Source organism: Haliotis rufescens, unplaced genomic scaffold (assembly GCF_023055435.1).
Source record: "Haliotis rufescens isolate VD_foot unplaced genomic scaffold, xgHalRufe1.0.p SCAF_13, whole genome shotgun sequence".
Lineage (NCBI taxonomy): Eukaryota > Metazoa > Mollusca > Gastropoda > Lepetellida > Haliotidae > Haliotis > Haliotis rufescens.
In genome coordinates, this window is record NW_025963813.1 from 35129171 (window position 1) to 35201259 (window position 72089).

The following is a 72089-nucleotide window of genomic DNA, read 5'->3' on the forward strand; positions in this document are numbered from 1 at the left end:
AGCAGACATTTTTAAGAACTCAGTGAGTGTGAATTTATTACACAAAATGTTTAACATTATGTTTAAAACTGGACTTGTGCCTGAACTTTGGAAAACAGGAATTATTAATCCAATTCCAAAATCTGGAAAGGATGACCCGAGAGTACCAACAAATTACAGAGGCATTACATTACTATGTGTACCATATAAAATGTATGCAAAAGTTATTAATAACAGAATCAGTAACTGGTTAGAAAACGACAGTTATTTAACAGAACTGCAGAATGGATTCCGTAAGAGACGATCCTGTCAAGACCATTTACAGTCCTTAACAACAGAAAGATGTCGAGGCTCTCAACATTTGTGTGTTTCATTGATATGAAAAAAAGCTTTTGACTCTGTACAAAGAAATTTACTATGGTTCAAAATGAAACAACAATTTGGAATTCAAGGAATTATACTGAATGCCATTCAGTCTCTGTACCAAAGAGTGAAATGTTGTGTAAAGGTCAATACAGTAAGAACTGATTGGTTTTATGTCCCCATTGGTGTGAAACAAGGCTGCTGTTTGTCGCCGACTTTATTTTTAATGTTCATAAATGACTTGGCAGATAAAATCAGTGACCTGAAATATGGTATTAATATTGATAATTTGAACATTTCTCTATTTCTGTATGCTGATGATATTGTGCTCATAGCTCCGGATGAATATAACATGCAGAAGCTCCTTAATGGTCTCGCTGACTGGTCTAAACATTGGAAACTTGGAGTAAACAAAGATAAGACAAAGATTATGCATTGCAGACCTGTATCTATTCCTATGGGAACTTACCAGTTTACTTGTGGTGAAATCAATATTGATTACTGTATGGAATACAGGTATCTTGGCATGTGGCTGAATGATCATTGTAATTACAAAAAAAACTGTGACTGCAATTTGTAAATCAGCAAATAGAGCCCTTGGGGCTGTGCTAGCCAAGTTCAACAACATGGGTCGTTTATAATTAAGTCATGAGGTGTTAACTAAATTGTTTGACAGCTATGTTGAACCTGTCCTCAACTACAGCGCCAGTGTGTGGGGCATAAAGAAATTAACCATAATTATACAAAACAAAGCCTGTCGATTTTTCCTGGGTGTTCGGAAAAATAGTTCAAATATTGCTGTACGGGGTGATATGGGATGGAGAAATCAACAGACTAAGATTCAAGTTGAAGTGTTTAGATGTTTTCATAGAGCTGTCACAGCCGAACCAGATTCAATAATAGGCATCAATCACAGGTGGTCAGTGAGGCGGAAATCATCATTGGACTACAGGGTTATGGTCATGGTTAAAAAGCTTGCTATCACCAACAGAGGCCAGACTGTATATGATTACTGTAATAACACAAGCCGGTCAGTGTTCCTTGATCAAGCATTGCAGGAGCTGGATAAGAAAGACAGAGAGAAGTGGTATTCAGATCTATTTAATGACAAAAATAATTTAAAGGGAAACAAGTTAAGAACTTATAGATTATTTCAACAAGAAATTGAAACATGCCATTATGTTAAAATGTCTCTACCAAGGGCAATATAGAAGTGTATTAGCGTCATTGCGTTGTGGTAACCTGCCAATTAATATAGAATGTGGAAGATATACCAAGCCCATCACTCCTCTTTCAGAAGGACTATGTACTCTCTGTGACAAGCAAGTCATAGAGGATGCATTTCATTTTGTTGTAGAATGCAACTTCTATAAAGATATCAGATTGTCTATATTTAACATTACTAAAATACAAGAAACAAATTTCACTCAATTTTCAAATTTTGAAAAGTTTCTGTGGCTTCTTAAAAATGACAACATTCAGTGCCAGTTATCTCTATGTTTGCACACTATGTACAGCAAAAGGCGTTTGTGCTTATCCAAACTACCATAATATAAAAATATCTGTTTTTAGTGAACAATAACCTTAGGTATAATTCTGTGTTCATATGTTGTACATTATTGGTGAGAGAATGTGATTAAGTAGATTAGTAGTTTGTGCTTATCCAAACTACCATAATGTAAAAATATCTGTTTTTAGTGAACAATAACCTTAGGTATAATTCTGTGTTCATATGTTGTACATTATTGGTGAGAGAATGTGATTAAGTAGATTAGTAGTTTGTGCCTATCCAAACTACCATAATATAAAAAATATCTGTTTTTAGTGAACAATATCCTTATGTATAATTCTGTGTTTCATATGTTGTATATTATTTGTGAGAGAAGGTGATTAAGTAGAAAATTTGGTTGCTGTATACATATGATGATATTATTAGTTATAATGTTTTATTTATGTATTCTATTGATTGTATAATTTTAGGTGTCCTTTAGGCCAGTAATGGCCAGTTGATTATGTACACATGACACATTAATAAACTATATTATTATTATTATTAGTACATTACACATTGGAAAATACTCTCCCTTCGCGGTGGTTTAGCCTTGTGGTTAAAGCGTTCGCCCATCACGCCGCAGGCCCTGGTTCGATTCCCCACATTGGTAAAACGTGCCATGATATAGCTGAAATATTGCTAAAGGCGGAGTAAAGTCATACCCAACATTGAATGGGTGCACGGGTGGCCCAGTCGTTTAAGGCGCCGCGATTCGTTGTGCAGAGTTGCGTCCCTTGGGTACGCCAGAAACCTATGATTGTGGGTTCGAATCCCGGTTCGCCCTGATTATGTTTCTAGGTTTGTCAGCACCATACCCGTGCTCGTGGGTTTCACCGAAGTGGTAAACGTCTAAGACCTGCATCACTTCGGGCTTTCCTCCCACATTAAGCTGACACGCAGTGATATAACTGTAATACTGTTAAAAGCGGAACTAAACCCAACTCACTCACTCACCCAACACTAAGGCTCAAACCGTTAATCAACCGTGACTAAGGCTATTTCATACCCCTGGCGTACCATCAACTCATCAAAGAACCAAATCAGTCATAATCCTTATGATTATATTACTTGCTTCACCCTTTTGATTATATTATTGACTACACTGGTCAATATGTTTACCCATTTGTGTACATAACAGGCTTCGGCACTCCAGTGTATCTACATCTTAAACCTACTCTACTGTATAAACAATACCTCTTGCCTGTATATACACTTGTCAACCATACTCTGTATATCACTTGCTTGATAACGTCGTTAGAACCTACACCGAAACGTCGCTCCTGATTGTAATAAAGAAGTCGTTCATCCACATATCTTATCCTTACTTAGTACTCTAAAATGTCTCTCTAAGAAACCATTAATTCACTGTGCAGTGAAAGACGGAGGATCATTGGAGCATTTCAGCATATGTCAGGAAAGCGCAGTTTGTCGTATATCGGTCTACAATTCTTGTAGAAGCATCTGCATGTTATTCCTTATAAATCGATAGACACCCATGCAAGTGTGTTGGAAAACACTATGCTTAAGAATTCATTTCGTGACGTTGTTAACTGATTTTCAAGAACAGATGCTGTAAATATTATCAAACACGAGGGAACGAATGCAGTCTCAAACAGAAGCTTTGGTTTTATCACACACATGCTACTTCTGACACCAAACCATCCTTTCAGCAATATTGAACAAAGAAATATCGAATACCCCAACTGAGCCACGGAATGTGATTGAATTTGCCACGACAACGTAATTATATTTTCTGATTGAAAAGGATAATAACTATTCATTTGGTAATGACGAACAATAATCGACTTTCGAACAGTAGTATATTCTTTGGCCCTTAATTACATTTTTCTGATCGATAGGAACAAACACTTGAAATCAGACCACTTAAAACATTGTTACACTCATAGATTTGGCGGGGGCACGGGTGGCCCAGTTGTCTAAGGCGCCGCGATTCGCTGTGCAGAGTTGCGTCCCTTGGGCACGCCAGAAACCTATGATTGTGGGTTCGAATCCAGGTTCGCCCCGATTATGTTTCTAGGTTTGTCAGCACCATACCCGTGCTCGTGGGTTTCACCGAAGTGGTAAACGTCTGAGACCTGCATCACTTCGGGCTTTCCTCCCTCATTAAGCTGACACGCCGTGATATAACTGAAATACTGTTAAAAGCGGAGGTAACCCAACTCACTCACTCACTCATAGAGTTGGCGTCTTTCCTATATGATATTTTGCTATACATTCTTTATGTTTGTTCGGTGTGACATATTTCATGATATACTCGGTATATGACTTAGTACGAGTATTTTAAATACCTGTTCAGTATTGCAGAGCCAGACATATCTCCTTTTTATGAGGCAGATACACACACCTTGAACACTGAAAGTAACGGATGAATATACTGGTACTTACTAGGTTGTGTCTGTCACTGATGACATATTTAATGCCCCTATCAGCAGTGAGGAAATAGGAGAGAATATTCGTAATTTGAAATGTAGTAAAGCAGCTGGAACAGATTATGTAATCAGTGAAATGTTTTAATACAAAATATTGCATTGTACATACATTGTACATACATCATGCGTTGTTAGTTCGAAGAAACACGCATAATTTGTAAATACGTTTGACTATTGGCCTATGGCCTTTCAGTTTGCCATGAATAGTGAGTGAGTTGGGTTTAACGCCGCTTTTAACACTATTCCAGTTATATCGCGGCGTGTCAGCTTAATGTGGGAGGAAAGCCCGAAGTGATGCAGGTCTTAGACTTGCCATGAATTAACAACTTGATATAATGAAGGAAATATGTGGGTATATATTGTACCAATCATCTATACCCTGGTAATAGCCTCTCAAGACAGATAAACTAGCATGTGGTATGAAATAATTACTGTGTACCCTATATCACATTTTTATCATTGATAACTTCACAAATAAACTATCGCAAATCTTGCTTCAACAGTTCTGTTGTGTGTTGAAAGACCCCGGGTCTAGGATCCAGACAGTCCAACCAATCTCGTCGGTTGTGCTCGAGCAGTCGGAGAGAAAACAGTTGTCTTCTGTCAAAGAAGGATTGAAAGCGAAAGCGAGGCAGGACTCAGTCACGTGACACTTGACTGCACACTCACTGGCTATAGTCGTCGTAATGGAGGTCAAAGCAGTCTGTACCTTCTTCCCCGGGGTGGCTGAAAACTTGGATGCTGAAAGTGAATCAGTAAACGATATAAGCAATGCACATAGCAACATGGAGGTGTTGTGTAAAGACAAACTATATTCATCGATACATGCTTTATTGAACCCTTGTAAAATGATATGACACACATCTTTTAACTACTAGGTTTGTCTCCCCCATACCCGTGCTCGTGGGCTTCACCGAAGTGGTAAATGTTTGACACCTGCATCATTTCGGGCTTCCCTCCCACATTAAACGGACACGCCGTGAAATAACTGTAATACTGTTAAAAGCGCCGTTAAACCTTACTCACTCACTCAAAATACAAATGAGGAGCGAGGGGGTGGTGGCGACTCAGAACCCTGTGGTCGATGTTGCTCTCGGCACCATACTCGACACTTCAACGGTTCAATAGCCAAATTTCCCTTATGCCGAGCAATATTCCAGCAGCTGCATTCGGCGTCTACATTTCACAACTTTCGAGCATGCTCTTTCTACGAAGATTTCAAAGAGTGTCATGCAAATCTTGCATATAAATTTTGTTATAAGGGTTATTGAACTCAAAAACCTTTCAAACGGTTTTATCATTGAAATGTGGGGGGCAATTTCAAATGTGAAGCATCAGAGACCAAAATGAACCCGACGCAACTCCCTATTCTGTACAATATGTTCCCGTGTGTTTGTTCAGGTTGATACTTGACTTGACTTTGTATAAGCTTGTGAGCTGTTGGGACAGGACACGCAAGATGCAAATGATCATACAAATAAAACCATTACAATCAGGGGAGGCGTTCAAAGCGTCATGAAAGAAAACTAATTCTAAGATATGTCCCTACTTTTTCAGGATAATTCAGCTAATTTCTTAGAATAACAGGCAATTACTCTGCGTACTACTGACTGACACACTGCCTGGATATATCTAGTGTTGAAAGCGAAGGCCTGGTTGGCTGACAAACTGCCTGGATATATCTAGTGATGAAAGCGAAGGCCTGGTTGGCTGACACACTACCTGGATATATTTGGTGTTGAAAGCGAAGGCCTGGTTGGTTGACAAACTGCCTGGATATATCTAGTGCTGAAAGCGAAGGCCTGGATGGCTGACACACTTCCTGGATATATTTGGTGTTTAAAGCGAGGGCCTGGTTGGAGGACACACTGCCTGGATATATCTAGTGCTGAAAGCGAAGGCCTTCTTGGCTGACACACTGCCTGGATAAATTTGGTGTTAAAAAGCGAAGGCCTTGTTGGCTGACACACTGCCTGGATATATTTGGCGTCGAAAGCGAAGGCCTGGTTGGAGGACACACTCCCTGGATATATCTAGTGCTGAAAGGGAAGGCCTGGTTGGCTGACACACTGCCTCGATATATCTAGTGTTGAAAGCGAAGGCCTGGATGGCTGACACACTTCCTGGATATATTTGGTGTTTAAAGCGAAGGCCTGGTTGGAGGACACACTGCCTGAATATATCTAGTGCTGAAAGCCTAGGCCTGGTTGGCTGACACACTGCCTGGATATATTTGGTGTTGAAAGCGAAGGCCTTGTTGGCTGACACACTGCCTGGATATATTTGGTGTTGAAAGCGAAGGCCTGGTTGGCTGACACACTGCCTGGATATATTTGGTGTTGAAAGCGAAGACCTTGTTGGCTGACACACTGCCTGGATATTTTTGGTGTTGAAAGCGAAGGCCTGGTTGGCTGACACACTGCCTGGATATATCTAGTGCTGAAAGCGAAGGCCTGGTTGGCTGACACACTGCCTGGATATATTTGGTGTTGAAAGCGTAGGCCTGGTTGGCTGACACACTGCCTGGATATATTTGGTGTTGAAAGCGAAGGCCTGGTTGGCTGACAAACTGCTTGGATATATTTGGTGTTGAAAGCGAAGGTCTGGTTGGAGGACATATTGCCTGGATATATCTAGTGCTGAAAGCGAAGGCCTGGTTGGCTGACACACTGCCTGGATCTATCTAGTGCTGAAAGCGAAGGCCTGGTTGGAGGACACAATGCCTGGATATATCTAGTGATTAAAGCGAAGGCCTGGTTGGAGGACACACTGCCTGGATATATCTAGTGTTGTAAGCGAAGGCCTGGTTGGAGGACACACTGCCTGGATATATCTAGAGCTGAAAGCGAAGGCCTGGTTGGCTGACACAATGCCTGGATATATTTCGTGTTGAAAGCGAAGGCCTGGTTGGGGGACACACTGCCTGGATATATCTAGTGCTGAAAGCCTAGGCCTGGTTGGCGGACACACTGCCTGGATATATCTAGTGCTGAAAGCGAAGGCCTGGTTGGTTGACACACTGCCTGGATATATTTGGTGTTGAAAGCGAAGGCCTGGTTGGAGGACACACTTCCTGGATATATCTAGTGCTGAAAGCCTAGGCCTGGTTGGCTGACACACTGCCTGGATATATCTAGTGTTGAAAGCGAAGGCCTGGTTGGTTGACACACTGCCTGGATATATCTAGTGTTGAAAGTGAAGGCCTGGTTGGCTGACACACTGCCTGGATATATCTAGTGCTTAAAGCTAAGGCCTGGTTGGCTGACACACTGCCTGGATCTATCTAGTGCTGAAAGCGAAGGCCTGGTTGGCTGACACACTACTTGGATATATCTAGTGATGAAAGCGAAGGCCTGGTTGGAGGACACACTGCCTGGATATATCTAGCACTGAAAGCGAAGGTCTGGTTGGAGGACACACTGCCTGGATATATCTAGTGTTGTAAGCGAAGGCCTGGTTGGCGGACACACTGCCTGGATATATCTAGTGCTGAAAGCGAAGGCCTGGTTGGTTGACACACTGCCTGGATATATTTGGTGTTGAAAGTGAAGGCCTGGTTGGCTGACACACTGCCAGGATATATCTAGTGCTGAAAGCCTAGGCCTGGTTGGCTGACCCACTGCCTGGAAATATCTACTGTTGAAAGCGAAGGCCTGGTTGGCTGACACACTGCCTGGATATATCTAGTGATGAAAGCGAAGGCCTGGTTGGCTGACACACTTCCTGGATATATCTGATGCTGAAAGCGAAGGCCTGGTTGGTTGACACACTGCCTGGATATATCTAGTGTTGTAAGCGAAGGCCTGGTTGGCTGACACACTGCCTGGATATATCTAGTGCTGAAAGCGAAGGCCTGGTTGGCTGACACACTGCCTGGATATATTTGGTGTTGAAAGCGAAGGCCTGGTTGGCTGACATACTGAGTGAGTGAGTGAGTTAGTGAACAATAACGTCGCATTAGTTCATCCATACAGTGACGAGAACAAGTTTTTATATCTACAAGCATGTCATAAATACAGAGATATATTTAAAGGCAAATTGGTCAACAATACTTAAGCAAAGTAATATTATTTACAACTGTTTAAAACACCACTGTAAGCTACCAGCAACCAAAGCTTGGCCACCTCGCTGGGGACCATAGGGGCTTATTGGATGAATAGACTGGATGATTCCGTTGCCAACACAAGTCGACTCACATGGAGGTTAGTCAGGTTGGTAAATTTGTCTGTTTGTTGTTCAACGTCGCACTTCTCCAAGGAAGCGCTGCCTTGTCAAACCCACCCAGAACTTTTCGGAGAATGTGAAGCCTGCCCAATACTACAGCCTTCTGCATGACCCAGATTGTAAGAATTGTTGTATTCATGGCAGCAAACCCGGGTACTCTCTCAATGTCAGTCAACAGTCGGACAACTTGGTACATGGGATGCAAGCGATGCATGTTTTTCCTGAATCTTGTCAATCACATCAATGTCACAAGGAACAAACAATTTATAAATATATTGGATTTATCAAAAAGGACAAGATCAGGTTTGTTGGTCTGGTTGATGCTTGACATCGTATCCAATTGCGTACATATATGCTCATGATGTCAATCATTTAACTGCCTTAGCCTGACTTAATTTCCTGATTATTTACAGATTGTCGTCATGTAGCTGGATTGCTGCTGAGTGCAGCGTAAAACAAAAACAAAAAAGAAGACAAAACTGTCCCTGGTCACTTGGTGGCTAACAAAAAGGGTGTTTTAGTAGCTGTTAGTGGATACTTCACAAACCCCATGATCCCCAGCATGTTTCCAATGGATAGGTCTGAGGCTGTATTCGGACCTATTCCAAAGAAGTTTGTATTTATCATTTTCCATGACGCCCTCTACATATTCTGGGTCTTTAAAAAGATTTGATGATGTCGTACCTGCACCACGTTTTGTGGGAGTGCCCATAGCCAATGCTTCCTTCAGACCCAGATCTGGTTGCGTTGTGGCAACGAGTCGAATGTACCGAACACGGTATGTAGGAGTGGCGTGGAATACGTGAGTCTGTGACTCGCCTGTACCTGCTGGTGTTGTTCCATAGAGAAAGCCGACAGCACCAGGACACTGGTTAGGGTTGCTGAAGTAAGTCTGGATCTTAACTGACCGTGTTTTCCATCCTGTGTGTAGAAACGTATGGTTCTACTGAGTTCAGTTTAAGGTTAAGACAATGTGTTTAGAAATCATCAAAGTAATAATACATGTATGTCATTTTAAGCATGTTCCATACGTACGTGTATGACAACTATCAACATCATGTTATTCGTAAGGATAATAATCAAAGTTTAATTGGTACTATCACTCCTGAAGATGTATTGGTCAGGGGAATGCGCACCCTTGGGTCAAAAGTGCTTCAATTGTCTGAGCAAATATATCCAGTTATTATAGCTAAAATGGATAGAATTATCATAAAAACGCCCGCATGTTATCAGAAATGAGCGGGCCACTGTAACTTGATAATGCCCTCATATTACTTGACGACGGGCCATTATCACGCCCGTTGTTAGGTGACGTCATGGGATAGGGATAGGTGACGTAACGTTCAATAGTGACGTCATCTGGTTTGTTCTATGACGTTTCCATATTTGTAAAAGTGGGTCAGCGAAATTTGTGTTGATTGCAGTAAATGTTTCAAAATCGACAGTGTTGTTTCTTTTTATTTGATAACAAATTCCATCCATTTTAGCTATAATAACGGTAACGCTATTTTTCAGGGCATTATCATTTGCAGGAGCCCTCGGTCTTTTCAACTGCCCTCCTTCGTCGGGCAGTTAATGGAAGACCTCGGGCTTCTGCAAATGATAATGCCCTGAAAAATAGCGTTACCCTTATATTAATTCTATGTGATCAGCACCACAACAGATCACATGGCTTTCGTCAAAAGATTGTGCCTGCCATATTCAACTGACAAACCTTGTTGTAAGTCCAAAGAACGGGTTAGGATCGGTGGACAATATTCTATGCTTGTTGAAGGAGCCGAAATGTATGCGAAAAGTGACTTGTTTGATTTGTACTCAACGTGTACGACGGCTTTGGACGTTGCCAGCGATTTAAACCACCAGACAAACAATTGTTTAGCTGTACTGTTTTACCATACTGAATCCTTACTTTTGGGGTAAAGTTGAATATTTTCTGAATGCAAAATGTTCCAAAAAATTTACATTTTACAAAATGCTCTGTTTCTTCTTGGGTACAACTCTAACATTCTGTTGAATCACATCATACTGGCATGCAAAAAATATATACATGTATCAAGTATTAAGAAAAACAAATTGTCACTTGAAAAGTTTCTGAAGACTTTAATTGATATGTTTCGGATAGAGAAATCAACTGCACACAAAAACAATACAATAAGACAGTTTGATAGAAAATGGAAAAATTTGGCAAATGAATTGTCTAGTTAATATGTCTCTGTATGCTGTATAGGTAAGTAACCTCCACATAAATAAGTAAACAGCATGACGTGCTACTCAATGTATTACTCTGTAATATCATATACTGAATTGAATAATAAAAAACAACAACAAAAAAACATTTGTTAAGCTGGAATACTAACACGCTCGGAGAGGTTGCGTTAAAGCGTGCGTGATGTTGCAACGTTTTGCTGGACCTGTCTTAACAAAACCATTCTGTTGATTTCATGACACGAATTATGAATCCTGTATTTCCGCCTTAACTACAAGATCCCCACTTATAAGCACAAAATATGTAATTGTACATTTTTATTTGTTTTCAAACCCAAATATTTTTATATCTATTGTTTATTTGATTCAAAGAAAATGTTTATGAAAAAGCTCAAAGATAAGCAACCAACAATATGATGCTGGTATCGGACGTTGTTTTCCAAGAAATAACGAATATTCATGATAAATTGCATCAACTGTCAGTTAAGAAAATGCCATGCATCCAATCCCATAGCAATGCAACTCGAACGTGCAGCTGAAAAAACACCACTATTGATCAATGTGATGCCACATTCATCATGCCACACCAACATGGAAATGACAGATGGCGAATCATCGGAATGCTTGATCCAGGCACCACGTAGCTTGACGTCCACATATGGCACATATGCTGACGTTATCAACGTCATCCACGAAATGGCGGCACACCCGTACCAACCACACGCTAACACATTGATTTGAACCACGCATCTTCGTTTTTACTCCCACGCCCCAACCCATCCCTGACAACAGTCCGGAAACTTCTATAGTGTCCACTCCCGAAACGCTCTTCAAATCAACTGTTGCTCGTTCCCTACATATATATTTATTTCATCTGACAAAATACCATAAAGTGCAGTAAGAGTGTTGTGACCGATTCGTTTTTGTATTTTTTTGTATGCCATAATAACTGTTGCATTTGAGTACATATGCGACCAAAATATATTGTCAATATGTTTCTGTATTGTATTTCATCACAACCCTTGCGCTCACAGAAATAACAGGTTCCGTGCTCAAGTTCACTGACTTGGTTGATGCATGAAATCGTATCCAATTGCGTACATAGATGCTCATGATGTCAATCATTTAACTGTCTTCTCCTGACATAATTTCCTGATTATTTACAGATTGTCGTCATGTAGCTCGATTGCTGCTGAGTGCAGCGTAAAACAAAAACAAAACAGAAGACAAAACTGTCCCAGTGTACGCAATCCTGGTCACTTAGTGGCTAACAAAAAGAGTGTTTTAGTAGCTGTTAGTAGATACTTCACAAACCCCATGATCCCCAGCATGTTTCCAAGGTGATGTTGTGGACGTCATAGTAGCCCTGTAGATCCACCTGCCAGTAAGGTGTTGGTTGTGCATCAGTAAACATACACGTATCCGACAGTTCATCATTTCCTTTTGGATCAGTTGATGGTTTGCCGCCAAGAATATTTCCTGAAAAGAAACCATTACAGTCAACGAATCAACTGCAACATAAGTGATATGTTTGTGCGAGAGGAACCTAGCCAAACGGTGAAAGATAACAAGACACCTTTGATTTAGAGGATCAACACGGCGCAAAGATGTTTTGTAGCATACCTACCCGTTGATGCAATAAAGCCATGTGTAACCCGGAAGATAAAACAAATTGTAATTTGCATGAGGTGCTTTCAGAATCATGAAAAAGAATATGGCACAATATTCAGTTGAAATATTTATGTAATATAAAAGAAGAAAACAAACATATTTCGAAAACAAAACTGGTAATATGTTCTCACAACAATGAGTGAGTTAAAAGATGGTACTTGTTTTTACCCTGTCTGGAGCTCGGCAGTAAGAGGCTAAAACAAGGACTGGTCGGCTCGGAGTCAGTATACTGTGTCTGAGTGGGGTATTCACATGTTAAACTGCGGCATGGTATCTCAGTGAGCTAGCACTATAAATCGGCATCAGTCCGGACTAGTACAAGCAGCCACACAAACACACGCACGTACATGCACGTCGCTATATAAGTGCAATAATCTTGGATGCGACGTTAAACCCAATTTCACCCCACCTCACCTCACCTCATATTTAACCTTTTCCAAGTGAGAATCACAATATTGTAATATTATTTTATAATGAGGTAGATCGATCTGCACATGCAGACAGGCAGATACTGTTAAAATTGAAACCCACAATGTTGTGAGTGCGTTTGTTATTTTGACCATGAACCATACTTCTAAATGAGAGTTACCTTCCTAATGGCAATATGTTTACTCCTGTAGCCTGACACATCAATTGTTCAAAGTGCTAATATCTTCCTGCACAAAGACTGGGTCAACGTCTCTGAGCAACGAAATGTATGTAGAAATAGGTCGGATAGAGCTAGAGTGGTACCCTGCCTCTCGTGTCCTAGCGGCTGCAGGCAAAGTTAGTTGGTTGGTTGTTTTACGCCGCACTCAGCAATATTCAAGCTATATGATGGCGGTCTGTAAATAATCGAGTCTGGACCAGACAATCCAGTGATTTATATTATAAGCATCGATCCACGCATTTGGGATCGATGAAAGGAACGCAAGCGCTCTTGGGCAGGTAAACCAGTCTATGATTGGTCGTGTCTCCCTCTTATGTCTTGCCGAATATCATAAACATGTTTAGAGTAATAATTTACAATAAGGAATGCTTTCAAAAATAGTTTCATCATCATTATACAAATGTGAGACAAAGATAAAGTTTCTTTAAAGTTTTGTTTATGTTTTTCCAACGATACCTTATCTCCATGTCCCCAAGTAATTTTCTCAAACCCATAACAAAGAAGGCGCAAATGTTTCAAGATAGACCGAGAATACCGTTGTTCAACTGATAAGATTGTTGGTTGTTTGTTTCGTGCACGTATTCCTGTGCGTTACTTTCCACAACATTAACGATACATAGTATATGGACATATCCACGATGGGGATTCTGGGTCAGAAAAGGTTCAGCGTGTGATCTGGTTCGTCCTCCGCATTGTTCGCCAAAGGTTTTTATCGTTGCACATTCGGCCAATCACGAGTTTGCCTTGACCACAATGTTGAATATTTTCAGGTCGACATCATATAGCTTAGATATTGTAAACCGTCTCTTCGAGTGACAATCATACACATATGTCATGTTGTTATAAGAAATATCAGTTCATTTAGCCCATCGACTGATACTCAAGTTATAAACATGAGCTTTAATGGAAAAACAGTGACAAAACCATTTTCGTTAAATGTATGTAAATAACGGAATCTCGACCAGACAATCAAGTGACTGATATCATGAGTATCGATCAACGCAAATACGATGGCATTAAACAAGTTACCGAGCCTAACAACCTGATCCCGTCAGTCGCCTCTTACGACAAGCAAGGGTTGCTGAAGATCAATTCTAGCCCAGATCGTCTCGGGTAGCTTAATATATTTGATATAATTAATTGGCCATTAGAGTGGGTTGTTAAAAAGGGACGGTCAAACTCTAGTGACATGTTTACTTTCAAGTACTTGTATTGTACATTCACCGCTTAATAAAGTGTTTCTCCTAAGCAAAGTAGAATATGTCATACATGGTATATTTTAAAGGGGTCACTTTAAAGCTTTCCAAAGGGTATATTGTGGACATGTCAACGACGTTTCCAAAGTTGGCGCATGACGAGACTTCCCTATTTTACCATGTTCCATGTGCTCTTTCGTTTGTTCAGGTTAACACTTGATTTGAGTTTGCATGTGTTTGTAAATATTGCAACCGTGGAAAGATAGGCTCACTTTGTCTCAAGCACATTGTATCATCGCTAATTCATATAATTTCAGGCCTAGGTTTGTCGAGAGAGGTCTAATGTACTTTGAATCAATCTGGTTGAGGGATCTGAGGGTTTCTCCAATGTATTTGTGGCCACAGTTGCAGGGCATCTGGTATATACATCCTCTGGGGTTGGGACTTGCGCTGCTTGTGCCTCTGATGGACTTGCCGCTAGAAAAGGTGACATCTATGTTGGCTTTGTTCTTGATGCGGGAAATCTGATGAGTGAAATATCCGAGGTAGGTTATGATGATTCTGATGGGCTTTGGGGCAGGTTTGGTTGTGGTTCTTTCCAACTTTTTTATCTTATTAATTTTGTTGTTCTTACAAGTACATACATACATACATACATATATATATATATATATACTGAGATGTCTTTGGTCTGTTCATTTTCACAACGAGGCTTGGTTGACTTCACAGCATCACAAGGTTGGTAAGTGAACATGCTGTAGAACTAACTGAAAGCTCGTTTCTGGGTTTTTTGAATTGCCATATAAGTCGAGTCGCTCGCAGTTTTGAACAGTCAACCATGATTGTCACCAGGTTTATACACACATTCCTTCATTCCAGGAAGGTGTCCGTCACAAGTTTCTCTGCTTGGTTTTCAGACATTGAATTTTAGAATCAATGATGGAAATATTTTCTCCATTAGCACTGGGGGCACGGGTGGCCCAGTCGTCTAAAGCGCCGCGATTCGCTGTGCAGAGTTGCGTCCCTTGGGCACGCCAGAAACCTATGATTGTGGGTTCGAATCCCGGTTCGCCCCAATTATGTTTCTAGGTTTGTCAGCACCATACCCGTGCTCGTTGGTTTCACCGAAGTGGTAAACGTCTGAGACCTGCATCACTTCGGGCTTTCCTCCCACATCAAGCTGACACACCGTGATATAACTGGAATACTGTAAAAGCGGCGTTAAACCCAACTCACTCACTCACTCAATGTGCAGGACACAGTCACTCAAAGGTTGATGGCTTTCATCCTGTGTGCAAGTGTGATCTGTCAGGTCTGTTATGTCAGGTCTGTATTGCATTGTGTCATGGCACGTCCAAGGTCGTCACGCACGCTGGTTAAACCACGCATGTTGATCTCAACGTCACTTACAACCGAGCTGAGTTCATTTCTTAACTGTTTCGTTGTTTTCTTGCGAATAAATCCTTTATTCCAGGAAGGTATTCTCCACATAAAAAATAAATTAGACTTGCATAATACCTGGCTAGTTTGACAATAAGACTGTGTTTCAGTGTGAAACATTTTTCTTCTTTTGATATCACATTGTGTACTCATCTTGACAAGATTGAAAGGTTTCGTTTGCAAATTATTCATGTAGTGTTAAGTTTCGCATTGAGTTTCTTCACAAGAAGGTCCCTAGGTAGAGCCGAAAAGTTTTCTTGCACAAGGTCTATTGTGGCGTTATCACATATGTCTTGCAGTAACGTGCCTTCCTTGTGATCACTTGGCTGAATGGAGCAGTACTGAGGCAGATTATCCATGATAATGATTCCAGGAACATTATGGAGTTCGACAACAGTTGCCAAATTTTAAAGGTCACAATTATCCTCATTTGAGAGACAGTTCACATATTTCTGCAGTGTAAGTCTCGATGACATGCACAGCTTGCGCCTCGATGACAATTATCTTGAATATACTCTCTTATTATTGCACATTCGGCACAGTCACGTGTTTGCATTGCCCGCAATGTAGAATATCTTAAGGCCGACGTCATATTTCTTGGCTTCAAGTGACATTCACACAGACATGTCGCTTTGAGACCAGTTATACAAAAGGAATGACATTTCATTTTGTCAATTAACTGAAAGTGATCAACATGAGCGTGTATGGTGATGGTGTGTATCGTATTATGTACCATTTCCATAATTATAAGAAATATTTGCTACAAGCAGAGTCCATTATACGATTCTCACTTTATTATGAGTGAGTGAGTGAGTGAGTTGGGTTTAACGCCGCTTTAAAAAGTATTCCAGTTATATCACGGTGTGTCAGCTTAATGTGGGAGGAAAGCCCGAAGTGATGCAGGTCTCAGACGTTTACCACTTCGGTGAAACCAACGAGCACGGGTATGGTGCTGACAAACCTAGAAACATAATCAGGGCGAACCGGGATTCGAACCCACAATCATAGGTTTCTGGCGTGCCCAAGGGACGCAACTCTGCACAGCGAATCGCGGCCATCCGTGCCCCCCACTTTATTATGAGCATGTGTTTAAAGGTGACGGGTGCCACCGGCGAAGCAGGATACGCCCACCTCTTCGCGAACACCTGATATCGTCACTTTTTGTCAGTGATTCATAAACACATGCTCGTGATAGGGTCAGAATCGTCCAATCTATTTGACAGATATTTCTTTGGAATATGGAAAGGGTTTTGTCACTTCAATTATGACATACAAATAGGCAGTTTGTTTAGTTTGTACGGCCATATGGCTCATAGTACAGTTCAGTTTTAGCAGACACATAGCATAATATACATTCACCTTAGTCTTAATACATGTTATAAATACATTGCTAAAGATTTGATAACATCTTCATTGGTCTAATCCAAGAAACTGACCATTAATTGATTGTCTTTGAGTGTACTATCTATATTAGATGGAAACTTTGATCTCAACGTTGTTTATTTTACGCATATAAAAAGAACATGAAACTCGTCTTCAATCTCCTGGTTGGTTCAGTTAGTAAATATACAATTTACAAAATCACTATCCTTGGTTCAACGACAATTATTGACATGGAAGTTATGGAGAGATCTTCTACATTTAAAAGAGCTCTAAATACAGATTGATTTTGCAATATACTTAAATATTTTTATGGATGCCATAAATGATTTGATACTAGCATAATGAGAAAGTGTGAAGAGGAAACTTGTTGGTGCCAGTTTTACTGAAATATATCTCATAATCATTGTTTTAATGTTTTCTATTTATGAATCAATATCAAATAGAGATGATACAAGATGTTTGCGAAAATGGGCAGGCCATATCCTGCCCCGAAGGTGGCACCCTTCAGAAGCAAACCAATTGTTCACCTGAAAAACACACGGAAATGCTACACGTTAAAATGGAAGGATGCATTGGACATCATTTTGGTTACAGTGCCAACGTTGTAAATGTCCCTCACATGTCTACCTTGTACCCATTTGGAAGCTTGTATACGAATTTGCTTGTTGTAGCGCTGTTCAAACAACTTTGGTGGAAAAGTAATATGTTACCCATAGACTTCTCATTAGAAATAGAATGCTCGATTGTCCCTCAATAGATCGAGCTGCTGGAATATTGCTCGACATAAAGAGAAAGTTAACTATTGAACAGTTTAAGTCAACCCAATTGTTACACACTCTTGTTGATTGATTTTGTTAGAAACTTGAGTGCAAGTATCATAGGTATTAACAACTTTGCGGAATTGGACAGATCACAACATCGTTAATGCAAATATTGTATACAAAACATTGAAAGCAGCGCGTAAATAGGGTTTGGGTGAACTTTCAATTTCAAAGGCTGACACGAAAGTGCAGCAGAGATGGAGGCTTTTGTATAGAGACTCATTGTATGAACAGACAATAAACGTGAACCATAGTGGAAGTATATTTCCGTAGCCACATCAAATAGATGGCAAAGACCAATATGCGTCTGGTACTAACCGATACAAGTATTGCATGAATAATTTCAGTCACAAATATTAACCGTGCAGAGCGAGGCAACGCTAAAGACACGCTGAATGAATGAATGCATTATAATCATTGATTTACATGTTTCACCATCCTGTCATTTGTTTCCCCATGGACCCTTGCGTGGTGATCTACCTTCAGTTGTTGGCGATCTAAAGCCTGTTTTTATGTTGTATTGTCAACTGTTAATATATTTTTACATGCTCTCTGACTAGTTTTATGTAAATATGTGATATTCTAGTTATTATACTGCCCTTCGTCGGCAGAATTTTATACAGTTAAAAATATATTGTTATGTCAAATTTTGTTTCGTCACGATATGGCTGACATATTGCCGATGTGACGTTAAACTTTAACTCACTCACTCACTGTCATTTGTCCTGACTCAAAGGAAGGTATAATAAGTATTTCAAAATGACTTCTAGCACCTGATTCTTCAAGTTTACTAAGGATCTAAAACCCCCGAGAGGGTCACATATTACCTTAATCTTACTTGGTAGACATATGGAGGACAAATCAAAAGTTGGCGCATGGACCAAATTTTGTCCAAAGCAATTTCCTACTTTAACATATGCCATATGCGTCTTTGTTTGTTGGGGTAAACACTTGACTTGCCTTTTCATGTGTTTGTAATGGTTGCAACCGTTGGGAGATAGACTCGCCGTGTCGCAAACACATGGTATCATCACTAATTCACAGTGATTAACAGGCAAATGCTTATGGCATAGTCGGAATCTGACAATAGTTGTGTCGCTTTTTACGGTCACTAAGAGGCAACAACAGCTTCTATTAGTGGTAAAAGACTATTTCATATGCTTAAGCACTGTCTGGCAATGGTGTATACCGAGACTACGGTCCGAAAAAGAATTTTGTTATGGTAAAACAGAGGATGGTATGACACAGACCAGTCTAACAGAGGGTGGTACATGATAGGATGGTATAAGACGATATGTTACATGCAATCCAAGGATGCGTTATATATTTATTCCAGTTATGGGCCCTGGATATTAATCTTGAGAAATTACGATTTCGAAAAATGTGGAGGAAGCCCTTCAAAGTAGCAACCCAAAAATCAAACAATACACCAGGAGGATGTGTAAATTCATATGCATACTTAGGCCTATAAGTTACTGCAAGAGTAATTATTAACATCGAAACCATTCATTCCTATTGTTTCCTTAAAATATTCTTTGACATTCCTCTGTACAATTGCCCCCATTATCTTGCTGGGAAGTGAGGTTGTGAAATTTAAAACTGAGAGAGCTCAGAATATGTCAATTGGATGGTATGTAAAGTTTGTTTAATATAATTTACACACCACCAAATGCAGCTGTGATGGTGATTGTGTAGGCCCCTTGTAATAATACACTGGTTGCATTTCAAAGACGTCAACGATGTTTAGTGATGGTTTTGGTGATGATATGTTCACTTAAGAGCAAATAGTACAATATTGAGATCAGTTATAAATAGAACATTAATTACAAACAATACAACATAGTACATCAATAATAAATAGGGCCGTAATGTAAGATAATGAACCAGATGTTGATAAAGATATAACTGATTGAAAATATGACTATTTCCTGGTGAAAAGCTATGGCGATGCTAATACCAGTGTGGTATGTGACTGATAATTTGTGACGTCTCAGTTGACATTGAACGTTTCAAGAAATTACCCAGAATATTAACAGATGGTCACAGCCAACATCTTTACCTAAGTTTCAGGTTTCGTTTCAGAGATCTCGATCTGAGTCCTGTGCACACCAACCTATTTGATTGTGTGTTGAAATTACAATTAAACTAAAACAATATAATATCAAAGGTGCCCTCATACCTGCATTTGCGCTGCTGGCTGTAGGGATCAGCGTCATGAGCAACGTTGTTTCAAACAACGACATCGGAGGCAACATGCTGACTGCTTCCATGCACAAAGCCAAATGTAGTTATTGCGGTGTGTGTGTGGGGAGGTGGACTTCACAGTGTTATGTTGTCATGGTGGCATCAATACTTTCCTCCTGACGGTATCGGTGTTACGTATGTTAATTATGACATAACAATGGAACATTGATGGTAACAAATGTCATTAAATATTTTACAACTGGGTGTGTTTACTTTAGGACAATCTTGCTGAGCAGCATGCAATTAAACATAAAGTTTTATAATATGTTTGTCTGATACTATTTACAGGTGCTTTTTCGCACGGAAAATGAGAACATTGTTCTCATGATCACTATCTTGACGTCTTTCATGGGGAACATATGTGAAAGCTTCGCTCTCACTGGTTTGCCATGTTTGTTTAGACTGAATGAAACAATAAAATCCATTGTACGACCACTTCATAAGCATGAGATTATGAATCACTGTGGAGGGGCGGTCGGGTAGCCTTGTGGTTAAAGCGCTCACTCGTCACGCCGAAGACCTGGGTTCGATTCCCGACATGGGTACAATGTGTGAAGCCAATTTCTGGTGTCCCCCGCCGTGATATTGCTAGAATATTGCTAAAAGCGGCGTAAAACTATACTCACTCACTCACTCACTCACTCACTGTCAAATGGTGATGATGCAAAGATGACTTACTTGTTTACCTCAACAAAACATATTGTACAAGTAAAAAAATAAGGAATTGCATCGGACATAATGTTTATTACTGATGCTTAAAACTTGGAAATGTCCTTTACATGTCTAGCATTAAACGTTTTTTTTTAAAAGCTTTGCCGAAGCCTTTAATGTTTTGAGCAAGAACCGAATGATGCTCTTTGAAAAATCCTTGTAGACGGATCATGTTCGTTTTGTGTTCAAGTTGACAAAAAAACATTTCACCCACAAACAAATGTTCACCGACATAAATTTAATTTGTTTCCTAAATACTGAGATCTCAACAGTCGTTTGGTATTATCTGACAGCAAACGTCCCTTGAAATCGTTGCACAATTTTCTTCGCCAGATGGAAAGTGAATGCTTGGAAATTGTCGCAATGGCGAAACGCTAGAGGAGAATAGTCAACAAATGGCAAGCAATAGACGTTATTGTGTCGAGGCGCTGCATGGCATATTGCCAAAGTTGGCATTGACACAGTCTTTGTGGAGGTAAATACAGTGACTCGGGAGAGCATCAGAAAAACATCCAAGCGTCTATAAAGGATCTCAAACCACCATGAATGATAAATGTTTTGTTCGGGACCATTGCACACAGGCGAAAAAGTGATCTTACTGGTTGAAAGCTGCAGGATTAGGAAAGTGTCGACCAGTAACTGGCATCAAGATAACTTCATATATGTTTGGGAATTGAGTGGCCATATACTAAGACAAGCTCCTCACAGCGATAGTCCGTTCGCGGAGCTCTCTAATACTATCGCTGCCACCAGTCAAAACTCCCCACTGTGATAGGTGGCCCCAATCATGCTTGGAGTTGAACTCGCAACCGGATGACTGTTATGTTTACACTCAAGTGACGACTTTCGTGACGCCGAATACACTTACCGCTGATAATTAACTTTCTTTGTTTGTCAATTCGAATTTCTATTTCATTAAAACTATCATCTTTAATTGATATAGTAAGAATGTAAGGGAGAAGTTGGTTGATATTCCGTTAGTCTACAATCTCGAACCAATCTGATTATTAAAACAACAAAGTAAATTCATCTGGAAAACATGGTCAGTCGTAAACCTTTTCAAAATGAAATATGATGGCATTCCCATAAACAAAAGTATACACGTTACTACATATGGGGTTAGAGCGTAAATTTCAAGATTCTTGTAATGGTCGCGCCCACACTGGTGGCAGCGATGTTACCGAGAGTGTAACGAAGGTGTAACGCGCTGGGAAGGAGCTTGATAGTAAGAGCGTCTTTGAGTCAATCTGTACATGTGATCAATGACGAATCAATGTTCCTTTGTATTGCACTAATGACCGGAATCATGTTTTGAAGAGACATTTCTGACACATCCAAACACACTATCCGTTAAACCTATGGATTCATGTGGTCACAATGCAATAAGTTATAATTATCATGTCAAAAGATGCAATCAATGACTGACACTCGTCATGTAACATGTCATTTCTTAAAGCAAAAAGTATTTTCAGTGACAAAAATAATCCTTATGCAAATGTTGACATTGTGGGCTTTTAGACAGTGTATGCCGCTGATATTTCCCTGACCAATAACAATATATACCCGTGCACACCCGTGTTTGTATGCAAATTATATGAGTGATTGGCGCTACCGATAGTGCAGGCCATGCTTACACTAATTGCTTCCATTTGATATCGGTGCTGATTTTCAGGGATCGATAAATATGATAATTTGTATCACTGTCTTGCCTTTTACGCCATATAAAATCAGTCACGTCAGATAATCCAGATTAATCTTTGGCGGAAACTACTGGCAAATAGGTATGAAAAAACAACTAGAAAACGCATTTCAAAATATATGTGTGGAGGACAAAACATGGGCTGACTTTATCTTGAACTCGTTTTTTGTATTATTTGTCAACTGTATGGACACGAATCCCCATTCAGAGAGCGTCCACAGCCACAACGTTGTAACTTGACGAAACGCTGATTGATGTGGGTGGAAAATATTCAGTGATGTAGATCAAATTGAAAGGGTATACAAACCAAATGAATATCGTAGTTGCTCACTTACATTCATTTCAAATTCGATCTGAATACCTTGAAAACATGTAAAACAAACATATTGCTCAAATACAGATTAATCAAAGTTACCATGGTTCATAATCATACATGTGCCCCATGTCCATCTACGAAAATATGTACCATAACAGTACTTACAAGCTGTCTTGGCCCCACAGCAGGGTTAATCACCACACGGAACGTCATGAATCCGTCAATACACGCTCTAGTCCGGGTTTTACACGAGTCGCCCGAATCAGTAAACCAGGTGGGACAAAAAAAACGAAATCCGGATCAGTATACCGGGAACAGCCAACCTGAATATTATCTTTAACAATATACATGTTAAATGCGGAATTGCAGTTACTACAATACTCAAAGTACATGTGACGTGGACCCGTGAAGATCCGGGGTAGAATAGGTCTTCAGCAACCCATGCTTGCCGTCAAGGGCAACCATGCTTGTCGTGAGAGGCGACTGACTTGGTTGATGCATGTCATCGTATCCGAATTGCGTGGATCGATGCTCATGATGTCCATCACGGATTGTCTGGTCCAGACTCGAATATTTAAAGACCGACATCATACAGCTGTAATATTGCTGAGTTTCCCGTTAAACAGCAAAGAAACAAACAAACAAACAAACAACGTGTGACGTGACAACACATTGTGGATAACACTTCATTCGACTCGACTCGACTAACATCAGACTTACTCGGCATAATGAGCGGTATGACATTAACGTTCAGTGTTAAACTAAAGCTTACGTGACTACATGCTTGTGTATCCAGTAGGTGTGCCAAACACTGTCAGCTTCTGTGGAGCTTGTGATTTAAGAAAAATGATAATGCTTTATAATTAATTATACAGTGTGTTAGTTTTGTATGGCTTTCGTTGATATGTCATTACTTCAAATCGACAACCCGAACACTGCACTCACTCAGCATCCCTCAATACCATCATCAACTTCAAAGAGATGGCGTTTAATTTTGTTGCGGTAAAATAAACGTACAATGTTTTTATTGTTGCGTGTGTTTACACTTTCGCATTGCATTTGTTGTGAATATATTTCCAAACCGTTTTTCTTTACTTATAATTATAAGAAGAAGAATATCTGCACTTGTACACGCAGACGTAATCAAAAACTAACATATAGCTTTTACTAGTTTCAACAAAATCAGTTAATGCATTATTCTGTTACTGGAGTTCTGCTTCATCGATCACGTGATTGTCTGGCGTGTTAACATGCCGCTGTGGCATGGAAGGAGCACTTTTTGCGGCGTCAGATAATAAATATTTTATTCAAACTGTGCGAGCAGTAGGGCAGGAAATACTTACACTGTTCGCGAACACTGTTTTCAGTTGTCCAGTCATTTATTTTTCGCTGTTTTTTTTATTCTTGACGCCAAATCTGTTTCGGCGGATAATCTAAATGCATATTTTCTGGATATTGATAATGTACATATCGATTTTTTGTTTTCCATAAAAATAGCGTTTATATGCCACTGCTGTATGTAAAATAGCATCGAACATCGTAAAGGCAAACGAGCTAACGTCATACAAAGAGAAGATTTAAGTGCATCAATCACTCATATATCGATTGCTGTAACTGTGCACAAACACAACAGTCACGCATGTTCAATGGGTAAACGATTAATAATGTACTCGGAATTGTATTGTCGCTTTAATTTGCAGGTCATTGTAATAATGAGTGTGACAAGTACAAATTATTTTTTATTAGACATTTTGTCACATGTTCGGATTAATACCAGTTATTCTGCAACGATAACTTATTCCTTTTGAAACATAATCTATCGTAGGACTCTATATTATCACCGGCTCTATTTTATCGCGGTTTCGGTAAATCTTGTAATCCATGGCCACACCCCCTGTTGGCTGTTAATTTGTGCAAATGTCAGCCTGATATTTCATCGCTTGATCGAATACAGCACTCGTTGCGATATGTCACGGTGACTCGTAAGTAAACACGTTAAAATTTTATGATAGTTTCTGGAATGTTATTGAAGTGGAATTTACCCTACCTCCATTCGAAATTGATTAGAAAAGAACCCATTTGTTTTTAAAGAAGTCCCGTGACGCAACCTGGTCGTATGCATACTGATTATGCATTATCCAAACCAGGAAGTGATGTCAAACACATATTCCACACGTATTTCACCACAAAATAGCCATACTGCGATAATACAGAGTTACCCGTCCTAGAGTCGCTAATGACGGGTGCTTTGTTTACCGAACTCGGTAAACAAATTCAGCATCGATCAATCCTAATCGATGTGTCATAAAAGTTGAATAAAGAACAAGAATCATCTTGATTGGGACATATTTAATATGTTCGTAAGCGTGACAATTACAATTACAAGACCCGTGAAGATTCCGGGTAGGAATAGGTCTTCAGCAACCCATGCTTGCCGTAAAAGGTGACTATGCTTGTCGTAAAAGGCGACTAACGGGATCGGGTGGTCAGGCTCGCTGACTTGGTTCATGCATGTCATCGATCCCAATTGCGTGGATCGATGCTCATGATATTAATCACTGGATCGTCTGGTCCTGACTCGATTATTTACAGACCGCCGTCATATAGCTGGAATATTGCTGAGTGCGGCGTTAAACAACAAACCAACCAACTACAATCGTCAAATATTACCCCGATAATATAGTACAATAATATAATGTTTATTTATAAGCATTATAACAAATGGTTCGTTACAGTTCAAATAACTCTCATATTTTTTTACCATGACATAAAATCAGATTCCCCTCCCTTTATATGCCAGGCTTATTCCAGTAATACTAAGAGACAAAAACAGAGAGAGCACGCTTCTTAACACTTGATTGTACGTCATTATTTTTCAGTGTTACAACAATCAACGATTCAGTAAAGTTTTCAATTCTTTTTATGGTAGGCCTCTTGTGGATTTTTCTAAATTTCACACATCAGTGACAACAAAAATGTCCGATGCAAATCCCTATTTCGACTTGTACCGTAGGTTCCCCTGGTTTGTTTAAGGTGAACAATTGCCTTAGCTTTGCACCTGTGGTGGGTTGACGGAGTTTGTGACGACGTTCGTCGTCAATGTTTGGCCCTCACTCACATGAAACGAGATTTTAAATTGCATAAGTACAACCAAATGTCTCCTCAATTAACATATTAATATTATATCATATAATTTTTGTAAATTTCATTGGTTAGATTTTGTATGGGTTGTTATATGGCAGTGTATTGTATTTTTAACAGTGATTGTAGCTGTTTTGCATTGTTTCTGTTGGGATTCGGTAGACGCACATTGCATTGCGTATTGACAGTGATCAGTCGTCAGGAATTTCTATATTTGGATACTAGTGGGGTGGGTAAATTTCCGCTCCGGTTTATCCGTACGGACAGTGATAGTATGTTTTGGAAACATATTTCATGTTATAGTTCCGTTAGACTTTTGGGGGCACTGTATGGGAATTTCCAGTAGCTGTATATTGATGGAATGCTGGGCTGAATATATAGTGGGCCAAGAGCGTGTTTACGAATCTCTCACGCATGTTCATCACTACGGAGCCAGCTTTCATGTGAGGATCGTTATCATCCCTGATTCCCCGCCTACCCTCTCTCAGAAGCTTGACCACTGTAGCAGCTGGATGAATATATTATTATTATCGTATTTGTGCATTTGACACTGATCACTGCCATCAAATTATATATTGCCATTGAAGATTGTACTGCCACTCTATTGTGCAGCAGGGGGCGGTCGGGTAGCCTAGTGGTTAAAGCGTTCGCTCGTCACGCCGAAGACCCGGGTTCGATTCCCGACATGGGTACAATGTGTGAAGCCCATTTCTGGTGTCCCCCGCCTTGATGTTGCTGGAATATTGCTAAAAGCGGCGTAAAACCATACTCCCTCACTCACTCACTATTGTGCACTGCCATTGTAATTCCTGTGAAGTAATTTGTATTGATTGTAAACCTAGTTAAATTTTGTAAGATATTTCTTGATTGTATACTGCTTGTTGGTTGCCTGTTGGTTTCAAACTAAGTTAATTTACGTACAGAATTCTAGGTTAACATATTGTTTGGGAATCGACACATAACAGAGTGTTGGAAGAACAAATATGTGATCCGTTGTCCTATACTCTTGTCTCGGGTTAACATTTGGAATTGATCAATATGATCAATGATTCTTGAGTTCATTACTGATGGAAATAATGTAGAGAGACAGCTTCAAAGGGCTAAGCCTTTTTAATTATTTACGTCATTAATATCTCAATTTTTATGGTTTGGCACAATGTAGTATGTTCGTCACTGCGAGAAAAATACGCCAGTGTCCATGATATGATTCTATAACTTGAGATACACATGCAGTAATCCACCAGTTTACTTGATCATGTGGAGATCATTTCATTTAGAATCATGTTTGTGCATCCTGATTTTCAATGCTTCAGTTTTCTGACTGCATTCCTCGACACTGTCGGACACGGCGATGTAGATCCGATGTATTCCATTGTTCTTTGCGACTGTTTTCTGGTAGTTCTTCAAGCAGTTTTAAGTTAGTTTCAGCATTAAGGTTTTCTATTTTTACTTTCTTCTTGCACTGTAGACTTTTTGTTGTTTGGGTTTGTCCAAAGGGTTTGTTATAAGATTTCTGCAGAGAGCAGATAATTATCAGCCATTATTCTGCATTGAGGAGATAGGAGGTTTTCTGTGTCCAGAGGCTTAGAGTTGTTTTTTTCGACATCAGCCTAAACATCTTCTTGGTGCACTTACTGTCCGATTGTCCTTTCTGTTCAGTACATAGAGTCTGGTAGACGAGCAGAGGTCTGACATTTGCGTGAGCGGTTAAGTTTTCATGGAACGTGTCAGGTTATAATTCTCATTGTTAGTTATATAACGGTACTGCATCCGTTATATTGAGAGCAGGTGTGGTTGCCAACTGTTCTTCCTTTGAGAATATTTTTTTGTGTTGATGTATGTTTGGATTAGGTCTCTACCGAGCCTGTTTATTGCAATATATATTTTCTCTCATGGGGAGAAGAGGAACTTCCCCAGTCGAGGGTAGATGTGATTTATCACAATATCTATAAGACACAATAGATCACACACGGGTCCAGTCCTGGCATTAAAATCACCGCCGTACAATGTGCCTTTGGGTCAATATGTATCTACTTTCTGTTCTGAGAATATGAAGAGGCATTTTGTTCATCTTTCAATCTTTTCAGGAGGGAATAATACCAATAAGGATGTCCACAAGCCTTATGCTTCTCGTATGATGGTCTCAGCTATTGACACATATATTTTATGATAATGGTAAGGGTTTTGACGCATATATTTCTCTCACATGTCTTTTGTTAACACTTCATCCTCCCGAGTCAGATTTAGTACAAATCAATATTGCAAACTCTGAGATCGCAAGCGCTCACAAATAATGAATAGGGTTATTGATTGATGGTGTACAAACCAAGTGTTTGGTTATGTAAATAAGTGGAATGGATGGGAGTAAATAGGTATACACTTCACAAGAACACATACCACACAGCGCGTATACAGCATGAGTGTTGCCTATAGCAACTGCTTGCATCTCTCCGTAAACACCTAACCCGTTGTAACACCTTGTATTTATCAATACACATCTGACCCGCCATAACGCCATACATCTGGCCAGAATGATATTACCCGCTAAAATGCCAGGCATCTTGCCGTAAGCATATTACCTTCTATAACGTCATGTGTCTGTTCATTAATTGCTGAGAATAAGAGCATCTTGTACATACACCTTAACATCTGACTCGTTACAATTCCACGTGAATATTTCCGGGGTAGAATAGGTCTTCAGCAACCCATGCTGGCCGTAAAAGGTGACTATGCTTGTCGTAGGAGGCGACTAGCGGGATCGGGTGGTCAGGCTCGCTGACTTGGTTGATGCATATCATCGATCCCAATTGCATGGATCGATGCTCATGATATTAATTCCTGGATTGTCTGGTCCAGACTCGAATATTTACAGACCGCCGTCATATAGCTGGAATATTGCTGAGTGCGGCGTTAAACAACCAACCAACCAACGTTATAACTGCAAACAGATGACCCCCGATAACGTATTTTCTGCCCGCAAACATCTGGCCCACTTTAACCCTGTTTATCAGCACGTAAATATCTACGCCCCCTGTTGTATAGTATATGGTTGGCCACTGCTCGTGTTTATATGAATGATTGAAATCTACCTTGTCATACGTTATATGCATTGCCATTTTACGCTTTTGGAATGATAAACCCTTCATCTGCTAAAACTAGAGTGTTAGTACATGACTGACAGTGGAATGTGTACCTAAGCGTACAAATACCCAAATCAGTTCAATATATGCTAAATAAATTGTTAAGCACTACCCATTTCACCAACACAGTATTAAAAACGCGGATGAAACGAACAATAGATGTTGCGCTTCAGTATCAGAGGTGAAAGTTTGTTCGGAGCATCACATTCGAAAATTCAATATGGTTGCCAGGCTATGTTTCAGATCAAAACAACATTCTGAATAGTTTAAATCTTTGTGACCGAGGTTTCCTTTCTATACTTTGTTTGGTTTGTTTGTTGTTTAACGCCGCACTCAGCAATATTCCAGCTACATGACGGCGGTCTGCAAATAATCGAGTCTGGACCAGACAATCCAGTGATTAATATCATGAGCATCGATCCACGCAATTGGGATCGATGGAATAAATCAAACAAGTCAGCAAGCCTGACCACCCGATTCCGTTAGTCGCCTCCTACGACAAGCTTAGTCGCCTTTTACGACAAGCATGGGTTGCTGAAGACCTCTTCTACCCCAGATCTTCATGCAGCTTTACTGAAGTACAGTGTTGTAATATTTAATTAGGCTACAACATCCGGTTTTTTAGTTCAAATTAAAACAGACATCCAGTCCCCGTACAAAGTTCTTTGACTGTCTCGATAATCCATTTCGATAACCTGCTGAAACAACCGGCAAAAAAGGCAAAATATCGGGGAAAAAAGAGCATGACTTGATCACTGCCAGGTGTTCGCGAAAAAGGTGGGGACGCCCGCTCTACAGGAAACACCCTCACTCACACAATTTGTGTAAAAACAGTGTTTGTGTGTTACCTGACGCAGCACTACAATACGCCTGCCACACAACGGTGGCCTGTAAACGATCATGAGTGAGTGAGTGAGTGAGTTGGGTTTACCGCCACTTTTAACAGTATTCCAGTTATATCGCGGCGTGTCAGCTTAATGTTCGAGGAAAGCTTGAAGTGATGCAGGTCTCAGACGTTTACCCCTTCGGTGAAACCCACGAGCACGGGTATGGTGCTGACAAACCTAGAAACATAATTGGGGCGAACCGGGATTCGAACCCACAATCATAGGTTTCTGGCGTGCCCAAGGGACGCAACTCTGCACAGCGAATCGCGGCGCCTTAGACGACTGGGCCACACGTGCCCCCTAAACGATCATGAACAGACATTAGCAGATGCAGAATATAGACATACCAGTCACAAGCCGTTAGTTACCCGGGATAACTGATTACATCAGCCACAACACCAATGCAGTACCATGAATGAAGGTATAACTGTTTAACACCTGGCATCAAGTACGGTAATACATACCAACGGAATGACGTAACCGTGCTATACAGCTTGACGTTGTTCTGACGTCGCCACGTACTTTGTTTTTATAGCAATTCAAAGCTGTGACTTCCTTGCCTCAGAACTGAATGACGTTTTAGTGGAGGCGTGTGTTTGCCCATGGGTCTAGATCTGTTGAAAATGTTATCCCCAACATTGACGTGTTTGATGTAATATTAACGTTTCATAGGGAATATTTCAAAGCTGGTACTTAAACACTGTATGACGATTTTATGGAGGCGTGAGCTCGCCCATGGGTCTATTAAAAATTTGATCCCAATCATTGACGTGTTTGATGTCATTTAAACGTTTTATAGGGAATATTTCAGCCACATCTTTACATTTAAATTTTTGTGACCGAGGTTTCCTTTCTGTGCAGCTTGCACTGAAGTACAGGGTTATTGTTGTAATATCTTATTAGGCTAATGGTTATAACTAATAAAATATCTAGTTTTACAGTTCAAAGTTAAACAGATATAAAAAGTACCAATACAAAATTCTATGACTGTCTCGATAATAAATTTTGATAACCTCCTGAAACAGATTCAGTTGGGCATTAAAGGCAAAATAGCGGAAAAAGTACATGAAGTGTTTGCTTGTTACCTACCGCAGCACAAAAGTACGCCTGCCATACAACGGTGGCCTGTAAACGATCCAGTCTTGATCCTGACCAGACATTGGCAGATGCAGAATATAAGCATACCAGACACAAGCCACTAGCTACCCGAAATAACTAATTACTTGCTATAGTGTACGTTTAGTAACGGCCACAGTACCATTTGTCAGACAACAATGCAGTACCATCAATTATTGTTTAACTATTTAACACAGGCCATCAAGTATGGTAATACATTCTAACGGCAAAACGTACCCGTGCTTCCTGTGAAATGGTGTCAATCTTATGGTTATTTAATTTAACAACATAATCTGCTGAAACGTCTTCATACATAAAGGAAAGGAGGACCGTGAAGTAAGGGATGGGTGTGTTGAGGTGAAATGGGGTTTAATGTCACTTACAAGATTATTGCACTTATATAGCGACATATATGTACATGTGTGTGGCTGCTTGTACTAGTCCAAACAAATGCCGATTTTTTTTCATCCGAGCCCTCTGAGATACCTTGCCGCAACTTAACATGAATACCACTCGCAGACACAATGTACTGACTCTGTGCCGACAAGTCCTTGTTTTAGCTCATTATTGCCGAGCGCAAGGCAGCATTATAATAAGTACCATCTTTTAATGTCTTTTCATTTGACGCGACCGGGCATCGGACCCGGAGCTCCAGGCGGACGTTCTACCACTAGGCCACAGAGGCGGTCATTATCACATGCCTGAAGATAGCCCAACGGAAGACCTCCCGGGGAAACACTGTGTGCAACGCTGGCAACACAGCTTGACATTGTGCTGACCCCACCACCTACTGTTTCTATAGCAATACAAAGCTTGGTCTTCAAAACTGTATGACGATTTTATGGAGGCGTGAACACGCCCATGTTTAAAATTTGATCCCGATCATTGACGTGTTTGATGTAATTTTAACGTTTATCGTTACGAGACGTTATACATTTAGACGTTATACATTGTCGTCAATGGATCATTAAATAGGTCAGCAGCAGCCCATACTTGTCATAGATGGAGGATATCCTATGTGTCGAGTGAAATATGTTGTCATGAGTTTGTCTACGGGCAAGACACATATCGTAAAGGGGGAGAATTTCAGCGGAAGTAACTCTTGTATGACAATAGTTCCGTCAAAGAGTTATGTTCACAGCAGTATGATGCTAACTGCAATGAAAATATCACTTTTCTCAACTTCACAAAACTCAGTCTTTCACAGTGTTGTATATAACAAAATGCAATTATGCTTCTCGTAAGAGACAACTAATGGGATCGGGGGATCAGGCTCGCCACCATGGTTGAAGAGTCGATCGATGTTCCTGATATCAATCACTAGACTCTCTGGTCCAGATTCGATTATCAACAGTACTTACACCATCCCTTTAATCACTGGCGATAGCTTATGAGTGTAGCCAAAAATGTAAAATGACGATCACGCTACGTTTAAAAGTCTATCTTGCATTAACATACTTTGAATACCCTCTTAGGGGATTCGTAACTCTGCCTGGCTCTCGGCATTAAGGGGCTAAAACAAGTACTGGTCGGCTTGGACACAGTATATTGTCTTGGTGGGGTATTCATGTTCAACTGCGGCATGATATTTAAGTGTGATAGCACTATAAAATCGGCATTAGACCGGACTGATAAACACGTCACAATATATATACGTGCAATAATCTCTATCGCGTCGTTAGAACCAAATTCACCTCACCTCACCTCACCTCACCTCACCTCCCTTATCGCTTACCTCCCACTGGTCACTTCCGTCACGTAGGAAGATGTGTCACCTTGACTGAACGTCGCATGACGTTGGACAATGCGTCTGTATCCATAGTAACGTTAAAGGTGTGATAAATATATAACAAATATACTATATAAGCTTATTGTACTTCAGATATGAATTACAATCACTTGTGCATGAACATTTTCAGAAACATGTTTCACATCCATTCATCTGGAAAGGGGAGGCGAAGCCTGAGGGTGGCAGTGATGGGAGGCCAAGCATGTGGAAAGACATCCATTCTGAACCAGTATCTTCGACAGGTCTTTGTTGACCGGTACCAGGTTACTACAGGGGAGGTCCATTCAAAGTCGTTGAAAGTAAAAGGAGAAGACATCGAGCTGCACATCTGGGACACTCCAGGAGGCTGCTGCTTTGATGCATCAAACCAACATGCGATCCAGAACTGCGATGCATTTCTATTGGTGTATGCTGTGGACGACGCTCTGTCCTTTGAGAGTGTCATGGAACTGCAAGACAACATCATCACAACGAGAGGACCAGTTACCATTGCGCTTGCTGGAACCAAAGCTGATCTCAAATCAAATCAGTGGTTTGAGAACCAAGAACATATGTGGGACTTTGTGAGTGTAGATTTTGGTTACACTCATCATGAAATCTCCGCCAAGACCGGACGTGGAATTTCTAAAGTGTTTGAAGACATTGCTGTGCAATGGAGAAAAGCAGTTAAGAAACCTAAGAAAATGAATGTTCCAAAATGGCTGCGCAATTGTAGTCTTACAAGATGTTTTAAACATGTGTTATAAAAATGTTTATTCTATGAATATTGTCAGTTGTCTTTTAGGAATTCTTGAGGATAGTTTATAGCCTTGCATTTGTTTGTCGCACCTTTGTAAAAGTTTGACTCAATATCAAAGTCCATTCTTGTCGGCTCGATGTTGATATTACTGAAGCATTGCAAAAAGTTGCTACACACTTACACAATTTGAGAGGATGGACCGATTTCCTTCCTTGATTGTCATCCTCCAACGAGATGGCATCAGCGGTTCTGCAGGTTTAACCACATAATTAGATCAAACAGATCTTTGGATTCTAGGATTTGTCAGTTTACAAGTCAGGTATTCACATCTGGGATTCGAACAAACAACCCCCAAAACCCAGAGTTTTGATATAATCTAAGTTTGTCTTTGTCTTGGGATATATACGACCAGTAAAAAAGGAGCTATGTTGATATAAAGTTCAATACAAATATACTTATACTAAATTACAGCAATGTATGTTTCAATACATATTCACGAAGACATCTCCTTGAATTAAAGGTCATGATTAACTCGTACATGTTCATGCCTTTGCACAATTTGGATTTTTGTGTGTTAATTAGGAGCATGACACTCACATGTGTTTGTGACTGTGAACACTACACAATGATAGTTTAGTTATCAGGTGCTCTAACGCAAACTCTTTAGTTCAAACGTAAATCACGCTTATACAATGCCACGGCTTGTTGAAAACTAACGTCTACGGGACGTGGATATGCTGCATACAGGAATGGTGCACAACAAAGTTGACAGGCATTTTAATGTTCATCGACACACAATATCATCCCTTTGGAGATGAAATATATAGTTGGGCAACACTCATGACTATCACGGGTCGGTCTTCCTGGTGTGGAGACGTCAACAAGACAACCATTTTCGGTTGGTGCATCTACGAAATCAATGTCACACTGCTACGATGACTGGTCGGAAAATTCCTGGATTGAGACCAAATAGTGGCGGGACCGTAGGCAAGCGACTGAGAGAGCACAACATCTGGCCTTGACATCCAGCGACACGCCCAACTGCGCTTCCACGTCATCATCACGCATGCTTAGCTTGGTGTATACAGCATCTGAGGTTAAGAAGAATCAGACAGTATACTACCAAGAGATTTATCCAGGTTGTATCTGGACAGCTATGGTGGTCATGCAAGGGTCTGTCTACAGGCATCTAGGAGAACGTTACTCAAAGTCGTCAGTTTGGGGGTGGATCAACATTTCCCATCTGGTTTCTTTAAGTTCACCATTGCTGTCCCGCCTGTATCAAGGCTCATGGTGGCACACCCGATACTGACTTTGTTAAGTAAGTTGTTACACCACCCCGCTTTTATTGCGTGTGTCTGTCTCTGTCGCCTGTTACCAAGCATGGGTTTTGTCAATGAATCTGTGTTCATCTGAATGCCATTAATGGTTCTGCAAGGGTCTACATTAGTGTCAGGGGAACGTTTTAGTGACGCCTGCGTTACTCAGCGTTGATAGTTTGTTGTTGTCCATGACAGAACCAGAACAAGCCGGTAGTGCAAGCTTAGTTGGATTAATCTTTGGGCATTTGGAACAGATCGAACGAATGACCACATATCATTAGTGTTTTTAATATTTACACTTCTTAATACGAAGCGCAGTTATTTTGCAGCTAGAATATATTTGATTAATTTAAAGTAGTCAAAACATCCGGTTCGTATGCAAAGAGAAACAGATCATCTAGAAGAAAGGCAAACTTAATAACTATTGGGTTACCTACTACTTAACTATCCAATAATACAGCTGCTTTTAACAATATATAAGTTTTTTCATAGGGTTGTCCACTTGATGTGGGTAGAATTACCGAACAAATACAGGTCATTTATGTTTACAACTCTACGTCCACGGGTATAACCTAGTAAATACGAGTAAGGATTCGAATCAAAGGTCACCGATCTCTGTCACACATTAAAATGTCCATAAAACGAGAGATATACTCTCTAAAAAGAAATAACGATTGATGGAAATGTATGGAGGAGAAAAAGGAAGGACTAGGTGTGAGATAACAATCAAAGGGACATGTTGGTTGTGTCCTGTACTAACCAGGAAAGATGACTGGGGTGGGGAGAAAACAATGAACGTTGGTGACTACGTGATCAATAATGGGTCATAGCCCACGATCGGTAAAATATTCTTTTATATGGCGTGGTGTGGTAAGAATCAATCTCCCAATGACAATTTGAAGGAGTCTTCTCCAATCCACTTGTAGTGCCTGGCCCTGTTCGACTAACGGAGCGACTGGCTTTTCGCGTCGACGTACACGCCTTCCTGGGAGAGGTCAGGGCCCACTTGCACAAAGCGATCTTAGCGCTGCGACTATTGTAAGCCTATGTCAAAGCATTGGAGTTACGATCATCTTAGCACTAAGATCGCTTTGTGCAAGTGGGCCCAGGACTCATGGCGAGCCATTGCATGCTGCTGATGTTTTGCTACTGTAGATTGGCAGTTACGATACGTTCAAGGTAGGCACGAGCGTTATCTTCTTCAAAGATAAAACGTAGACCTGAACGGCATGCAAACGGCGCAAGTATTGGCGCCAGTGTGTTGTCTTAGTAGTATTGTCCAGAGAACAATACATGGAAGCCTTGATTACGTTCCTCAATACAATCAAGCCGGGACTTTCTTTATATTCACAGAAAGTATTTCAGACAAGTGAAATTAATATTATGTTTATTGTCAACAACAAGGAGTTGCTTTAGTTTGACAACAAAGACATTTCCTGACGACAACAATAATGTAAATTATTAACAGATGATATTAACACCCCTCAACATATTCTCTCGTCAGCTCGAACTTACAGCTTATTAATTAGACTATGGTATCTGCGTACACACAAACACATTATCGATAACCATAGTATTGGGTTGGGAAACAAAATGAATTGGTTCATAAATAATTCTGTCCTTCTTCCATGATTGTATTTAGCACTGCGCTTTAATCTTTGAGAAGTGGATTCATCAGTACATTTGCTGGACCTTGAAATGTATCTCCCTTGCAAACATAGTAAAAATAGATATAAGGCCATGTTGGCCACAGATATTTAATTTTGTTATGTTATGTTTGGAGACACTGCCTGATGATTAGATTGAATTTTCTATCCTGATGCAAACTTGCGCCCCTTATACCAACATTCTATATCTACCGTTTTATCCTTGCAGGTGCAAACATTTTAGAGAACATAAAACGCCAACACCACAAAATAACCAGTCTCGATTTTCCGGCGAAATAAATGCCATTGGACGTAAAAGGCAAAATAGCGGTAAACATCATATGAAAATAACACTGAAAGCCTCTGATGACACACGGTGAGGTGTTGCGTTAATCTCTCGAAAGGACATATTTTCATCAAAACGGGGCCACGGTGAAATAGCATTTTGGGTTTCGATGGTTAGACACAAACAAAAGCAAACACTTCGAGACTCCTTGATAGCTATGACATAATTGCTTTAAAATATGACATGATAGTATGTTCACGGGTCCATAAGACACTCTAACATGAGTGTTTAGCCTGTTATGAAAAATAATGTTAGCATTGACTGTTAGGTAAAAGCTGTTTATTGTTACGGTGTAGCCATTCCGTACCCCTCATGGTCACATATAATAGTGAGTGAGTGAGTGAGTTGGGTTTAACGCCGCTTTAAACATTATTCCAGTTATATCACGGCGTGTCAGCCTAATGTGGGAGGAACGCCCGAAGTGATGCAGGTCTAAGACGTTTACCACTTCGGCGAAACCCACGAGCACGGGTATGGTGCTGACAAACATAGAAACATAATCTGGGCGAACCGTGTTTCGAACCCACAATAATAGGTTTCTGGCGTGTCCAAAAGACGCAACTCTGCACAGCGAATCGCGGCGCCTTAGACGACTGGGCCACCCATGTCCCCTGTCACATATAATATATTTCAAAGCAACATACCAATAATTGCGGTCAACTTTTCTGAATTTTGTCCCAATGAATGGTCGGAGATCACTGTGAATGTTTGAGGTTAGGATTCTGTTAATCGTTAATACAATTTTTATGAGGGTAACGCTATTTTTCAGGGCATTAATATTTGCAGAAGCCCGAGGTCTTCCATTAACTACCCGACGAAGGAGGGCAGTGGAAAAGACATATGCCGTTATTATAGCTAAAATGGGTGGAATTTGTTATCAAATAAAAAGAAACATCAATATCAGTTTTGAAACATGTACTGCAATCAACACGAATGTCACTGGCCCACTTTTACAAATGGAAACGTCATAGAACAAACCAGATGACGTCACTATTGAACGTGACGTCACCTGTCCTTTGACGTCACCTAACAACTGACGTGATAATGGCCCGTCGTCAAGCAATATGAGGGCATTATCAAGTAAAAGTGGCCCGTTCATTTCTGACAACATGCGGGCACTTTAATGATCAGTCTATCCTTTTTAAGCAATAATACCCAATACCTCAGTTTAAGAACCGCATTGCTGTGTAGATAAAACAAATTCGTCAGTGTGATCGTTAAATGGTATGAGGGAGTGACATTAGTTCATTTATATCACGGCGTGAATAAGAAATCGGCTGAGAAAAGGCCAAAATTGACTGCCCTTTTCACCAAGAAGGTGACCATGTGTGATGCGTCAAATGAACTTTCGCAACATCATGGTGTGTGAATCCTACCTGAGTTACACGATAACGTGTAGGAACAGCGAATGAAGCCGTCCAGCGTGAAGACACTTACCCGTATGGTGAAAAATCAGTTAATGTGAAACTATAAAGAGGAGACAACAGTGTATGTCGAACTCATTTCGACGAATGTCACGATTCATATTTTGTGGTATGTGACACACGTCAGCTGTGCTGTGGATCGTGCGAACGCCTTATCAAACTGGTATTTTCTTTACTCAAACATCTAGAACCATCAGCCCGCCATGCAGTTACTTTGAAGCTGAAACATTTCGCACTTTCCTCTTACACCAAGCTAACATCTGTCACATGACGGAAATAATGTCCACATCACTCACTACTTCACATTGATTCATCAGGACAGGTGATCTTGTATTAACTAGAATTTAAAAGGGACAGGCATTGTCATGACATAGCATATGCTTGGATGCATGTTATCAGTTCGTCGAATCACAGAAGTCATGCCCTCATGGACAGAACTAATTGATGTTAAAAACTGCACCATCTCCCACAATATAAATTGTAACAAATCATTAGACATATGCATGGGTGAAGAAGGTGATAGATATTTCTTAAAGCTTGACTTATTTATGATATCCAATTATAGTTTAACGAACACAACCACGTGGTAATGAGTGATATCAAACGCGGTGATTGAATTACATGTGATTGATTATTGTGATGAGTTTGATCACTGCCCTAGTCGTAAACCTCGTTTAGATGTTTTCTGGTTCTGTCTAATGGTTTTATAAAGCCCGGTAATTGTCAAGTTTTTTAGAGAAAATGTTCGCCTTGATGACGCTGGTGTAGTTACGTGTAGCGATGATTACTCAGCAGTGTGTGTATCACGGTGTAGTTTATGTTGTGATGCGTAGAGCTGTTCACGTAACATGGTTGTTCAAACAGTTCAAGCGTTTGTTCAGAGTTGCCATCTCTCAAGCAGCCAAGGGGGCGGTCGGGTAGCCTAGTGGTTAAAGCGTTCGCTCGTCACGCCGAAGACCCGGGTTCGATTCCCGACATGGGTACAATGTGTGAAGCCCATTTCTGGAATCCCCCGCCGTGATATTGCTGGAATATTGCTAAAAGCGGCGTAAAACCAAACTCACTCACTCACTCAAGCAGCCAAGACAGCAGCTGTTTCGCATAGTGACATATACTCTATAGCATCATAACCATCTGAGCGTGAACTCTCTTCTGATAAAACATCCCTTCGAAGATATAAACATATACCGTATTCGACGTAATAAGCGCCAAGGGCGCTCTCAAAAATAGAAATAGGGGGCTCTTATTAGAATATTATTTTGGTGAGTTGAAAGATATATTTCGTAGTTTATGGTGACAGCCTGAAATGTTTATGTACGACAGATATATTTTTCCAGAATTTAATTGCCCATAATTAAGGGTGCATATAATTATAACACACGAGTGTGCAATTTGTCTTGTGTACATTGAACAATCGGAAGGGGTGCTAATTAGGATTGATTACTAGCCAATATATCAGCAAATATCGCCGTGGGCGCTTATTGGAGCGGGGCGCTTATTACGTCGAATACGGTATCCTAAATGAAATCAGATCAGACGTATCCGACGTACATCAATTCAGTATAGGGGAAGAAAAATACGCATGTTGTAACCTCACTTTAGTGCTTGCAGGGTTAAGTGAGTGAGTAAGTATGGTTTTAGCGTTTAGCAATATTCCAGCAATATCACGGTGGGGGACACCAGAAAACGGCTTCACACATTGTACCCATGTCGGGAATCGAAAACGGGTCTTCGACGTGACGAGCGAACGGCTATGCAGTTCAGCAATGTTATGTTGCCTCTGAATGTCTGTTACAACACGTGGTACATGTGGGAAGGCATATCCTGATGCAACGTGACGTTACGTCATTGCATTTGCAGAACGAATGGATCATGCAGAACATGATCTCGAAAGATGTCATCCTGGTAGCGAGCGCCATTTAAATTGTCGTTACAATTGGTGAGAAGTGTTCTCCGATTAGCTGTGATGCAACCCCGTACCATTACGCTTCCACCCCCAAACTGATAACGTTGAGTCACGCAAGCATTAATAACAGGTTCTGTAGACCTTTGCACGACCATAAGAACTGTCCTGATAAAACCTGGACTCATCTGTCTTGTCTTCTGAGTGAGTGAGTGAGTTGGGTTTAACACAGCTTTTAATATTATTATTTCAGTTATATCGCGGCGTGTCAGCTTAATGTGGGAGGAAAGCCCGAAGTGATGCAGGTCTGGGACGTTTACCACTTTGGTGAAACCCACGAGCACGGGTATGGTGCTGACAAACCTAGAAACATAAGTGGGGCGAACAGGGATTCGAACCAACAATCATAGGTTTCTGACGTGCCTAAGGGAGGCAACTCTGTCTTCTGAACGTCAAATGCTGTCGACACCAAGCTAGGCGTGCCCGACGGTGACGTGTAAACAACGTGGAACGTGTTGCAGGACGCCGGAGCCGGAAGTTGTGTTCCCTCAACCGATTGCGTTTTGTTCTTCCACTAATTGGTTTCAACTCAAGAATTGCCCGAGCTGTAAATGTGGCAGTTTGGTATCAATTCCGTAGATGCACCAAACTAATATGGTCGACGTGATGGCGCAATTTGACGACCGACACGTGACAAGGCTAGAGTGTTGCCCTGCTGAATATTGTGTCTTCAATAGGATTATAATGTATTTCGATGACCATTAGAATGTCTGGTAACTTCGTTATGGCAATTTGTAAGCGTTATATACGGTTAACGCCAGTGGGTTTTTTATGACCACCTGATAGCTAAACAATCATTGCTTGCTGTTCGCATTAAAATGCCACGTGTGTGAGTATCATGCTTCCAACAAACAAGCAAACATCCACATTGTGCGCCGAACATGAATATGTACATTGTGAATCATTAACTATGTATTGAAATATGCATTATTTCATTCCAGAGTAAATTTATTTTTGTTGAACCTCATATGAAGCACAACGTTTTACCTTAGAATTGTGTATATATGCACGAACATCAACCCCTTTTTGAAAATCAAAACTCCTTGATGGTTAGTAAATAAAAAAGACAAACTCATTTCCATATTCAATAGAAATCTCGGCTTAAAATGGATTAAACGATACCGACTATATCATGAGCATGTGTTTATGAATCACTGTCAAATAGTTATGATACCAGGTGTTCACGAAACGGTGAGCGTGTCCCGCCCCATCGGTGGCACCTGTCACAAACACATGCAAAGACAAGTCAATTGTTCACCTGAGAAAACACGGGAACATATGGTACAAGTTAAAATATGGATTGCTTCGGACATAAGTTTTGTCACTGATTAAGTTAAGAAACCACTCATATGAGGCATCCTTCGTACAGTCATTTCCCATTTTCTGATAGCTTATTTCAAATTTTGAAGACGGTTGGTTTCATGTTTCACCTGTTCACTGATAACCGTAGGATAAACATATGATATAATTTTACTATATCAGACCAAAATACAGAAGTTTTGCTGATGCTCAATGTGTATATTTACTGAATATACTCAACTACTATATTTACTAATTAGCCGATAAATCACTGTATTTCAAGTGTATTGAAAGCTGACATATCTATGCTCATCGTGTTTGAACAAACATGCAAACACAGACCAGATATACATTCGTCCGTCTCTTGATTATTGTATTGTTTCAAGACCCGTGCATCATACTTGTGTAACAGAAAGCAGGCTCTTTCGATTGATGGCATGGCATGTCATCTGAAGATTCAACCCTTTGTTATGGAGTCCCCCAGGGTTCTGTATTGGGACCTCTGTTGTTTGTGATTTATATTTCTCAGTTAGGCAAAGTTACAGACACTTTTGACACTAGTCGTCATGGTTATGCTGATGATAATCAGCTCATGAAAGTCTTCACACCTGGTGACTCAGCACAGGTGATAGCAGAATTGCGAAAGTGCACATCTGCGATCCAGACATGATGGATGACACAGAATCGTCTGAAGCTCAACCCTGATAAGACCGAGGTCATACTCACTGGGAGTAGCCGATCTGTTGCATCAATATCCGAATCATTCTTGACTGTTGATGGAGTTGATATCCCCTTTTCTTTGACTGTCAAAGACCTCGGAGTCATCATTGACCAAAACCTGACCATGGATTGTCAAGAAAACAATATCTGCAAAAGTTGCTACTTCCACATTTGAAATATCAGTCAGATAAGACCCATGTTGACATACGATGCGGCACATCAGCTCGTGAGATCACTTATCCTATCCTATCCTATCTGCTTATTAATATCAAACAGGATCTATGTAGCAAACTGCAACATGTGCAGAATGCTGCTGCCAGATTAATATGTAGACGAAATAAGCGTGCACATGTCACTCCTTTATTAAAATCATTACACTGGCTTCCAATAAGATCTAGGATTGAATACAAAGTCGTGTGTATAGATTACCAGTGCTACTATAGTACAGCATCTTCCTATCTGAGTGCACTTCTTACCCTACACCAGCCAGCACGAGATCTCAGATCAGCACATAAACTCCAGTTTAGTGTCCCTATGGTCTCACTCAAAGCATTTGGCAACAGAACTTTTGCTCACACTGCATCTGTGCTCTCCAATTAGGCAATCTCCAACTCTGGACACTTTCAAGACAAAACTAAAGACTTATCTCTTTAGATGTGTCTATGACCCTGTGTGAGGCGCTATGAGCGACTACGTAGACGGAAATGGCGCTGAAGAAATGGACTTTATTATTATTATATCATTCGTGACCAACTCGTGTTATTCCGGGACAAGCCGAATAGCGACTCGTGCCCCTCTCGTGGCCATTTTTGCAACCGGGTTCCGTCTTAGCGCAAACGGGCATACCTAAAACAATTGTCAACTCGTTGCGCAATGGAAAACATATATTTCCCTATATATGGTTTGTATTTCAGATGCAATTTAAAGCACGTCAGGACATGCGGAATTATACAGTATGATTGACAACATTTAACTGTGTCTTGGGTATATTTTTAGATGCAAGACACATGTAAAAACAGAAATTATTTCTGAGGCATTCTTTGACGAAGAACTTGAAATCATACGCGCATTCTGATTGGTTTGTCGTAGTTTCGCACATAACATTCATCGATAGGGGAAGGACTCGTCTTGCAGGTTACGGAAAGGGGCGAGTGGTGACGAATGCCGTGTATATATGTGCGAACAGATCAGCAAAATGATGCGCATGCTTCAACCATTGGTCACATGGACCTCGGATTTAGAGTTCGTTACCTGCTGTCAGTATCTTACACATGTGAACATCCTTCATGTAGTGACTGTAAGGTGGGATAGTCCAGTGGATAAAACGTTCCCCCGTCTCGCCGAAGGCACGGGTTCGATTCCCCACACAGGTACAAAGTGTGAAGCCGATGTGCGGTATCCCACGCCATGATATGGGTTGAGTTGAGCTAGAAACGGACAAAATCATACCCACCCACCTTTTTTGTGACTGACATAGGGTCGGTTGAGCAGATGTCGGGTAAGCGTAGTTTGTAGTATATCCGCTTACAATTCAGGTCCTTATGATTAAGGGGGGCACGGGTGACCCAGTCGTCTAAGGCGGCGCGATTCGCTGTGGAGGGTTGCGTCCCTTGAGCATTCCAGAAACCTATGATTGTGGGTTCGAATCCCTGTTCACCCCAATTATGTTTCAAGGTTTGTCAGCACTATACTTGTGCTCGTGGGTTTCACCGAAGTGATAAACGTCTTAGACCTGCATCACTTCGGGCTTTCCTCCCACATTAAGCTGACACGCCGTGATATAACTGGAATAATGTTAAAAGCGGCGTTAAACCCAACTCACTCACTTACTCACCTTATGAATATAGAGAAATATACAGGCTAGATAATTCAATTCATGACCTTGATGTAAACTCATTTTCAAGAACAGTTAATTCTCTTTTAACACGAAGGAACGAAAACAGTCAACAACGGAAACTTAGGTTTTATAATACAGATGCTACTTTTGATTCTAGATCATCCTTTCAGCAATGTTGAAACTCCGTCAGACAAAATTACTTATGAACAAAGAAATATCGGACACCACATTTGAGTCACAAAATCTGATAGAATTGACCATGACAATGAAACTCTTTCATGATTGAAAGGGATAGCAACTATTCATTTGGTAATGCCTAACCAATCGACATTCAACTAATCATATATTCATTGGTAGTTAATTACATTTTTTGATCGATAAGGACAAACGCTTTCAGTCAAACTAGTGTAGCAAAGCACCTCTCAATTATATATTTATCATTATAACGCTAAAAGAGGTTTCTTTTCCCTGTGTGGTTTTATAATACATTTCTTACATGTTGTCATGATGTAAATATCTGAAGGCTTGGTTAAAATGTTAACAAAAAAAGTTACCACACCCCTATTTCTAAACCATGACAAATGGCAAAAATCATGGCATGTTGTGACTGACCACAGGAGCTGGGCGATACCAATGTCATCGGATAGACCAAACATTTGGCACCAAATAAAGAAGATTTTGGTGAGTTGTGATGAAATTAATTGACAAAAATATCATGGTAACACAGGCACTGTGTTTGACCTTAAACAATACCTAAAAAACGTATGGAACTGCAGGATTTAGTAGACGAGTTACGTTTGATGGTTCATGTGAAAATGTCCCTTAAAGTCTCTACTTGACATGACACGTGAAACAGATCAGAAACCGCCACGTGCACGGATGACGCATTCCACCCTACGCCTCATGCCTCCAGTCAGACGTTGGATCTGTTGATGGGTCAACAACAACCAGTCCTGGTGCAATGCTGCTTCCAATTGGCGTAAATCTTGTACAGGAGGATCTCGCCCCAGAATATCCAAAACATCTTCAAGGGAGTTCAAATCAGGGCTCATTGCTGGCCAGGATAGAGTCGTTATTGCATTGGCCCTCATGTAATCCACGACTGCACGCGAACGATGAGGGCTGGCATTGTCATCCAAGTACCGAGGTCGAGTAGCAAGAGGGTGGTTGTCAAAATGAGGAACGATGACTGGCCTTTAAACGCCTCGGATGTACTGAGCCCCTGTTAAGCTGCCCCTTATGGTGACCAAATCTAACCTGCAATCAAGAGAGATACACCCCCAAACCATTACCGAGCCCCCGCCGTATGCAACAGTCGGTTTAATGTTTCTGGGGGTGTAGTCCGTGTTCAGGTGCCTCTAAACTCTCGTTCTGCCATCAGTGACGTGGAACAGAAAGTCTGACCAATGGATCCGTCACCAAGTTCCTAGATTCCAGTTCGGTCGAACAATACACAACGCTAAACGAGCAGCTTTGTGGAGATCTCTCAACATGGGACGCTTGATGAATCGTCCAGCCCTCACTCCTGCTGCTTTCAGCCGGTTCCCGGCGGTTCTGGTGCTGAAACGATTATTGGGCAACCACAGCTGTTTCAGACGAGTACTTGTTAAAAAGGGTTCTCGGCGTATGAGACGAAGAAGGTCCCTGTCTTCGAGATGTGTCGTCACAGGAGGTCTTCCCGCACTGGGACGGTCCTGTACATCACCGGTCTGAGCATGTTTCTCGACTAAACGGCTTACGACAGTGTGATGTTACCCCAAATTCCGACCAATGGCATTACAAGACATCCCTGGGTTATGCATGCCGATTATTTGCCATCTTGTGGCGTTTGATAATCGCCTTCGTGCCATGGTCACACAACGTCATGGAATAACTATTTAAAACCGAGCTTAAGAAGGCAATTTTAACGTTTGGATATACTGCTGTTAGAGGTACTCGAGGGTAGCATGCTGCACGGGCAGCATAATCATAAAATTCTCGATTTTGATTGGACAGTCAACAAAATCACAATAAAATTAGACAAAATCAATTTAGACTGAAAACCGCGTCTGATTTTATGAAGGTTTCACTGCGCACTAATACAACCGTCATCACTGCCACACTACTTCCGTTTGACCACCAACATGGCCGATATCAACACGTGATTGATTTCGGATTTTTTTATGTCAGAATTTTCTCCGATATAGATATGGTGCAGGCTTGGCAGAAAGGTTCTCCACATGTCTACCTTAAAATTGTTTGAAAGCTTTACAGAAAGATGTTAAATATGGAATATGAGGTAGTCTCGCCTTTATTTCTAGTTTAGGTGGGAAAATGATTGGAGAAGGATTAGCTATTTGATGGTAATTGAACGATATCGGATCATCGATATACCTGAAGCTTAAGTTAAACTTCTTGGCCAAGTTACCTTGTGTCGACTTTGCCAATCAAAGCAGAAATTCCGACTCGTATGCATTAAGAAACAGATCAGAAAAAATCGGGGATGCCCACTTCTTGCCTAATTTCTGTCCCAAATATTTACATAGATGTTATCAATGAGATTGTCCAGCATGCCTAAAAAAAACTAAAAAATATAATCGCTGGAAGTCGTCCAACAAAGTTTAACGTTCAATGTCAAATCACACAAACTCTTAAATGACAATTTCATTTTCGCGGATGAGGTTTTCGCTCAGAATCATCTCAACATTAATTTAGAGGCCAATGGTTGCATGGAATAAGGTAGATCTGGTTGATCACAACCGTACACATACATGTAGTTCAACCAGCAAGGCATCTCTCCCTCTCACTACCGCAATGTCAGCTTAACGGGGTTCCGCCTGAGGTCGAAAGTTTGTTCCCTCCGGCATGCGTGTGTTCGACGTATCACACACGGGTCTCAAACCGTTCAGTCAAATAGTATATATATACATATTAAATGGTAACAGTCAGGTAAATATGTGCATTTGCAGCTATTTATTAACAATTAAACTTACAAGTGTATTACACATCGTGCCATAAGTTGTAGTGCGATAGGCTATTTTGGGTCATCAGCCGACCATTAGAATGGAGACCTAGGTGGGTAGAACATTGCAATGGCACACACCGTGTACTCAGCTCTCAGATGGATAATCTTATCCCGATAGACGCTACTAATTTGTAAGAAAATCCAGAGGTGCATAGACATTATGTATGTACCTCAAAACTGACTATTGTTGAGGTATGATTTTAGTTTGTCCGCAAGTTCTTGCAGTTGACTAGGATCCACTGCGAAATACCTTTTTGCAAATCAGGGTAGCCACCGCTCGTGTAGTTCAAAACTTACTTTCACTCGGAATATACGTTTTGAATTACACTTGTAATGAAAACAGTATCTAACGAAAACTTGTATTGTCGTCTGTGTTTTCATACCCAAACAAATAAAAATTTCAAGCAGTGATCAATAGCGATACTACAACTATTTGTGCTTCACGATTGGTATTTTACACTGAACGTTCCAAATAATTATTCAAAATGTAATCAGATTGAAACCAACATTTAAAACCTAATTCGTTATATACCAGTCGGCTGCATTGTGAAGGGATAGTAAAACTATAAATAATACATAAATAAATATGCTCGATAAAGAATGATAAACGCGTACCTGCAGTTGCTGCGCTTGCTGAAGGGATCAGTGTCATGAGCAACGTTGTTTCAAACAACGACATCGGAGGCGACATGCTGACTACTTCCATGCACTAAGTCAATGTCGTTATTGCTGAGTATGTGTGGGTAAGTGGACTGCACAACGCCGTGTTGTCATGGTGGCATCAATACGTTCCTCCTGACGCTATTGGTGTAGATGTGAAGACAATGAATCGTTGATGCCATTCAGATAGTATACGGCTTAGTGTGCTTACTTCAGCACACTCTTGTTGAGCAACATATAATCAAACAAAACAAAACGTTAATCCGTTTGTCTGATACTCTTTACAAGTAAGTAATTCGGTAATTATTGCTTAACACCGCAAAAGCGATCTTGCAGCTACGCAGGTATGCAAACGGGAAAGGAGAATTTTGTTTACTCCAGCCTAGACTATAAAAAAAACATTTAAAAAAGTAGAAACTGTTTTTCGAATCGATATACAGACGCCATACATGTATCATTTCGTCAAAGGCACACGACCCAACGCGCACCGATATGCCTAATCCAACTCCCCAGATCTTCAGCCTGTGTCTTGTCATGCCTTCAAGTTTGTTGACACCTTCTCCGCATACCAATCAGTGGACTGATTCATAAAAAGCGATCCCAAATTGCGTGGATCGATGTTCATGATGTAAATCACAGGATTGTCTGGTCGAGACTCGATTATTTACAGACCGCCGTCATATAGTTTGAACATTGCTGAGTTCGGCATAAAACAACAAACTAAAATCATAATGTTTGTGAACACTATTAATGCAAACAGTAAGTAAGAGATTTGTTTACACTAGCTTGGCGTGTCTACTCAGACCAGACTAAACAAATGTTTAAATTCAACCTCATGGCAAGGGACAGTTTATCTTCACACGCCCAGCACATGTGAGTTCACAAGATATAGTTCATAATGTCCAAGTACATCTCTCTGTCTTCCGAGACACCTAAGAATGTCTTCTACGACTCTCCTGTAACAAGGCTCATTAGACAACAGATGTCCCCTGCAACCGCAAGAGATCCAGGTGGAATTTGAAATTACCGCCATCAATCCCATAGAAACTGTGTTCCCAAACTGTGATGTCAGTTGATGTTATTTCCATTATTCTGAGGCTCTGTGCAAGAAGGTTCATAATGTAATCTGGGCTTCAGTGAAGTCTACCAACAAGACCTTGATCTCTACAGATGGGTTAAATGCGCTGCAGCAGTTCCGTTCCTCGCAGCCAGTGTAGTGCAAGATGTTAGGATGGAGATCTTGGAAGATGTTCCTGTCATTTTACAGACACGGGAGTTTCATCGCAATATGACCAACACTCGGGACGATGACCATGGACATTTCTGCCTTGGGATCTGGAACCACCATCACAATCTCGATTCTCGCACAATCATTTGGAGGGGTGGCACTATCATCGCAACAAGGTGGTCCTGAGGGCAGATCCTGACATAGGTGCTCAAGGTGCCGAGGAGATTTGAGAAGACCATGAGAAACAAGTTTGACAAGATAACCCATGGCGCCAACTCCACAAGAGGACTTACAGTGAGACTGACCAGAGTCTGACAAGACTCAAAGACCACATCGGAGCAGTTTTGGATACTCCTCTTGAGTTCCTGACTGCCGCCGGACATGTTGTCAAGATCTCTTCATGACTGCGAGTGTGCTATTGTATGTCTGAAATATCACATGAACATAACATATCAAACATCCTATACTGTTTGGTACAGACCGGTCCATGGAATGGTAATTTTTGCAACCTAAAGCATTTATTTTTCGACACCTACCGAACCTTCACACGATTAGCCTTGATATTTGCAATGAAAATGAAGTGATTATGAAAAGACATAAATATGTTTGAACTAACTAAAATGAAAATGATTACGTTCAGTGAGTGAGCTTTTAACATTATTCCAGTTATATCACGGCGTGTCAGCTTAATTGATTACTTTGAGTCACAATTTAACCTAGTCAATGTAAATTTACCTCTTACGTCACAGAATAACTTATAAATTCCTTGTTAGCAATGTTAATGCGATCTTACCTAAATTATACAAAGACAACGTTTACTTCGTAAACCTGTTCTCCGTATGAAACTTCAATTGTTGCCATTGACATTGTTTTTATAACTTTCAAGCGTCGAAATATTTTTTTATTTTTTTCACATCATTTAATGTTTCTTAGGTATGTTCTCTGTTTATATAACAGATCCATATGTTCTGATACAGAATGAATCATATTTCGTTTTTTATTATCCCAGCGACGCTTACTGAGGGTCCCGAGGGTTACTGAAGAAGTGAGGCAATTATGATAATCAGGGAATCTGTATGCTTCCCTCTCTAAATGTATTCCTTTGAAGGACTGTTAATAAGTTTGGCTTTAAGTATTGGTACTATTTTTACACCACAAAGGTAAATCCTTAAAAGCCTTGTCAACTGGTGCATCCATTTAAAGTGGTTGAAACGATATTTAGTCCCATAATAGTATAAACATTGGTAAATTTGAACCAGCAGAAACTAACAGGCAACCTCTGGATGTAACCTCCTAAAACCCCTACATCCCATTTCCCCTACAGCTTAAGACAACAAAGTTCACGGTCCATGGCACTGCTAATCCCTAGTCTGTTACCTATTTCATACAATGGAACAACCCAAGAAACTCGAATAGATTGAGATAAATATTTAATTACGATTACGATATTATTCAAAATTCATAATACATTATAATAAAATGTTCATTTTTCAAAATTCATAATACATTATAACAAAATGTTCATTTTTCATCTCAACTGTAAATCGTCTCATCTCAGTTTCTCAGTGTATCAATTGTTTCTTCCTATTGTTATTTTTTTTGTAATTTCTAAAAATTGTCTTCTCATCATACAGGCATCTTTCATTACACTTACATTAATTCTTTTTTTTAAAAACTTTCCTTTAAGTCCCTCATCCCCTAAAGCTCTACCCCTTTCATTTCTACTACCTCTACTCCAGAACATAATCTCTCCTTTAGGTGAGTTCATAAGGCCAGACAGGTAAATGCCGCGTGTTGTTTTAACTAATTGTAGAACTGGGTTGTAGGGGAAATGGGATGTAGGGGTTTTGGGAGAAAACCCCTCTGGCCTATGTCACCGCCAAATGTGTCAACGACAATTACGAAAGTTGAGTGCATTGCAAAATTACGATGTCACTCAACAGGTATACATATCAATAGAATCAATTTCGTTGTATAATGTAGAAATGGGTGAATTTGAAAGTAATAGTTGACTTATTTCACTTTCTTACACACCTGTGGGTGAGAAACCCATTGGAGATAACTGGTATCAAACATATGTGTGAGATCGAATTCCAGGCCCGTGATTGGCTACTCCATGGTGATGACCTAGGGTCAGATGATGACGGACTACTTTCCTGAGTGTAAGTCATTCATAAGTTGCTCGTGCTTCAGTCGAATGTTCACCTACGTCTGTATTGAAAAACAGCACCGTGTAATTAATAATAAAAATAAACAAACTCTTCCTCGTCTGCGAGTTTGTTTGTTATTATTATCAGTTACATTATATGTTGTTATGTCAACATTATCGTGTTTTCAGAGTGTAAACCCCCAGGCTGCCACAGCGACACATATGTCCCTTCTCTTCAACCCTCACTTCGAAATCGAATAAAATTCAAAATACATCACGCAAACACTTCACAGTTTTGAATTCCCCCTTCTGTTTATCATTTACTGTCATTTTAGGCAATTCAAAATTACTGAAAGTTAGGTACATTGTAAATCTCGCCAAATCACAATTCACGGCGTTATATAAATATTTACTGTGTGTTTAGAAATCTAAATATCGGATATTTACTCGAATAATTAAAGTATAAAAATACCATATTAGCGATCACGGGTATCAAATCACTAATGATAATTCTGAAACGTCGCTGATAAGCCTAGAATCGTCTAGAATGTTTTGGAAAATATGCATACACGAACGCCGAAGCGTTCCGCCATATTGGATTGTGTTTACAAAATGACGGTTATGAGACGCCTATACTCGATCAGGTATATTTCAAACTCCGCTGATATACATGCATCCCTGAATTCCTCATACAGTTTCGAAACAATGGATAAAGGGTCTTTGTCACCAATGCAAATTATCTAGATGAAATCATGCGAAATAAATTAGGTATGGAAACGAAAACTGTGCTCGGAAAATTGAACTTGTTGAAATGTAAACAAAGCAAAATTCAGATTTTACACTGTGTAGCATTAAAGAGGTACTTTCGTCTAATTGTTGCATACACTGGCTCGATCACGCGTTTGAGAATATTCATGGGAAGAGTATCGTTGCACTAATTATGGAATTACACATATATACATTACAATGATGTGGTAAATTCAACAGAAGCCGTAAAAGTTCCGTCCTGTGTGACGACATGACTGACGCTAAATCACGCACAACGATGACGGTAGTTATCTGCATTTCAGACTAATTCTCTTTGTTACATTGGAAAACATGGTAAACAAATAACAGTACGCAGATTGTCAGAATGTTTCTGATTACTTACGTGACACATTTATGTGTATACGATCCCTCAATCAACGAAAATCTCCTCTTGAAATCCCGCGTACTGTTCTCAGTGAACACGCCATTTTGTAAAAGTCGGTCACCGGTAGTGATGTCATATGGAAGTAAACATTGTTGTACATATTTGGTCATTTCTTTGAGGTGTAAACTTTCAACTTGGCACCCAGCGTGTTCTTGGTTTTTGTCTAGTATGCATTTTCATCATCGCCTTGATAATCCACAGATAGGACGGAAACCTTTTTGTGTAGGGTCACATTATTTATGAGTAGTAAGCAGCACATAGGATGACGTCACTTATGACAGTGGTATTATGTATTAATGCGCTACTGCAATCATGAGACAAAATTCATCGGTTCGATGCTAAAAAGGTGCGATTTTAGGGTGTGTAAGAAACAGATTACTGCACTCGTGTCTGTCAGATACCATTGATCATACAACTCGTTGTTACAAAGCGTATCTAACTCGCTTTCGCTCGTTAGATACGTTTTGAAACAACTCGTTGTAAGATCAATGGTATCTGACAGACACTCGTGTAGTAATCTCTATATAACAAGTGAATTCACTAAAGTGGATATTCGAGCTGTCGCAATAAATTCAAAATGTCAACGCCAGTGAATAATCACTCTCGACTATCCGATTCCAAAATGGTGAAGTTATATGAATGTAAAATCATTAGTGAAAACAGGTGCACCCGCAATAATTCAGTGTAGGATATACACTGAAATAAACCCATTATCCCCTATTTGTGTCCGTTATAACCGCGCCTGATCATGATGGATAATAGAAAATATAAACATCAAGTGCTGGACAAATTATACGTAATCGATGGTTGATGACACACACCTCATTAATATACAGTATTTATACCGGCTTTCATCGTTTTTAGAATAAACGCATGCCTCAGGACTTCATTGTCAAGATTTAATTGCAGCAGGTGAGTAACAAAAAAAAGTTAACTGTATGCTAAATATTGAATTGATGATTAGAATGCCGCACACTATTTTATTTCACGTTGACTCGTCATGATGAGTGACAATGATCAATACCATCTACACAAATATGTTATTATCCCAGTGGCAAATTTAGCTGTGCTCTGAAGATCCATAAACCTACAAAATATAAAAGAATTGTCCCGAAAGTACTTCAGGGGCTGTGAGTCACTTTATGTAACTGTAATATGTGAATGAGACAGGAAATAACAAGGTTATTAAGTAATTAGCAGTTTGGATAAATAACATCTCCATACATGTGCTTCGTCGTGACAATATCTTATATCGACCTGTGAAGATCCGGGATAGAATTTGTCTTCAGAACCTATGCTTGCCGTAAAAAGCGACTATGCTTGTCGTAAGACGCGACTAACGGGTTCGGGCGGTCAGGCTCGCTGAGCGATGCTCATGATGTCAATCACTGGATTGCCTGGTCCAGACTAGATTTTTACAGACCGCCGTCATATAGCTGGAATATTGCTGACTGTGGTGTTAAACAACAAACAAAACAAACAAACAAACAATACCTTACATCGAAAAACAACACAGTGTGGCAGGGTGCAGATGGGCAAAGCGTCCAAGAAAAAACAATTACTTGAAATGGTGTTTCTTTTGTCCGTTCGTGAATCTATTATATTATATGGCAGTGAAATATGGTGTGTGAATAGATTTGATAAACTGTACATATAACTGCATGTGAGAATGTTATTAATATCAACCTCTGGTTGTACCAACTGTCATGGAGTTGAAGACAGAGTCGATTGTACGATACAGACTATATCATGAGAATGTGTTTACGAATCACTATCAAAAAGTGACAATACCAGTGGAGAGAGGAGAGCGGGTCCTGCACAACCGTTAGTACTCATCACAAACACATGCAAAGGGTAGTCAAATGTTCACCTGAGTTAACACGTACAAGTCAAAATAGGGAATTGCACCCGACATCATTTTGTCACTGATGCGGTAAATTTGGAAATGTCCTCCACATGACCACCATAAAACGTTTTGAAAGCTTTGAAACGTTTTGCTGAGGCCCTGAATAGTTTGATTTGAATATAGCTTTAGGTTTAGGTTTCATGGATTTTGTCTGGAGACAAGATATTTCTTTTAGCTGCATGAAAAATCCCAAATATTTTTTTTTTAGATTTAAAACTCCGAGCGTGAAGTGTCGTTAACAAAAAGCACCTTCTCACAACGCCGGCAATGTATAATTTCTGATATTTCAACAGTTAGAAGGAAACATTTATTTTTCGAAAGAATGGTCATCATTTCTTGGATTTTTCCTAAGACCACACAGAAATTTTGAAATAAATCTGTACATGTTATGTTCAAAGTACCACATTATAATTTATTGTTGACCCTGCGTACCTCAGTTTTGCAAAGTTCAAAACTAAGGTACGCAGGATCAACAATAAATTAACGTGGTATTTTGAATCAAACACGCAGCTGGTCAATGGCTCTATCAGTATGATCCCGTCCTGGTTTTGGTATCGGAACAACTATGCTGGTAACTCCCGTATTATGTTACAGTCACGGCATATCATTATCACTGAGATGCTAGTAATTTCGAATCATAAATCCTTCTGGTGTCATTACGCTGTTACACCAGCTACAATTGCTTAGTTTATATGAATGGAAATGCGAAAGAATTTGGATTTCATTGAATAAAAGCGACAAAACTCTTTCCATATACATGAGAAATCTCTGCCATAAGCAGAAGCAACACAATTAATTGATAATAGATATAAGAAATCTCCGCTTAAAGAACCTGGTGTTCGCGAAAAGGTGAGCATATCTCTCCCATCGTTGACATTCGTTACAAAAACATACACCTGGAAAGGCAAGTCAAATATCATTTAAAGAATGTTTTGATGTTCGTTTTTTTAACGCACGCCACTTTTCCAGGTATTTAAAAGATGTATGTAGATCCAACAACCCAGTGATTGATATCATGAGCACCTGTCTACGCAAATGGGATACGATAACATACATCAACCAAATCAGCAAGCCTAATCACCTGGTCGCGTCAGTTGCCCGAAGACCAATTCTAACGATAATTCACAAGGGGAAAGAAGAAAAGGAATTGCATCGGACATACCTTTGGTGACTTAGGTGTCAAGTTTGAAAATGTCCTCCACAAGTCTACAATAAATCGTTTTGGAAATGTTACTAAAGCATTGCATGTTGTAACCCTGATCAGATCAACATTTTGAGCAAGAAACGTAAGGAATCTTTGTAGTTTTGAAAGTCGTTCCTAAATTATTCATTGTGATAATTGGTGCTGAAACAGATAATCAATAAAAATGAAACAGTATTTCTCTCCAGATTAAATGTTTGTGATGGACATTATTCAGTCAGTACGTGTTAGTGCCACATTAAAGACGCATATTGATCTTTGTTATCCATTTGATCTGACTGTTGATCAACAGTTTTACTGACGTGTGTGTGTCAACATAATATTTATTGGTACATCTTTGAATCTGCGTTACTAAAACGTTCGTAAATAAAACGTGCTTACATTACACGATCACCACAAAAGCTCATGTCCATCATTTGAGTTGCAGTTAATGACTACATAGAAATGGGAAATCATTTGTATTACAACCATGAACACTGATTGGACATATTTATTATGGTGTTAGAAGTCACAGTGAGGTATGTGTGAACAATCACAAAAGGAAGCAAAATCTATAGCAAAGCTGTGGCCTGCCATTTGAATTAGGACAATCACATTTCTCTAAATACTTGGTGCTATAGTTAGGAGTTGGAGAATAATCGATAATGACAAGAAACTCATAAATCAACTATAATATTCAAGCGTTGATACCTCAGCAACATGACCTTATTTTGAGTAAAAAGATACGGAAAACTGATATTATCACATATGACAGCATATTATCAAAAAATCAAACATATAACTGAACATCTGAAAACAAATAGGTACCGTTAGGTTATCTCCGTAATCGGACATGAAGAGAGGGGGTTAGACTGGAAAGTAGGCGAGTGTTCGAGTGAGTGAGTTCGGTTTAACGCCGCTTTTAACAGTATTCCAGTTATATCACAGCGTGTCAGCTTAATGTGGGAGGAAAGCCCGAAGTGATGCAGGTGTCAGACGTTTACCACTTCGGTGAAACCCACGAGCACTGGTATGATGCTGACAAACCTAGAAACATAATTGGGGCGAACCGGGATTTGAACCCACAATCATAGGTTTCTGCATTGCCCGCAATGTAGAATATCTTAAGGCCGACGTCATATTTCTTGGCTTCAAGTGACATTCACACAGATATGTCGCTTAGAGACCAGTTATACAAAAGGAATGACATTTTATTTTGTCAACTAACTGAGAGTGATCAACATGAGCGTGTATGGTGATGGTGTGTATCGTATTATGTACCATTTCCATAATTATAAGAAATATTTGCTACAAGCAGTCCATTATACGATTCTCACTTTATTATGAGTGAGTGAGTGAGAGAGTTGGGTTTAACGCCGCTTTTAAAAGTATTCCAGTTATATCACGGTGTGTCAGCTTAATGTGGGAGGAAAGCCCGAAGTGATGCAGGTCTCAGACGTTTACCACTTCGGTGAAAGCAACGAGCACGGGTATGGTGCTGACAAACATAGAAACATAATCTGGTCGAACCGGGATTCGGACCCACAATCATAGGTTTCCGGCGTGCCCAAGGGACGCAACTCTGCACAGCGAATCGCGGCGCCTTAGACGACTGGGCCACCCGTGCCCCCACGAGCAATTTTAAATGTAGATATGATGATAAACGAAATAATTTATACGGGGCAACTTTGTCTCATCATCAAGTCGTGTCTATTGAATCCAACCATATTATATTTCCTTGGTGCCAAATACTAACTCCATTCCAACTGCTTCATCAACAGCAATTGCTTTTTTTCAGGAAATGTTCCTGGCGGCAACCCATCAACTGATGAAAGAGGAAACCAACTTACTGGCAGATAGACCTACGGGGCTCCACGTCCTCACCTTTAAACGTGCTTGGGATCATGGGGTTTGCGGAGCTGCAGTACCACTGGCAGCTATTAAAACAATGTGATTGTAAGTGACCAGGCTTTAAGGGTGGCACCGTGTCCACCAGTGCTGTAATGAAGTGTAGTAAACGGAGTTTCTATGTTCATGCAATTACCCTTTGTACAATTTCGTTTTTGTGCACATAAATACGCTCATACCACGTATTAACCTTGCTTGTTTGTTGCTTTACGCCACACTCAGCAGTATTCCAGCTATTTGACGGTGGTCTGCAAATATTCGAGTCTGAACCAGTCTGTTGGCGACTTTCCTCGTGTTATTGTTATGTACAGTTGGTCAATGATGGATACCATTGACAAGTTGTTGTGCTTTGCAGATGGATCAGGCAGGCTTGGATGTGAATATGAAGAGTTTCAAAACTAGAATGCCATAAAAAAATGCCTAAATTGCCTGGAAATAAATTCATACTAGTATGAAAAAAACGGGCAAGCAAGAAAGGGAAAGGAGCACAAATGATGATGCCTGCTTCTTGCTTAAAAGGCATGTCCCCAAATTTCACACAGATGTTATCAATGAGGAAATCCTGCATTTCACATTCTGTTTCAAAGAAAACAGCTCACGGATGGATAATGTGATGGTCGACCATTTTTCAAACCAGGAAATTCCTCTGATTACTTCTGCATGAATATATATGAATGTTTTCGCTAAGCTCCTTTGCAGCATAACATATGTAGCATATAAAAGGCATGATTGATATGTTCATTGGACATGTTTTCAAACCATTGGCCCTCATGATACAGCTTGGATATTACTGGAAGGAGGCATATATAACATTCTTTCACAACCTCTAACGGTTCCCTCCCATAACGTAGACCCCCAAAATGCAGACCTCCCAAAAAGCTGTTAAAATTAGCTCACTTATTAATTGGGCCATGCTGGTCACACCTAATTAATGAATGGACTGGTCCACTCCCCTGCTATGAGGGATTATCAATATGTTGAGACAATGAGCAGTAGTGGACAACAACAACATTGTCTTAAAAAAACTCCTCCTTTCTTTAATCTGCTCCCTCCCGGTACATCACAAATCTTATTCAAACATTACTTTTAAACAAATTGTGGGATTTGTGTAAGAATATACCAAATGTTCTCAATCACTAATACTTCCTTCTCTTGTGTATGGTGTAACATATAAATATATTTGAACATGAGCTTCAACCTCGTCCAATTAAGCTGTGGCCGGACTTACGAAAGTTGAGTATGTCTTGTCCCAGAAAGGTGCCCCACAAGTTCTCGTGGACGGCTACACGTATGCTAAGAACAGGACGAAGAATGAAAATGTGTACTGGAGGTGTGTGAACAGATCTTGCAGTGGCAAGTGCACCACAGTCAGAGACTACGTTCGCGGCACGTCAGAACACAACCATCCACCTAGTGATGACCGAGCAGTGAGATTTGTCAACGCCATGAGGAAGAGGGCCAGAGACAACAGACAACACCTATGCAGCAAATCTACAACGACCTCATCAGCCAACAGGAGGACGACTTGGTGCCGCATCTGCCGTCCTTCCCGAGTGTGAGTAACGCCATGTATCGCCACAGACGACAGAACATCCCTCCATTGCCGAGGTCAAGAGCTGAGGTGGACCTTCCAGATCAGTTGACAGCGACACAAGATGGAAGAAGATTCCTGTTGTTTGCTGATGGAGAGGACGACAAGATACTGGCGTTCTGCTCCGAAGAGACTCTTGAAGCACTGCAGTCCGCAGATAAAATCTTCATGCATGGAACATTCTCTACCTGCCCTCCTCTGTGAAATCTACCCAGCTTTCTTTCCTGTTACATGGGTGATACCATTTTACTTAATCAAGGGTACAGGGTACTAATTACTGATGCAACCAGCCATAACGATTGTTGTTTACGGGTCTGCATTTTGGCAGGTCTACATTTTGGGAAGATACCCCTCTAACAAAGGCTTAACCAGTCATTAATTAATTAATCACAGTAACCATGACTGTGACGTAATAAACATGAATGTTAATGAGCATCAAATTTACTTTATTGTGTACTTCAAAAATACACATCATAGCATTATGGAACGATTAGCACCACCCGGGGCTCCAAGCGTCTCCATACTTTCTGGGGTCAGATGCAGGATCCTGTCTGGGGAAATTGGCTGGCACCATCGTCTTCTTGTACTCCTCAAATCGGGCACGCAACTTAGCCACCATGTCCGGCGTCTGCTGTGCAAGGTCGTAGTGCTCAGTCGGATCCACTGGATATAGATCAGAGTATTTGTTTACAAGGGCCAGAGAGCTCATAGCAATATGATTTCATCTTGATATGTAGCTCTGGTCTCTGGTAACAGTATGCAGTATGTGGACTGGGTGAGTCAGCCAGTTGGGTTTTACGCCGATTTAAGCAATATTCTAGCAATATTACAGTGGGGACAGAAATGGGTGTTCACACATTGCACCTAGGGGTGTGGGACCCGGGTAGTAAATGTTGACTCGTCCCAGCCCTACCGTCTGTCCAACCGTTCCTCAATTACTTAGTACTGAAATTCAAAAAGCTTTTTTCAAAACTATTGAACGTATCAATATATCGCTCCCAAATATGTCCCATATGACTCTGGTCACAATAATGTATAATATATACAACCCAACAAAACAATTGAATCATGTTAAACCCCAGTCTACCTCACAGGAGTATGTGTGTGACGGATAAGTTTAATGACAACCTAAAGCGAACCGGGTATTTGGTTCTACTTGGTATTGAATGCACACTATTGGGGATCTAGCCATAACCAAACACACAGTAAGCTGGTCATTGGGCAGAGCATATATGTGCTGATATTTACTGTGGAGGCAGTGAGGAGATCTTGTAAAGACTCGATTTTTACTCAGACCTTTAAGTTAATTAATTGTGTACCTCGAATGTTGAAGAGCTGGACAGGTTCGTCTCCTTTGGTGTAAACTCTCTCTACATATATGTCATCCTGGGTTCTGTTCATGGGTTTGTGCCAGCCATCAGGACCTCCAGGGTACCCCAGGATCAGCTTGTAGTCTCCTACTCTGAGACACAAGAATACAGACACAGATGCCAAACATGGTTATTTCTTTGCTTTGATAATCATTGGACTGCATTCAATGTCATGTGATATTGCATTTGAAGAAGGTAATTGATCAGTCATGTGAATATCCAGATCACTTAGGTAAAAGCCTGTTGACCGTAATGTTTTTAATGGAAAAGCATGTATGAACTACCTTATTCCTGCATGTCCTTCGACTGGAACTTCAAAGTCGTCAATGTTGTAGATAAACTCCGTTCTTGATGAGGGGAGACCGTTTCGAATAGAATCCCAGTGACTCATTCCATCAATGTTAGTTTCTGTACCCCAGATACAATGTAAGGCAGTAAACATTACATTGCCAGCAATTGTTCAGTTTATCAATTTAACAACACACACAAAATCATCTCGCTGATTCTTTCATGACTGCAAGTGTGACAATAATCAGGGACATCTGAAAGAGAATCTCCCTACCTGGAGTTCCCCCAGCAGCAGACACTAAGGTGGGCTTCCAGTCGACAGCGTGGATCATCCTGTTTAGAGGAACGAGCGATTCAAATATGAAATAAGCCACATGCTTAAATCCACTAAACATTGACTACAGCATTTCAATTAGTTTTAGTTTATGCACTAAATAATCAATAAGGGGTTTACAAATAATTTCATTAAAATTCAAATATACTATCATGCAGTAAAATTACTACAGCGAGATTACAGTTGTGTCTTTTATTAAAACACGGATTGTTGAGTTGGGTCTGATGGTATTATGTGGTATTACCCATCGTATGTCGTCCCTCTCTTCTGGAGTCCAGCACCGTACATGAAGGATGTCCCCCTCGTTCCCCCCTCCCAGATCGTGTGCTTCCCTCCTCTCAGGGGCCAGTTATTGGCATGCCCATCAATAGGGCCTCCATTCTAAATGATCAATATGTTTTATTCCAATGGAGCATGACATGATTAGCAGTTTCATGAAAGATATCCATCCAGATAAGAAATTCCACATGTAAGGAAACTTTATGTAAGCCTGTTTGAATAAATGAAGCAAATATGTTCAAACAGTTTCAATGTGAAAAGTGTAGTATTTCTAATGTTTCATAGAACTGATTTGTGGCTTGTTGAATTTTAACCATGGAATTGCACTTGTTTTTATTCATGATTTGAATACCATTACCAATGAATCAAAGATGTAATTTGCTGCCCATAATTGCAGAATGATAAGTCCTATTGGCATTGTTTCGGCAAGGTATATTTAATGTTCAAGAATAGCCAAAACTAGTTAGAAATAGTTAATTGAAAATTCACACTGATGTGACTACTTACATCTGTGGTGAATAGAATCAGAGTATTTTCAAACAAGCCCAGATCCTTAAGGGCCTGGGTAACATTACCCACTGCCTCATCCAAGGCAGACACCATTCCTGTTTGGAATGACAGTCGTGGGTCAATGGGTTGAACAGTACTTCAGATATGTCATGGTGTATGAACTGAATGCAGGTCTACAGAGATTCCAAAGACTCGAACGCCCGGTCAGAGGATCCTAACTCGCGTAAGGAACAGACACGGGTACGACTCAAAACTCAACAATAGTTATTGTAAAAGTAATATAAATTTAATCAAAACAAAAATTGATCAACAAGCTTTCTGAGATACAGAATATGAGGATTCAAAAGGCAGTTGTTTAAATATAATATTAAACGTCGACACCAGAGAATAATCAGTCAAGAAAGAGATTGAAAATGCAGACATAAACTTGCATACCACTGAACGTTCTTCGTCCTTCATTAATCACGTTCGGGTACATATCCTCATACTTCTTGGGCACCTGTGACGTCAAACGCTTGGGTACATTCATTGGCAAACGGAACATGTTCATATGCAATGTAATGCCATAAAGATACATAATCACCCTCAGTGACACAAAATCATGTCAGCAAAAAAACATTAATTGAAATGAGTTATTCCAATCGTATCTATCTATCTATCTATCATATGTACACACTCTCACTCTCTCTCTCTCTCTCTCTCTCTCTCTCTCTCTCTCTCTCTCTCTCTCACACACACACACACACACACACACACACAAATACACATACGTACATCATTCGAAAATAATAAAAGTGATAGGAATGTTAAAAAGACTGATTTATGCTGGAGAATGCAACTAAATTTCTTAAAATAGTTCATAGAGACATGTTTAGCATACACTTGGCTGACTTAATATCACGTACTCAGCTCACAAGAAAGGTTGATGGAATGTAATATGAAGACGTTTTCAATACTGTGACTTTCATTACCTCAAGAGGAGCATGCACGTTCTGATAAGGGAGGTACATAAACAGCGGCTGTGATACATTATGTCGATGGATGATGTCAACGGCTCTCTGGGCGAATGTGAACTAAAATGATAATATGCATGTATATAATCTTCAGACCAATTATATTTAACGATTTTCCGATGATTTAGATATGTTACAAAAAGTATGTATTTGGAAAGACAAGTGTGATTGATGTGAAAATTGTCAACTGCAGTTAAGAACAATTTGCCCTCGCATACTTACAGCAGAATATTCTCCAGAATAGTTTTTTGCCGGAAGTTCATTGTCCCTGTAGTCTAGATACCCTCCTGATCAAATATGAAGTAAACTTACATCAGACTATCTGCTGACAATGTTTAATTGAAACGTACATACATGAAACCAAGTTGTTAATACACTTCCTGACAACACGACAAGTAGAATAATTCTCACCAACAGTGTGAGTGAAGTAGTCTTCAGCCGCGTTATAATAACCAAAGTAAGTATCAAACCCTCGGAACGTTGGCGTACACTCCCACTTGCAGAAACCCAGGTGCCATCTGAAATTGTATTGCATATGATATTCATACACTTAGTAATGCAACTTAAGTATCATAGTGCATGCACTGTGGATTTAACATAAACACTTCTCAATCAATCTTAGAATGAGGATACACATCCCTGGTTGGTATCCAAAGGTCTAGTTATTATATTATGTCATGCTTTCATTTGGCCCAGTTAATGTCAATAGTTGTAAATAGCCTTATTGTAACACAACACCTACTTTCCGATCATGTGTGTAGCATAGCCGAGTTCCTTCAGTTCCTGGGGGAGGAATGTATAGTTGAGGGGCACACACACCGCTTGGCCATTCATCAGTACCCTATGCTGAATATGATTTTGTCTGTGTGAGAAATTCTTACATGTTCTCAGGTAATATATAATGAAATTCAGTTTCATCAGGAACGTGCATTATGAAAGAAGACTAGATGTAAATGAGTCATTTCACCCTTGTGGTAACTTGTAAACAGCTATAACGGTACGTCTTGTGAGATAGTGTATACTATTATAGAGCAGATCGAGCAATGAGTGAGATGGGATTAAATTGGAAATTATCCCTAAATACAGCTTACACGTTTTCGGGGATTTCCCGCTTGTGTCTTGATCTATAGTGTGACGATCTTGCTCAGTCCGATTATGCACATCTAGATATTAATATTTTCAATGACATAATTACCTGCATGCCGACATGGAAAGGAAACATTCCACTCATAAAGGCGGTTCGGGAACTGAAACAATGAGTGTACTGATACCTACATGTACATACCAGTATGTAGTATGGACATATTGTTACACAGGTAATTCAACAATACAGCTCCACCTGAAACCAGTTCATGCTTAATTTGTATCCGCAATTGTTTTTTGTTTTGTTTTTAAAAACATATACTTTATGTTTTGGATCTGATTTGGAAATTCGAAACTGCAACATACAACGAGTTAAATGGATAAGTGTATCTTTGGTCTGCGTGAACATGAAGTATATGAGTTTGAGATAATGTCTGCTGTTAGTTATATCTGTTTGTGTCATATTTTGTTTCAATGCAATTGAAGTTGCAATCAAAGTATTTTCTTATGTCTCAATAATTAAGTTTTCGTTGTGCTCATTGTTATCCCTTCATTCTGATTAGCTGAATTGGTCACGTGTTATTGCATTCATTTTCCAAAGAATGTAAAAAGATAAGCCACGCCCGCAGGGGCGTACTACTTTTATTACTACGGGATGTCGGGGATTCCCATTATTACAGACGAGTGAATCCCCTTTCGTCTTATGGTTACCGTCATCACAGGACAATTAGCGACATTCAGGCATGTTCATTGTCTACTCTTTCAGACCGAAAGTCGAGTAGGAATGAAACAGCAAACGTGCAGGCTCGCTCGCATGTTTTTCCCCTGCTGACCTAGGTTCCACAAATTCAATGTCTTTGGGTTTCAATTCGAACCAGCCTTTTTCCAACTATGTCTTCCCAATCTTAGGGAACTAATATTTTAATCTGACAGAACCTGACCATGTCATTTGAAACAGCCGCCTTCTCCCGGACATATTGTTTCGGTTCGTTACAGTATGACTGTTGCAGTTCTTTTCGCGGTCAATACATAGTCAATCCTTAATTAAAATAATAAAATAACAATTTACGGGCTGCACAGAGGCTGGACATATGCATTTTCGAAGATGATTCCTTCTGTGGCCAGCCTGTCGATGTTTGGGGTCTTCATGTCAGGATTCCGGAAACCAACATCATTCCAGCCTGTATGAAAACACAGTTTTCCCTGAACATTCGGCTTTGGCGTTTTCAATCACCATGTGAACATCTGTACTTTGAAATGAGACACATTTCGAGTGACATATTTAAGGAGGCATTTCGCTTTAAAAAAATTCTTTATGCCTTCACTATCTACACTCACCTAAGTCATCTGCCACAATAAAGACGATGTTAGGACGCTGTGCTGATGACAATGATAGGAAAAACAGGAACAGAGCAAGGAGCTGTTGAACATTCATTACTTTCGTTTGTCAAGCAGAAAAAAGACTGTTTTGTACTGTCTGCCTATATGTAGACACTTCAGTCTCATAGACCAGACTGATAAAGCATATTTATATCTCAGCCCTGACCTACATGCTCTGGTATTTGAGAAAATCACGTTTGTTTTAGGTTATTCGATAACATAGGAATGTTTTAACACACTTAATGAGATTTAGGGAACGTCGAGAGGTATATATAAAAATTGGATATGTGTATATATATATACGAGTGAAATATATGAGGAGATGAGTACAATATCGCATAGATTGGTAGCAACGACTTTGACATACATTCAGTCCTGTTAGATAACAAAAGTTTGTCGACATTTGTACTCTTCAGTGAACCCACAAGCAATGTCCAGCTGTATTCCGGCAGCATTTGAAATAAATATTCAGCCTGGACGAGATAAACCTGTGCGCACACTGGAGGGTTTGAATGGCAATGAGTTTTTCGTCACCGAGACGGACCCTCATGGATGAATTCAGTAATTTAGTCGTATTTTGCAGCATGCAGAGGTTTCTAGGTCCCTATTGAAATCTTGAACCACCACCGGACCCCGCAATCTGTGACACGTAATTGCCTAACCTTCGGAAAGTAAGGTTCTCCAGGTTAGTGTTGTGAAGATGTCTTTTGGGGCTAAGTTAGGAGTTAAGAATCCTTACTTAATTACACGGTGATATAAATACAGGTACATGTAGTCACTTTCAAATCTTAAAATCACTACAACCTTTGAAAACCAAGTTTGGATGCGAGAGAAATCATGCAATTCGTTTTTTAGCTTGGCAAGGCAAATGAATGGATTTGTCTGTTGTGTACACATATGTCATATGGATATATTGATAGTGTAAAACAAAGTTGAACAGATCCGGCTGATTTCTTCGACTTTATTATCATATTTATGTTTCATATATAATTTCCGTATCTTTTTGCACATGTCCTATTACGTGCTCAGCTTTAATTGCTTACAATGCTTGTTCAGAAGGGCCAATGGATTTCTGACTCCGAGACAACGGCTACAACAGTAGTCACGTCATCAAAATGATAAAGACTAAATATAAACATCACTCGACAATGAACTCGATTATCAACCAATACAGATTCTATCGGGCGTAAGAGAAAAACCGGTGGTAACACAATTATGAATGGATCGCTGAAGTGGTTGGTTGGTTGGTTGGTTTGTTGTTTAACGCAGCACTCAGCAATATTCCAGCTATTTGACGGCGGTCTGCAAATAATAGTGGCTGGACCAGACAATCCAGTGATTTATATCATGAGCATCGATCCACGCAATTGTGATCGATGACATACTTCAACCAAGTCAGCGAGCCTGACCAACCGATCCCGTTAGTCGCCTCTTACGACAAGCATAGTCGCCTTTAACGTCAAGTACATGTATGGGTTGCTGAAGACTAGAATTGGTCAGGTCTTAAGCAACCCATACTTGCCGTAAAAGGCGACTATGCTTGTCGTAAAAGGGGACTAACGGGATCGGGTGGTCAGGCTTGCTGATTTGGTTGATGCATGTCATCGATCCCAATTCCGTGGATCGATGCTCATGATATCAATCACTGGATTGTCTGGTAAAGATTCGATTATTTACAGACCGCCGTCATATAGCTGGAATATGGCTGAGTGCGGCGTTAAACACCAAACCAACCAACCAACCTATTCTACCCTGGATCTTCACGGGTTGGATCACTGAAAATCACGATGGATCACTGAAAATCGCGATGACATATAAAAGTTTCTTCCATAATAAGCAGCAGTCTTATTAATTCTGAGTGTGATAAAGTGTAAATTGAAAAAAAATGAGAGGTGCATTATAAATACAGCTACGAAGTACGTCTTCATATCAAAACAAGCTACATGATATGTTTTATGATAGCGAGCCACCACCCATGATTTGGCAGATAAGTTTATTATTTGATTGCATCATAGATTTGCTGGCTGGACACCTTAGGATGATGATTGGTGAGGTAGGTGTGACAGTGTTTGTGATTAAGGCAGTGCATTTCACAAACATTCCAGAGAGAATTTGCCCGACAGCTGAGATTTCATCAGCCTCAATGACTGGGTAGTCTATTGTCATATAACTGTTGTTAAACTTGGAATTATGCAGGATAATGTTACACTACGTATAGGACATTCCCGATCCTCACAATGCAATCGTCCCGTCCATAAACCGACAGAAACCTAAAATCCTTGCATATAATCAGAAAATATCAATGAAGCTTATGGATTGATAAATTGGAATACAAACTCATGCTCCAATCAGGACAATGTTACGTTCTTCGTTTTGTTTGTCCCCTCGCCAAGCTGTAAATCCGGGTCCTCGTAACTTGTAATGTCTGCAGTTCAGAACTAACAAACGCACACACGTAGTGTCTTTGTTACCCTGGACCCTTACTTGGATTGGAATCCGGGCCTTCGGTTTGAAAAGCCAAAGCTGCTCCAGTAACACATACCAGGGAAACATGTTTTGGAATTTGTTATCATTTACTCCATCAGTTATTACATTGCGAGAATGATAGCTAAAAGAGAGCTTGTGCTTGCTTTATTTGAGGCAATGGCTGCAAGTGTATTATGTGCACCTTGCATTTTAATATGTTGCTGTTGTTTTCTTATAGGCACTAGTGTTGATTGTAAATGGCAGCAATTTGGTTGAAACGCTCGTACAATCCCCTCCCGGTGTTGAGAGCTTGAGTGTGATCATTTTATTATCAGTTGTCGACATTTCCGGAAATGACAACACGGTTCAAGGCAGAAGCGCTACAGAAGGCTGGATGTACCTATATAAGAGCGAGCCGAGTGTGATTCGAGGCCTTCATTTCATGGCATCACTTGCTTTTCATCTACTTGTCTACTGCCGACGGGACACCTGTCGGTACAAAACGACTTTTTGTCTGCTTCCAACACTGGAATCAAGAACGGAAAATGTGCCACATTCAGGGCTTTTAGTTGTGACAATAACTGGACATTCATGAGTGCACTGACTTGTGTGATGGGGCCTTCTATATATATTGCCACATATTTGACCTATTGTATTGTCTTTTATGATTGAAAACCGAACCATGAGAAATTTTCATTTCTGTTTTAATTGCTCATTGGTCTAGTGTGGCTATTTATTGATTGCACAATACAGTTGTATGACTGTATGAAGTACACGATACAACTGCATGAAGTGATTTCTGGGTTAACCATCAAGTTTAAGTATGAAAATCACCACGTTACATTAATGATAATAATCGCCTGTTTGTCGCTGTTGATTTATTCCATCACTCATGGAGTTAATATGTCCGCTTTGTTATTAACAGTTTTTATCTCGTGTTTCTGTATTCACAATTAACACGTTTCTGTTTATGTGGCGTGGATGGCAAAATGAAACCCATAGATAAATTGCTTTCTATCTATTTTTTTTACATTTATTTATTATTTCCCATATACATGTACAAATACAGCAATAAGCGTCATCTACATCGCAGAATATTCATACCAGCATAAGCATTTTCATGTAGATCAGAGGGTTCCAACAGTGTTTATATACACATACCGGATTATTAGAATCTTGGTCGTTTCTCTTTTTGAAAGGGATATATTTATATCACTTCTTTAACTGGACATTTGAAGATATTTAAGTGTTTTGTAATGTAAATTGTATGTGTATGTTAATTGTTTTGCTACCAAATGATTGTATTAAAAGGTTTATTATGTTTACCTTTAAAGCTAAATATGATATTTTCCTCAGTTAATCTTATGTTTCTTTCACTAATTGTATTGAGCCATACTGGCATAGCTTTCCATATCTTTTCAACATTTTTGCATTCACATAATAGAGGAATAATTGTTCCATCTGTACTTTCGCAAAAGGTGCAGGATGGAGATTCGATGTAAATTATCTTGTATAAGAACACATTTGCTGTAATGATATTTTGTATTACTTTGCACTCCTAAAGTGAGATTGGGATATTCATTGGCTATGCATGGAATAATTATTCTCCGTCTCTCACAGTATCTAGCTGTGGATGTTCTAATACTTTCAAACTCAACAAAATTACATTTTTTTCTGTAATTCAGCAAACTTACATATATATCCTTTGTCCTTAACGTAGTCTACCCCTTTACTGTGCTACTGAGGATAAAACACAATTTTATTATCCACGGTAATGTTATTATTTTACCATATTGACTTATTTATAAATTCTGCCAAGTCTGTGATACCATGGGTTTTTTTCTAAATAGTACGACTACGCAGTGAATACATCTTACCAAACTTTGTTTGAAATATTAGGTACAATATGTCAAGTCATGTATTGTGAATCCGCCAGCCATATTCTATGAGCATTTGGGACCAGAGGTTCATATCTCTATTTATCTTTTCGATTTCTTCTTGATAATTAAGTTGAGTCATTTCATCTAAAGTCTACATCATGATCAGACCCGTGAAGATCCGGGGAAGAATAGGTCTTCAGCAACCCGTGCTTGCTGTAAAAGGCGACTATGCTTGTCGTAAGAGGCGACTATCGGGATCGGGTGGTCAGGCTCGCTGACTTGGTTGATGCATGTCATCGATCCAAATTGAGTGGATCGATGCTCATGATATTAATCACTAGATTGTCTGTTCAAGACTCGATTAATTACAGACTGCCGTCATGCAGCTGGAATATTGCTGAGTGCGGCGTGTAAACAACACACACACCGAACCAAAAATCTAATGACCTTATCATTACATTTAACCGCCTTCAGTCCTTTTCACTCTTTTGGTTACATGTTTTCTTGAAAGAAATTGTTTATTTTTTAAGCACATATGATAATATATACTATCAAAATTACTTTACGAACTATATTCAGTGTGGTTAGAATGGCGGCAATAAGTTCTTGTAACTGATGCATGTCCATTGGACAGTCTCTTATGGTCCATTTTGTCTTACTTCACGAAAACTGTTGAGCTTTTAACCGTGTTCCGTAAGGACATTTTAAGGATGCACAGAACCATTGACATGAGACAATGCTGCAAGTTTCTGCTTTCTTCCCTTAAAGGAAAAAAATCAATCATCGAGAAATCGTTTTCCTTAATTCACAAAGGAGCCCCCTTTTGCTGTGAGCAAAACATTCGGTTGAAATAGAAGGTATTCCTAGAGATATGCAATGATATAAGACATCTAACATCGCATATGATACCAGTATTCTTGTATCACATATCTCCCATCATTAAATTTGTTTGTTTGTTCTATTTTTTTAATAACATCATACGTGTGTGTATATACTTTGATTTGCCCAGCAGTTTATTTGCACAGGTAGTTTACAAATGCAATCTTTGTAATGTCTACAATCTGGTTGCAAGGGGCTATATGCTTATATTCATATGTGATGAAAAGCTTTGTTTTTATTAAAATATTAGCATCATCATCTGCAACTATTCTCCGACGAAGCTCATTATTTGTGCTAGTATAATTATTCAAAGTTGCGATGAAACGTATGAGTACAGTGTACAAATTGAAATAAAACATCTTACAACCCCAAAGGCATTTGCTTTCGAAAATCAATACCAGTTTAACGAACCTAGAGTTTATGCTTTGGTTGGAACGATATTTACAAGGGATTGTGGTCCAGTTTTGTCATTTAACCTTCCGGTAAATCGATGATCTGATAAAGATCAATAATCGTCAAATATTGCCACTGATTTGCCCACCTGAACTAGAAATAACAGAGACATGTGAAACCCCCTCGTGCAATGACATCATGCAAAACATAATTAGAGACAACTTATAACTTTGAAGTATTTCATATCAGTCTGACTAGTTTATATGAACACTATCTCTGTCTGAACTATATTTATGATTGGAATTACAGTGCCAGGTGTGAACATGCTGGTTTCGAATGCATATCTATAGTTCCTGTAGAATGAAGTGGGTTCTAACCATGGAAGGATATATGTATATATATATCTGCTGAAAAGGTACAAACGTGGATGATTCACTATCAAATAGTAACGATACCAGGTGTTCGCCTGGTATCTCGCCCCACAGGTCACAAACACAGGCAAAGGCAAGTCAATTGTTCACCTGAAAAACAAGTGAACACATCTGCCAACCTGTAGTATCCCGCGTCGTCGTTATACATGAATATATGCAAAGTTGTGTGGTGAAAACATAGTATTTGATAGGCATTACTTAGAAGCTGACGGATGACAAAGTTTACACAGTTCATTGATAAGGCGCGCTTGAAACCGGTATAAGGATATCTACCGAAACGTCGCCTTTACAGTAATTTAAGTTGTTATTCACAAATTGTGCCTATTTTGAGGACATATCTGATGCATCATATTGTCATATTTGTATAAGAATACTTGTTAATAAGAGAGCGATATTTAAGCAATATGCATTAATGATTTTAAACAGCATGTATTCTGGGGTCTGGATCCCTCATAAAAATATGCAAACCTCGAATGTTGAAGAGATGGACTGCAGCTGGCCCATCTCCTGTGGTGTAAATTGTCTTTTCATATTTGTCATCCTTGGCACCGTTTATGGGTTTGCGCCAGCAATCAGGACCTCCTGGGAACCCGAGGATCAGCTTGTAGTCTCCTCCTCCTCTGATACACAAGAATGCAGACACAGTTACATAAAATCTGTACTTGGTTGCTTTAATGATAACGACTGTATGTA

The 72089-nt window shown here is 40.0% G+C and overlaps 2 protein-coding genes across 3 annotated transcripts; both read right to left on the reverse strand.

Annotated features, from left to right (window-relative positions):
* Positions 1 to 4032: 4032 nt before the first annotated feature.
* On the reverse strand, positions 4033 to 48000 carry LOC124151580. Of its 2 annotated transcripts, none has more exons than XM_046524110.2 (4): positions 47892 to 48000; positions 12088 to 12252; positions 9253 to 9489; positions 4033 to 5085 (listed from the first exon to the last, which is right to left on the reverse strand). In XM_046524110.2, the coding sequence occupies exons 1-4, from the start codon at positions 47980 to 47982 to the stop codon at positions 4841 to 4843; spliced, it is 738 nt and encodes a 245-aa protein (XP_046380066.1). In that variant the 5' UTR covers positions 47983 to 48000; the 3' UTR covers positions 4033 to 4840. The 2 variants fall into 2 exon arrangements, with proteins under 2 accessions (XP_046380066.1, XP_046380065.1); XM_046524109.2 differs by lacking the exon at positions 47892 to 48000 and adding an exon at positions 20113 to 20205 and having other exon boundaries at positions 4037 to 5085.
* An 11521-nt stretch (positions 48001 to 59521) lies between these two features.
* LOC124151582 (arylsulfatase B-like) lies at positions 59522 to 65463 on the reverse strand. The gene is made up of 14 exons (XM_048394468.1): positions 65306 to 65463; positions 65037 to 65148; positions 64080 to 64131; positions 63627 to 63730; positions 63296 to 63402; positions 63107 to 63171; positions 62843 to 62944; positions 62307 to 62370; positions 61869 to 61966; positions 61327 to 61463; positions 61023 to 61081; positions 60745 to 60868; positions 60410 to 60552; positions 59522 to 59753 (listed from the first exon to the last, which is right to left on the reverse strand). Exons 1-14 carry the CDS (start codon positions 65400 to 65402, stop codon positions 59581 to 59583), a joined length of 1437 nt encoding a protein of 478 aa, XP_048250425.1. The 5' UTR covers positions 65403 to 65463; the 3' UTR covers positions 59522 to 59580.
* Between the last annotated feature and the right edge of the window lie 6626 nt (positions 65464 to 72089).

What these genes read in the sequence shown, in the direction of transcription:
- LOC124151582 (XM_048394468.1), bottom strand. Translation starts at nt 65,402, where the DNA reads ATGAATGTTCAACAGCTCCTTGCTCTGTTCCTGTTTTTCCTATCATTG. An exon ending in AGGACGAAGAACGTTCAGTG is followed by an intron (nt 61,967 to 62,306) that starts GTATGCAAGTTT and finishes CATTCCAAACAG; the next exon opens with GAATGGTGTCTGCCTTGGAT. An exon ending in TGATTCTATTCACCACAGAT is followed by an intron (nt 61,464 to 61,868) that starts GTAAGTAGTCAC and finishes TTGATCATTTAG; the next exon opens with AATGGAGGCCCTATTGATGG.
- LOC124151580 (XM_046524110.2), bottom strand. Translation starts at nt 47,982, where the DNA reads ATGGAAGTAGTCAGCATGTCGCCTCCGATGTCGTTGTTTGAAACAACG. An exon ending in AACATGCTGGGGATCATGGG is followed by an intron (nt 9,490 to 12,087) that starts GTTTGTGAAGTA and finishes TTCTACACACAG; the next exon opens with GATGGAAAACACGGTCAGTT. An exon ending in TCCCACAAAACGTGGTGCAG is followed by an intron (nt 5,086 to 9,252) that starts GTACGACATCAT and finishes ATTCACTTTCAG; the next exon opens with CATCCAAGTTTTCAGCCACC.